Below are 72,089 nucleotides of genomic sequence, written 5' to 3'. Positions count from 1 at the left end.
TGCATCTGGTATGTGTGACAACTACCCATCTTTCCCGTTAGTTGCCTTTCCTTCTATGTATCCTGATGTCTCTGCATCTAGTATGTGGGTACTGACCACTCCATGAACCCCCCATTCTCACTTTTCTTTATGACTTCCCTGTTATCTGTACCTATGCTATCCCACAGCTGGGCCTAGCTTTGATTTAAGTATGATGAGTACCAGCCCCTCTCTTCTGTGATCCACCTGAGTGCTTTCTAACACTATATATGTGGTTCACATTTTCGGCTTAGACATTGTCGGCGTGTGGATCCTTAAGTGTGCAGACAATGAATTAGACTGAATTGGTCTGGAAGGGACCGGAGGGTAACTGGATACATAGTCACTTTAAACAATGTTTGTGTGTGTTTTAACTTTCACCCCTATAATACTTCACTTTCCGATTTCCCCTCTGATCCCTAAACTCAGTAATGAACTATTCATCTCTCACTCCATCCTCCCCACCCATCTCACCCTCTCCTCTGATCTTTTCCTCCACTTTACACCCTGTGTCTCCAGACATACACGGCCACCTCATGGCCTCTCCTGCTCCCACCTACTAACACTCTCTCTGCTTCTCCTCACTGCTGGGGATATCTCTCCAAATCCTGGCCCTCCTCACCACATCACCATTGTCACATCTAACTGCTATCCCCAATCTAACACAAATTTCCACAATACTTCTAGCCTCATACCCATTCACCCAGCCCCCGCTCCCCTAGTCCCACAAACAGGAGCTCTGTGGAACGCTCGCTCTGTCTGCAATAAACTTTCCTACATTCATAATCTTTTCATCACTAGTAAACTCTCCTTACTCGCCATCACAGAATCCTGGCTCACCCCCTCTGACACTGCCTCTCCTGCTGAAATCTCTTATGGCGGTCTCCAAATCTCTCAAACGCCCCGCCCCGGTAACAAGCATGGTGTAGGAGTTGGTTTTCTCCTATCCAACTAATGCTCCTTTACACCAATTCCACTACCACCCTCTGTTACTCTTCCCTCTTTTGAGGTGCACTCCGTACGCATCTACGCCCCTTCCAACCTCCAAATGGCTGTCATTTATCGCCCTCCAGGGTCAGCCACTGCCTTTTTTGACCATTTCACCATCTGGCTACTACATTTCCTTTCCACCGACATCCCCACCATCATCATGGGTGACTAACATCCCCATTGACACTTCTCACTCATCTGTTTCTAAACTTCTAACACTCGCTTCCTCCATCGGCCTCACCCAATGGTCCTCTGCAGCTACCCACAAAGATGGCCACACGCTGGACCTCATCTTCACTCACCTCTGTTCCCTATCTAAGCTCTCTAACGCACCTCTCCCCCTGTATGACCACAACCTACTCACATTCTCTTCCCTCTCTTCTCCAAGTACACAACTCCCCTCCACAAACTTTCACACCCTCTCAGAAATCTCAATCACCTTGATTTACACGCACTTTCTCAGTCTCTTTTCCCTTTTACAGACATTGCTTGTTCACACGATGCAGATGCCGCCGCCACTTTATACACCACCATCTCGGCAGCCTCCGAATCAGCTGCCCCCCTCACACACACCAAAACCCGCACAATCAACAGGCAACCCTGGCACACAAGTCAGACTAAAAAATTGAGACGGGCTTCCAGAATTGCTGAGCACAGTTGGAAGAGGTCTCATTCTGCCGAGCACTTCATTGCATACAAATAGGCCCTCACCACTTTCAAGTCTGCACTCACTGCTGCAAAACAAACCTACTTCTCATCTCTCATATCATCTCTATCTCACAACCCTAAACAGCTATTCAATACTTTCAACTCTCTCCTCCGTCCCCCAGCAGCACCTCCCTCTCCTCTCATCTCAGCTGAAGACTTTTCCTCTTTCTTCAAGCAGAAGATTGACAAAATCAGAGCAAGCTTTGGCCCACAATCACCCCAGTCACTCCTCACAACTACTCAGCCTTCTTCCTCCAAATCCAGCTTCTCCACCATGACAGAAGATTATCTCTCCACTCTACTCTCAAGATCACATCTCACAACCTGCCTGCTTGATCCACTCCCATCCCACCTCATCCCCAATCTCAGAACAGTCTTCACCCCAGCCCTAACCCACCTCTTCAACCTATCACTAACAACTGGTGTATTCCCTTCATGCTTTAAACATGCCTCCATCACACCCATCCTCAGAAAGCCCTCCCTTGACCCTTCATCTGTGTCAAACTATTGCCCCATATCACTTCTACCCTATGCCTCAAAACTACTGGAACAGCATGTTCATCTTGAACTGTTCTCCCACCTCTCTTTCTGCTCCCTCTTTGACCGGTTACAATATGGCTCCCGACCCCATCATTCCACTGAAACTGCCCTAACCAAAGTCACTAACGACCTACTAACTGCAAAAGCCAAGCAACACTACTCTATCCTCCTCCTCCTGGACCTGTCCTCTTCCTTTGATACAGTAGACCATTCCCTTCTACTACAGTTTCTCTTGCTTCTGAGCATCACAGACTTGGCGCTATCTTGGATCTTCTCATACTTAACCAACCGAAATTTCAGCGTCTCCCACTCTCACACCACTTTCTCATCTCGCTCCCAATGTGTCGGTGTCCCCCAAGGTTCAGTTCTTGGACCCCTGCTGTTCTCCATCTACACATTTGGCCTGGGACAGCTCATAGAGTCCCATGGCTTTCAGTCAGTATCATCTCTACGCTGATGATATGCAGATCTACCTCTCTGGACCTGATATCACCTCCTTACTAACCAGAATCCCACAATGTCTGTCTGCTATTTAATCCTTTTTCTCTGCTCGATTCCTAAACCTGAACATGGACAAAACAGAATTCATTATCTTTCCTCCTCCTCCTCACTCCACCCCCCCACCTGACATATTCATCAATGTCAATGGCTGCTTACTTTCCCCAGTCCCATGTGCTTGCTGCCTGGGAGTAACTCTAGACTCTGATCTCTCTTTCAAGCCACACATCCAAGCCCTCTTCACTTCCTGCCACCTCCAACTCAAAAATATTTCCAGGATTCGTACATTCCTTTCCCAAAAAGCTACAAAAACCCTAGTACATGCCCTTATTATCTCGCACCTAGATTATTGCAACCTCCTGCTCTGTGGCCTCACTTCTAACAGTCTCACACCCCTACAATCTATTCTAAACTATGCTGCCTGGCTAATTCACCTGTTCCTCCGCTACTCCTCGACCTCTCCTCTCTGCCAATCCCTTCACTGACTTTCCATTGCCCAACGACTCTTGTTCAAAACACTAACCATGACATACAAAGCCATCCACAACCTGTCTCTTCCCTACATCTGTGACCTAGTCTCCCGGTACTTACCTGCACGTAACCTTCGATCCTCATAAGATCTCCTCCTCTGCTCGCCTCTCATCTCCTCTTCCCACCATCGCATCAAAGATTTCTCCCATGCCTCCACCATACTCTGGAATGGTCTGCCACAACATATCAGACTCTCGCCTACCTTGACAAGCTTCAAAAGGAACCTTAAGACCCACCTCTTCCGAGAAGCCTACAACCTGCCGTAACCCTCAGTCTGATTTAACGCCGAACAACCAGCTCTACCCTAACCTACTGTATCCTCACCTATTCCTTGTAGACTGTGAGCCCTCATGGGCAGGGACCTCTATCCTCCTGTACCAGTCTGTGCCTTGTATTGTTTATGATTATTGTACTTGTCCCTATTATGTATACCCCTTTCACATGTAAAGCACCATGGAATAAATGGCACTATAATAATAAATAATAATAATAATAATTATTATGAGTAGCAGATGTCAGGACAGCTTTAAAGCGCTCCCTGCCTGTGAAAAAGCTCTCCCTATATCACACACTGCAGTAACAGAATGTATGCAGCACTAATAAGAGGATTTTATTATTTTTTTTGGCAGTTTAAAACAGGAACGGATCTCACCGAGAAAAGCAATGTACTATCACTGACCCTATAGCTATTTCTGCGATTTCTTCACCTGCTAGCAGCTAATGCACACTATCTTCAGCCCTTAAAAGGACTATTTTGGATATTGCAGCAGGAACACTATATCAATCAACGCACTGCACTGTCCCTATACCTGGTTCTACGATTTACACAGCCACTAGTAGCTAATGCAAAATATCTTCAGCCCTTAGAAAGACTATTATTAGATGGCTAGAAAAACGCTCTCCCGCACATAGTACCGTGTATCTACACCGCCAGCTCAGGAATGAATGCATGCACAAAATGGCGACAGCCTTATATAGCCCCTATGACGCTGTGCGGCCAAGCCAATCTCAGTAAGACCACAACAAAGATGGCTGGGCTGGGGCGTTACTGTGAGGGCAAGCAAAATCAGATGTGTTCATTGGCTGGAAAAAGGTCCAAGGAAGTCAGAAATGAAAGTGAAAGTATTGAAGCGAATACCATATTAGTCGTCGGATAGCGAATACCTCAAATACCCCATTAGCCGTCGGATACCGAATAGTGGCGAATATATTTGCTCATCCCTAGTAATTATACTTCCCTAAAGCTAAAATTATGCAATACGGATTTGGTCATCATCTGATGTGGTGTCTTCTTGTCTTCATCTGATGTCTATTGATTATTTCTAGCATAAACACAGTCTTTAGATAATAAATCCTTTAAAGAAAGATGACTGTCTGTACATTGATTTGATACCGTCCACTATTGCATTCATTATTGTTCTGTCCACAAACTTTATTCCTTAAATTTAATCAAGGCCCATAATCAAATGTTGAGAAGAACACAAAATCCATAATTGAAAGATATTATTATAAGCTTTTGGTATCTGTGTAGTGTGAATTGGACTTACATTGATGGATATTTTTAAAATCCTGTGCTGCCTGCTGTCTTGTTTGGAACAGATGTTATGACATCTTTGGTCAGCATGGCAGGGGTTAATTTTGACACTTCCCTGCTCTCGGTAGCAGCCTTAGAACAGTCCTAATGCCTAGAACATGTCAGTTTTCTGCAGCAGTGCTGTATTGTGAAGTTTTGGAGACGATAAAAAAAAATCACTGGGACTTTATAATGACATTGTCCATCTTGCCATCATAGGATCATCATCCACTGCAATCCTGAGGTGGTGAGTGTGTATTAACACAGTCTTATGTAGAACATTACCTTTGGACTTTTGGATGTCAGTTTTTCTTCTGACAACTTTTTGTAGAAACACTATGGCGGGCTTTGCACGTTGCAACATCGGTAACAATGTGTTACCGATGCTGCAGCGATAGTCCCGCCCCCGTCGCACGTTCGATATATAGTGAAAGCTGCCGTAGCGATTATTATCGCTACGGCAGCTTTACACGCACATACCTGCCGTGCGACGTCCCTCTGGTCGGCGACCCGCCTCCTTCCTTAGGGGGCGGGTCGTGCAGCGTCACAGTGACGTCACACGGCAGGCGGCCAATTGAAGTGGAGGGGCTGAGATGAGCAGGATGTAAACATCCCGCCCACCTCCGTCCTTCTCATTGCAGCCGGGAGGCAGGTAAGGTGAAGTTCCTCGCTCCTGCGGCTTCACACACAGCGATGTGTGCTGCCGCAGGAGCGAGGAACTACATCGTACCTGTCGCTCCCCCGGCATTATGGAAATGTCGGAGGCTGCAGCGATGATACGATGATGACGATTTTGCGCTCGTTCATCGTATCATCTAGGATTTACACACTACGACATCGCAAGTGACGCCGGATGTGCGTCACTTTCGATTTGACCCCACCGACATCGCACCTGCGATGTCGTAGTGTGCAAAGCCCGCCTTAGATTTAGGAATAGTCTTTATTAAACTTTAAAGTCTTTTATTATTCTGGAATCTTGATTGTAGACTTCATTACTAGAGATGAGTGATGTTCGAGGCTCGAGGTTCGCCAATTTCATGTTCGAGTGATTTTGGGGAGTGTTCGAGACGTTCGACGAACTCAAGCCTTTTGCTAAAAGCTTGACAGTTCAAGTAGCGTTCGAGAACGGTTCGATCAACAAAAAGCCTAGCTAGTTACTAGCTGGCTTTTCATTGTAATAGTGTGAGCCACTGTGAATCATGCTATTATCAAAATTCAGCGTATAGTGTGTGGGGGGGTGGGGGCAGGGTTTAGATCAGTGCTGCTGCTGAGTGCTGTGAGAATGCCGATCGTCATTTTTTTTTTTCCCTAACCGCGCGTACAGTGGGGCGGGCCAGGCTGTCAGCAAATCATAGAGACACACACTGCAAAGTGGATTTTTGCCAGACAAGCAAGGTCATGTGTTATAGGCTGTGCATGTCACATCTCCTTGCCTTATAAGACACTGCCATTTTCCCCGTCGCCGCCATTATATCTCTGCTGCGTGTGGGTGACAGTCACCTTTCCCGCTGCTGCTGTGTGCGCTATAGAGATACAGTGCAATCTACACAGCGCTTTAGGGATTAGGGACTACTGGTTATTTCAGCCTTTTTTAGGGCTGATTTACAGGCGTTCATAGCCATAGCTGCTAGGCAGGTCCATGCAAACGCTGTGTAGGGCTTTAGATAACAGCGTCTGGCTACCTCAGCTCAGGCAAATCCTTGCTGCATTTTTTCATTAGCAGGGATAGAAAGTGAGGCTTCCTTTGCTTTCCTGCTACCTACAGCAGCCGTGCATTCTACCCACCTGCCCATTTTTGCCACGCTATTTTATTTCCCCAAAGAGCTGACACTTTTTGGGGCATTCTAAAAATGTCTGGAATACTAAGTTAGTGTTCCTTTGCTGTACACTGACCCATAGTACCCGTGCATTCTACCCACCTGCCCAATTTTGCCACGCTATTTTATTTCCCCAAAGAGCTGACACTTTTTGGGGCATCCTAAAAGTGTCTGGAATACTAAGTTAGTGTTCCTTTGCTGTCCACTGACCCACAGCACCCGTGCATTCTACCCACCTGCCCATTTTTGCCACGCTATTTTATTTCCCCAAAGAGCTGACACTTTTTGGGGCATCCTAAAAGTGTCTGGAATACTAAGTTAGTGTTCCTTTACTGTCCACTGACCCACAGCACCTGTGCATTCTACCCACCTGCCCATTTTTGCCACGCTATTTTATTTCCCCAAAGAGCTGACACTTTTTGGGACATCATAAAAGTGTCTGGAATACTAAGTTAGTGTTCCTTTGCTGTACACTGACCCACAGCACCCGTGCATTCTACCCACCTGCCCATTTTTGCCACGCTATTTTATTTCCCCAAAGAGCTGACACTTTTTGGGGCATCCTAAAAGTGTCTGGAATACTAAGTTAGTGTTCCTTTGCTGTCCACTGACCCACAGCACCCGTGCATTCTACTCACCTGCCCATTTTTGCCATGCTATTTTATTTCCCCAAAGAGCTGACACTTTTTGGGGCATCCTAAAAGTGTCTGGAATACTAAGTTAGTGTTCCTTTACTGTCCACTGACCCACAGCACCTGTGCATTCTACCCACCTGCCCATTTTTGCCACGTTATTTTATTTCCCCAAAGAGCTGACACTTTTTGGGACATCCTAAAAGTGTCTGGAATACTAAGTTAGTGTTCCTTTGCTGTCCACTGACCCACAGCACCCGTGCATTCTACCCACCTGCCCATTTTTGCTACGCAATTCTAATTGCAAACTGTGCTGCCACTGTTAGGCGGGCTTTGCACACTACGACATCGCAGGTGCGATGTCGGTGGGGTCAAATAGAAAGTGATGCACATCCAGCGTCGCAGTCGATATCGTAGTGTGCAAATCCTTTTTGATACGATTAACGAGCGCAAAAGCGTCGTTATCGTATCATCGGTGTAGGGTCCGACATTTCCATAATGCCGGTGCAGCAACAGGTATGATGTAGTTCTTCGTTCCTGCGGCAGCACACATAGCTGTGTGTGAAGCCGCAGGAGCGAGGAACATCTCCTACCTGCGTCCCGGCTGCAATGCGGAAGGAAGAAGGTGGGCGGGATGTTTACATCCTGCTCCTCATCTCCGCCCCTCCGCTGCTATTGGCCACCTGCCGTGTGACGTCGCTGTGACGCCGCACGACCCGCCCCCTTAGGAAGGAGGCGGGTCGCCGGCCAGAGCGACGTCGCAGGGCAGGTGAGTGCATGTGAGGCTGCCGTAGCGATAATGTTCGCTACGCCAGCAATCACAAGATATCGCTGCTGCGACGGGGGCGGGGACTTTCGCGCTCGACATCGCAGCATCGGCTTGCGATGTCGCAGCGTGCAATGTACCCTTAAGGGGCATACTAAAATAGACTGTGATAGTCAGTGTTGGTTCTTCAGCTGTCAATAAAGCTAGACCACCTCTGCATTGTACACACTTGTCCATTTTTAGCTATGTAATTCTAATTGAAAATTGTGCTGCCACTGTTAATGGCATACTAAAATTGACTGGGATACTACCTTAGCGTTTCTTTGCTGCCAATCACCGTGCAGCACCTGTGCATGCTACACACCTGTCCATTTTTGCTACGCAATTCTAACTGCAAACTGTGCTGCCACTGTTAGGGGCATACTAAAATTGTCTGGGATACTACCTTAGTGTTCCTTTGCTGCCAATCACCGTGCAGCACCTGTGCACGCCACACACCTGTTTATTTTTGCTACGCAATTCTAATTGCAAACCGTGCTGCCACTGTTAGGGTGATACTAAAATGGGATAGTCAGAGTTGGTTCTTCAGCTGTCAATAAAGCTAAACCACCTCTGCATTTTCACCACCTCTCCATTTTTGCTACCACATTTTAAGTGTCCAATCTTGTTGCTAACAAAATGAGTGGCAAAAGGACAGATGCTGGTAGAAAGGGGAACAGGCGTGTTGGAAAAGGAAAAAAAGTTTGTGTCCGTGGGGTAGGTGGGAAAGCTACATTAACATCTGCTGAAGAAAGGCTATCTTCCAGCAAAAGTAAGATGTCTACTACTTTCCGTGGACAATCGGATGTGCTACCTTTTTACAGAACTGAACAACTGTAACAAAGGTAGATGATGCACTAAAAAAAGAACATGATTGAATGGATCTCAAGTGCTCCAAGAAGTGGCCTCTCCTCCACCTCAACTTCAACATCCAAAAAACAACAGTCCTCTGAGTTGTCACCCCAATCACTCTTGCTTTCTCCCAGCTCTCAAGTCTCCACCCGTCCTGCAGAGTATGGTGTAACAGAGATGGCTGAGTTTGCAGAGCTGTTCAGTCACACTATAGCCTGGGAATCAGAGGTCTGCTCCCAGGCTACAGTGAGTACAGACTAAGAAATGGTCTGCAGTGATGCCCAGAAGCTTTGTGAGTCAGATTCAGGCCCTGATGACCAAGTTTCTGAGCATAATGTAGACCCTCATTCCCAAACTGTAACACCTGTTGGTGGAGACAATAAGGAACATACTGATGACAATGAGACGCAGATACCTGATGGGGATGACAACTTAACTATTCAGTCAGGGCAGGAAGAGGTTAGGTCTGAGGGCGAGGGGAGTGCAAACACAATGCTTGATGATGAAGTTCTAGATCCCACTTACTGTCAACTCACAGTCAGGCACTCAAGGAGGTCACCAGAGGCGGTGGAGAAGGATGCGACTGACGACGAAGTTACCTTGCGCCTTCCTGGACAGAGTCGGAGTATTGGAAGCACGTCAACAACTGCATCTTCAGCCACAACTCTGCCTCTGAGCACAAGTCGGGGTGGCTCTGCAGGTTGCATGTCCTCTAAGCCTTGCCTAGCCTGGTCCTTTTTTGACATCGCAAAGGATCTCCCAAATCATGTGATCTGTAAGATTTGTCGCCAATCTATAAGTAGAGGCCAAAACCTCACTAGTTTGATAACTTCTTCCATGAATCGTCACATAAATAACAAGCATAAGTCCCATTGGGAAGCTCACCATGCTACAATGCGGCCTAGAGGAGTAGCGGGCCAATCACCGTCTGCCCCTTCAAGTGCATCCGCGCTCTCGTCATCCTCTATGACTGTGGGGACAGCTGTCACACATGTTTTTCCATGCAGACCGTCCACCTCTTTAACCGCAACAGGCAGTTTGCTTGGCAGGTCGTCAGTTGTTTTGGAAGGGGAAACAAGTGCTGGTGTAGAGCTCTCTCAGACATCAAGAGCACCAACTTTGGAAGAGGGCAACATCATGTCTCCGCCTGCACTTTCCTCACAGACCTCCAGTGTTCCAGGGACACCCTACTCAACACCGTCTCGACACAGCAGCCAGATCTCGGTCCCTCAGATGTGGACAAATAAAAGGCCATTTCCTCCTAGCCATGACAAAGCTAAGAGGTTGACTTTATCCCTCTGTAAGCTCTTCGCTACCAAAATGCTGCCTTTCTGCCTGGTGGACACAGAGGATTTTCGAGACCTTATGTCAGTCGCAGTGCTCCAGTACCAGATGCCCAGTCGCCACTACTTCTCGAAGAAAGGTGTGCCTGCGCTAAACCAGCATGTCACACAGAACATCCCTGCTTCCTTGAGAAACTCTGCGTGTGACAGGGTGCATTTCACCACCGATACTTGGACCAGTAAGCATGGACAGGGGTGTTACATGTCACTGACTGGGCACTGGGTAACTATGGTGAGAGATGGAGAAGGGTCTGCTGAACAAGTCTTGCCGTCCCCACGACTTGTGCGTCAATTCTCTGTATGTGAAAGTTCCTCCACTGCTTCTGCCTCCTCAACCTCGTCTGGGTCCTCCACCTTCGCCCCAAGCCTGCCTGGTCAGGCCACCGACGTTGTAACTGCGCACAAGGAATCCCGCACACCTCCTTACTATGCTGGCAGCAGAGCTCAATGGCATCAGGCGGTCTTTACCTTGAAATGTCTTGGAAATAAGAGTCAAACAGCTGAGGAGTTGTGGTCAGCTCTTGTGAGCGAATTTAGTAAATGGTTGTCTCCACTCAACCTGCAGCCAGGGAAGGCCATGTGCGACATTGCTGCAGGCCTAGATGTAAAGAGATCTTTGGAAAGGTCTCTGTACTGTCCCCTCATATGTTTATACATTGTGATTAGATCCCCCCTAAGCCTTTGTTTTTCCAAACTAAATAACCCCAAGTTTAATAACCTGTCTTGGTGTTGCAGCCCACCCATTCCTCTAATAATCTTGGTCACTCTTCTATCTACCTGTAAGATTATGCTATTTATAACCTTCTATACTTTTGCTATCAAGAAAAGCATCCATTCCTCTCTTAAATTCATTCAGTGAGTTGGCCATCACCACTTCCTCAGGAAGAGAGTTCCAGAGCCTCACTGCTCTTACAGTGAAGAACCCTCTTGTATGCTGATGTAGGAATTTTCTTTCCTCCAATCAAAGAGAATGCCCCCTTGTTCTTGTCATAGTCCTTGGTACAAACAGATCATGAGAGAGATCTCTATATTGCCATCTGATATATTTGTACATATTTATTAGGTCTCCCCTAAGTCTTCTCTTTTCTAGAGTAAATAGACCTAATTTTGATAACATTCCCGTGTATTGTAATGCAGCCACTCCATTTATTATTTTAGTAGCTCGCCTCTGAACCCTTTCAAGTTCAGTAATGTCTTTCTTGAGCACCGGCGCCCAAAATTGCACACAATACTCCAAGTGTGGTCTGACGAGTGATTTGTACAGCGGGAGAATGATGTTTTCATCTCGTGCCCCCAGACCTCTTCTAATGCATCCCATCACCCTATTTGCTTTGGTGGCTGCTGCTTGACACTGGGCACTCCAATTTAGATTCTTATTGACTAAGATGCCTAAGTCTTTTTCCATGTCTGATTTCCCCAGCAGTTTCCCATTTAGTAAGTAATCGTAGCATCTTTTTCTCCTTCCCATTTGCATAACCTTACACTTATCTGTGTTAAACCTCATTTGCCATTTTTCAGCCCAATTCTCCAATTTACTCAAATCCATCTGTAGTTGTAAACTGTCCTCCTTTGTGTTAACTACCTTACATAGTTTTGTATCATCTGCAAATACTGATATTTTACTCTGGAAACCATCCACCAGATCATTAATAAATATATTAAATAGTAGGGGGGCCAATACAGACCCCTGTGGCACCCCACTAGTAACCCTGGCCCAATCTGAGTATGCGCCATTAATAACCACTCTTTGTTTTCTACCACTAAGCCAGCTACCTACCCATCTACACACATTTTCCCCGAGCCCAAGCTTTCTCATTTTACTTATCAGTCTTTTATGTGGGACAGTGTCAAATGCTTTACCGAAGTCGAGATAAATGACATCCAATGATTCTCCTCGGTCCATGTGAGAGCTTACATCCTCATAGAAGCTTATCAGGTTAGTTTGACAGGAGCGATCCTTCATAAATATATGTTGATATGGAGTTAAACAATTATTAACATTGAGACATTCCATAATAGTATCCCTTAAAAACCCTTCAAACATTTTACCCACAACAGATGTTAAGCTTACCGGCCTATAGTTTCCAGGTTCCCTTTTACACCCTTTTTTGAATATTGGTACAACATTTGCTAGCCGCCAATCCAGTGGAACAGACCCAGTTTCTATAGAGTCTTTAAATATAAGGAATAGAGGCCTGTCTATCACATTACTTAACTCCCTTAATACCCGAGGGTGAATGCCATCAGGGCCTGGTGATTTGTCAATTTTAATGTTACTAAGTCGGTTCTGCACTTCTTCCTGGGTTAGGCAGGTCATACTTAATGAAGCGTTTACATGATCACTCTGCATTTCCCGTGGCATATGCTTTTCCTGTGTGAACACAGTTGAGAAAAAAGTATTTAAAACATTTGCTTTTCCCACATCGCTTTCTATGATTTTACCCAGATTATTCTTTAAAGGGCCAACACCATCAATTTTAATCTTTTTTCTGTTTATATAATTAAAGAATAGTTTGGGATTTGTTTTGCTTTCCTTAGCAATGAGTCTCTCAGTTTCTACTTTTGCTAAATCTATTTGTTTTTTACACATTTTATTTTTTTCTCTATATATTTTTAATGCTTTTTTGCTGCCTTCTTGTTTTAGCTTTTTAAATGCCTTTTTCTTATTATTCATTGCCCCTTTTACATCCTTATTTAGCCACATTGGTTTTCTCCTGTTCCTAGCCCTTTTATTTTCGTATGGTATGGCTCGTTCGCAGTGGGTGTTTAATACCGATTTAAAAATTTCCCACTTATTTTCTGTGCCCCCATTTTTGAGGACATTGTCCCTATCAATTTGGCGAAGGTCTTCTCTGAGCTGATCAAACTTTGCTTTCCTGAAATTCAGCATTTTTGTAACCCCCCTCCAAGGCACCTTACTGAAGGACAAGTGGAATTGTATTATATTGTGGTCACTATTCCCTAGGTGCCCATCCACTCATACGTCTGTTATTCTATCTGGCCTGTTGCTTAAAATTAAGTCCAGAAGGGCTGCCCCTCTACTTTGGCCCGGCACAAGTTGGGACAGATAATTATCCATAGTTACTGACAGAAGCCGGTTTCCTTTCTGAGATACGCAGGTTTCAGTTTCCCAGTCTATATCGGGGTAGTTGAACGTTCAACCGTTCAACCGCCGCAGCTGACCGACTTGCATTGCTCCAGAAGTCTTTTGGCCTGCCGGTTCATCGCCTGAAATGCGGTGTGCCGACACGCTGGAATTCGACTCGCCACATGTTGCAGCAACTGTGTAAGCACCGCAGAGCCCTGGTGCAATACGTTATGACGTATAGCCTGGGCCAACGAGATGCAGAGGTGGGGTAGATCACACTGCTGGAGTGGTCTCAGATCAAGGACCTATGCACCCTTCACAGTTTCGACATGGCGACGAATAGGTTTAGCGCTGAAAATGCCATTATCAGCATGACAATTCCAGTCATTTACATGCTGGAGCACACGCCAAACACTATTTGGAGTCAGGTGGTGGGACAAGAGGAAGGGGAGGAAGTACAGGAGGATTCATATGCACAAGGGATACCAACATCTACAAGGTCCAGACGTTCAGCATCACCAAGGCGGCAGGCATGGGACGGTGGGGGAGAGGGATTAACAAGGGCGCATGGTAGCAGCCGAAATGTTGAGGAAGGGGCAGGAGCCCAGGAAGAAATGGAGGACAAACTCTCGATGGGCATGGAAGACTCAGCAGATAAGGGAGACCTTGGTCAAATTTCGGTTGAACGAGGTTGGGGGGAGATGTCAGAGGAAGAAAGCACGGTTATCACCTCGCCGCCACAAACACAGCGAGGACTTGGTCCGCATGGATGCGCAAGACACATGAGCGCCTTCTTACTGCACTACCTACAACATGATCCTCGGATTGTCCGAATTAGAAGTGATTATGACTACTGGGTTGCCACACTATTAGATCCCCGGTACAAGTCCCAATTTGGAGAAATAATTCCAGCCATAGAAAGGGACGCACGTATGCAGGAGTATCAGCAGAAGCTGTTACTCAATCTTAGCTCGGCTTTTCCACCAAACACCAGTGGTGCACGGAGTGAATCTCCCAGTTGTAACTTGCTAAACATGGGACTGTCTCGTCATTATCAGTCAAACCTTACCAGCAACACCGTATCTGGTGCTGGTAACAGCAATTTTATGGAATCGTTTCATAATTTTTTTAGACCATCCAATGCAAGGCCACAAGAGACAAGAAGTCTGACACATAGTCAAAGGCTGGAGAGGATGATACAGGAGTATCTCCAAATGAACATTGATGCCATGACTGTGCAACTGGAGCCTTGCTCATTTTGGGTTTCCAATCTTGAAAAATGGCCTGAGCTCGCCACTTACGCCTTGGAGATATTGTCATGTTCCGCAGCCAGCATTGTCTCTGAACGTGTCTTCAGTGCTGCTGGGTGTGTGCTGACAGATAAGCGCACGCGTCTGTCCAGTGACAATGTGGACAGACTAACGTTCATCAAGATGAACAAGTCATGGATCCGCAAGGACTTTACTACCCCTGTGTCATCCTGGGGAGAGTAAAGGCTGCCATATTTTTGAATGTGCTTGATGCAAATCTACCTGTCAAGTTTGCAACTGGGGCACTAGTGATCTCACTGAAGTGGTGACTGTGGGGCCCAATTTTTGGAAAAAAGGGAGACTCTGCTTGGAGTCCCCTTGCTGTGTTTTTAAAAATGAGCCAAGATGAACAAGTCATGGTTCAGCAAAGACTTTGCTACCTACCCCGTGTCATCCTGGGGACCGTTAATGCTGGCGTATTTTTGAATGTGCTTGATGCGCTTATCTCTATTCATTACCTAACTATATACCAAATTTGGCAATGTTCCTAACGTTTAATGTCACAGCATAATATCATGTCATTATTGTTATCAAAGTAGTAATATAATTGATATTTAAATATAATAAGTAAATACTGAATAATAAATACATATGGTAATAATATTTTTCATCTAATAAAATTGTTATGTCATTTGTGTAATTACCTTTCCACCCCATAGGAGTCAATGTGTTTAAATGTAACTAAATATAAAAGTAGAAATAGTCCCAGCACAAATCCGTAAAAAAAATTTCAATTTTATTCAATGCAAAAAGGCATACAAACAAGAAGGTAGGTGTTTTAAAATAAAAAAACGGATACGAGACAGGTACAGGTAACGCATTTCTGGCCCAGAGTGACCCTTAGTCTCCAAAAACACATTGCCTGTACCTGTCTTGTATCAGTTTTTTAAGTTTAGTCCACCTACCTTCTTGTTTTTATGCCTTTTTGCATTGAATAACATTGAAAAAATGTTTTTTTTACGGATTGGTTCTGGCACTATTTCTAATTTCGGATTGCCCATGGAGCTGCTCTGCACCGTGCACTTTATCAGGTGAGCTGAAATGCTATTTTCTAAATGTAACTAAATGTTATGTTAAATATGAAGGGTTCTTTACAGTTAAAACAATTGTGAAATGCAAACGCAAAAAATAATAATAATAGCTGACACTATAACAACTTTTATAGGTGGCTGAATGATTTCCTCAGAGCACACAATAGTTTCATCTTTACTACTCTAATTTATTTATTTGATAGATATATTATTTATGTAGTAACCTACTAATATAAGGAAAATGTATAAACTATAAACAGTAAGAATAAATATGAAAAAATTGAAACCTTTCCTTTTAATGGTTTAATTTATCATTAATCATATTTAATGAAGTAATATTTTTATTCTAGACATTATTTAAGTGTTTTCTCAATTTAGATATTAAAAATTAAAAGGAAAAATAAAAATGTAGAACAAAAATTTTGATTAAAAATTCAAAGTTTGAATAAAAGAATCAAAATAAAAATAAGAGTAAAAATAAGAATAAAATAAAAATCAGAATAAGAATAAGGCCTTTTTGTGTATATTACAGATTTATATTCTTAATAAATACATAATTTTAATATTACCAATACTCCATATGATTTCCATATCAGTCATATCATCAAATTGTTAATAATTAAATGATGTAACTTTGTATATAATAATAATAATAATAATAATAATAATAATAATAATAATAATAATAATAACGTTTATGTATATAGCGCCAACATATTCCACAGCACTTTACAATCCAGTGGGGGGTTGTATAGACAGAAACAAAACAAAATAGTACAAAATTTAACAGCTACAGTAGGAATGAGGGCCCTGCTCAAAAGCTTACAATCTATGGGGAAAAAAGAGTATAATACTCTTGTTTAATATAAAACATGAGTTGTGGCTACCATACTCCATTTTGTACCTGATTAATTGATTATCAAAATTTTGTGAAAAATATGTATATTAATCAAGCATAAATATATAATAGGGATCAAAAACATTTCCCTTTTAATACAATGAAATATGATTTTATAAAAGACTTCACATATCAAAATTAAAAAATTAAAATGAAAAAATATTTTGTAAATCTTCTGGATAAATCTCCATATCATCCTTGTATATCATGATAATAAAATAATATAAAACTGTATAAAAGTAAAAACATTAGAAATAATTATTCTAGGTATTCATTACCTTTCATATGCTTTTTTCCACATAATTTACCAAGTCATGACGGCTATAATTACTAAAGAAATATGGATATGAATAAGATATATTTTGTACAACTTATATTTCATTCTAATGTTAATATTTATACGCATTAAACTTATTTGTAATAACATACTGGATATGTGTGTCAGTATTTCACTGAAAACTCAATTTTGGCATATCAATCACAAATAGCACATTATATATATATTTATATATATATATATATATATATATATATATATATATATATATATATATATATATATATATATATGTATATACATATACAGTGCCTACAAGTAGTATTCAACCCCCTGCAGATTTAGCAGGTTTACACATTCGGAATTAACTTGGCATTGTGACATTTGGACTGTAGATCAGCCTGGAAGTGTGAAATGCACTGCAGCAAAAAAGAATGTTATTTCTTTTTTTATTTTTTTTTTTTTAAATTGTGAAAAGTTTATTCAGAGGGTCATTTATTATTCAACCCCTCAAACCACAAGAATTCTGTTTGGTTCCCCTAAAGTATTAAGAAGTATTTCAGGCACAAAGAACAATGAGCTTCACATGTTTGGATTAATTATCTCTTTTTCCAGCCTTTTCTGACTAATTAAGACCCTCCCCAAACTTGTGAACAGCACTCATACTTGGTCAACATGGGAAAGACAAAGGAGCATTCCAAGGCCATCAGAGACAAGATCGTGGAGGGTCACAAGGCTGGCAAGGGGTACAAAACCCTTTCCAAGGAGTTGGGCCTACCTGTCCCCACTGTTGGGAGCATCATCCGGAAGTGGAAGGCTTATGGAACTACTGTTAGCCTTCCACAGCCTGGACAGCCTTTGAAAGTTTCCACCCGTGCCGAGGCCAGGCTTGTCCGAAGAGTCAAGGCTAACCCAAGGACAACAAGGAAGGAGCTCCGGGAAGATCTCATGGCAGTGGAGACATTGGTTTCAGTCAATACCATAAGTAACGTACTCCACCGCAATGGTCTCCGTTCCAGACAAGCCCGTAAGGTACCTTTACTTTCAAAGCGTCATGTCAAGGCTCGTCTACAGTTTGCTCATGATCACTTGGAGGACTCTGAGACAGACTGGTTCAAGGGTCTCTGGTCTGATGAGACCAAGATCGAGATCTTTGGTGCCAACCACACACGTGACGTTTGGAGACTGGATGGCACTGCATACGACCCCAAGAATACCATCCCTACAGTCAAGCATGGTGGTGGCAGCATCATGCTGTGGGGCTGTTTCTCAGCCAAGGGGCCTGGCTATCTGGTCCGCATCCATGGAAAGATGGATAGCACGGCCTACCTGGAGATTTTGGCCAAGAACCTCCGCTCCTCCATCAAGGATCTTAAGATGGGTCGTCATTTCATCTTCCAACAAGACAACGACCCAAAGCACACAGCCAAGAAAACCAAGGTCTGGTTCAAGAGGGAAAAAATCAAGGTGTTGCAGTGGCCTAGTCAGTCTCCTGACCTTAACCCAATTGAAAACTTGTGGAAGGAGCTCAAGATTAAAGTCCACATGAGACACCCAAAGAACCTAGATAACTTGGAGAAGATCTGCATGGAGGAGTGGGCCAAGATAACTCCAGAGACCTGTGGCGGCCTGATCAGGTCTTATAAAAGACGATTATTAGCTGTAATTGCAAACAAGGGTTATTCCACAAAATATTAAACCTAGGGGTTGAATAATAATTGACCCACACTTTTATGTTGAAAATTTATTAAAATTTAATTTATGCATCTGTTAATAAATCCTGCTCTTGTTTGATGTTTGCAGGCTCTAACTTATTTGCATCTTATCAAACCTGCTAAATCTGCAGGGGGTTGAAGACTACTTGTAGGCACTGTCTATACCGTATATATATATATATATATATATATATATATATATATATATATATATATATATATATATATGTACAGTACAGACCTTCTCATTCAAAGAGTTTTCTTTATTTTCAGGACTCTGCAGATGTAGATTCACACTGAAGGCATCAAAACTATGAATGAAAACATGTGGAATAAAATACTTAAAAAAGTGTGAAATAACTGAAAATATGTCTTATATTCTAGGCTCTTCAAAGTAGCCACCTTTTGCTTTCATTACTACTTTGCACACTCTTGGCATTCTCTTGATGAGCTCCAAGAGGAAGTCACCGGAAATGGATTTCCAACAGTCTTGAAGGAGTTCCCAGAAATGCTTACCACTTGTTGGCCCTTTTGCCTTCACTCTGCGGTCCAGCTCACCCCCAAACCATCTCGATTGGGTTCAGGTCTGGTGACTGTGGAGGCCAGGTCATCTGGCATAGCATCCCATCACTCTCCTTCTTAGTCAAATAGCCCTTACACAGTTTGGAGGTGTGTTTGGGGTCATTGTCTTGTTGAAAAATAAATGATGGTCAAACTAAACGCAAACCGAATGGAATAGCACGCTGCTGCAAGATGCTGTGGTAGCCATGCTGGTTTAGTATGTCTTCAATTTTGAAATAAATCCCCAACAGTGTCACCAGCAAAGCACCCCCACACCATCACACCTCCTCCTCCATGCTTCAGGGAGGGAACCAGGCATGTAAAGTCCATCCGTTCACCTTTTCTACAAAGACATGGTGGTTGGATCCAGAGATCTCAAATTTGGACTCATCAAACCAAAGCACAGATTTCCACTGGTCTAATGTCCATTCCTTGGGTTTTTTAGCCCAAACAAGTCTCTTCTGCTTGTTGTCTGTCCTTAGCAGTGGTTTCCTGGCAACTATTTTACCATGAAGGCCTGCTGCACAAAGTCTCCTGCTAATAGTTGTTCTAGAGATGAAAAGGTGTGGCCAAACTTTTATATATATATATATATATATATATATATATATATATATATATATATATATATATACAGTTAGGTCCAGAAATATTTGGACAGTGACACAATTTTCGCGAGTTGGGCTCTGCATGCCACCACATTGGATTTGAAATGAAACCTCTACAACAGAATTCAAGTGCAGATTGTAACGTTTAATTTGAAGGTTTGAACAAAAATATCTGATAGAAATTGTAGGAATTGTACACATTTCTTTACAAACACTCCACATTTTAGGAGGTCAAAAGTAATTGGACAAATAAACCAAACCCAAACAAAATATTTTTATTTTCAATATTTTGTTGCGAATCCTTTGGAGGCAATCACTGCCTTAAGTCTGGAACCCATGGACATCACCAAACGCTCAAACGCTGGGTTTCCTCCTTCTTAATGCTTTGCCAGGCCTTTACAGCCGCAGCCTTCAGGTCTTGTTTGTTTGTGGGTCTTTCCGTCTTAAGTCTGGATTTGAGCAAGTGAAATGCATGCTCAATTGGGTTAAGATCTGGTGGTTGACTTGGCCATTGCAGAATGATCCACTTTTTTGCACTCATGAACTCCTGGGTAGCTTTGGCTGTATGCTTGTGGTCATTGTCCATCTGTACTATGAAGCGCCGTCCGATCAACTTTGCGGCATTTGGCTGAATCTGGGCTGAAAGTATATCCCGGTACACTTCAGAATTCATCCGGCTACTCTTGTCTGCTGTTATGTCATCAATAAACACAAGTGACCCAGTGCCATTGAAAGCCATGCATGCCCATGCCATCACGTTGCCTCCACCATGTTTTACAGAGGATGTGGTGTGCCTTGGATCATGTGCCGTTCCCTTTCTTCTCCAAACTTTTTTCTTCCCATCATTCTGGTACAGGTTGATCTTTGTCTCATCTGTCCATAGAATACTTTTCCAGAACTGAGCTGGCTTCATGAGGTGTTTTTCAGCAAATTTAACTCTGGCCTGTCTATTTTTGGAATTGATGAATGGTTTGCATCTAGATGTGAACCCTTTGTATTTACTTTCATGGAGACTTCTCTTTACTGTTGACTTACAGACAGATACACCTACTTCACTGAGAGTGTTCTGGACTTCAGTTGATGTTGTGAACGGGTTCTTCTTCACCAAAGAAAGTATGCGGCGATCATCCACCACTGTTGTCATCCGTGGACGCCCAGGCCTTTTTGAGTTCCCAAGCTCACCAGTCAATTCCTTTTTTCTCAGAATGTACCCGACTGTTGATTTTGCTACTCCAAGCATGTCTGCTATCTCTCTGATGGATTTTTTTTTTTTTTCAGCCTCAGGATGTTCTGCTTCACCTCAATTGAGAGTTCCTTAGACCGCATGTTGTCTGGTCACAGCAACAGCTTCCAAATGCAAAACCACACACCTGTAATCAACCCCAGACCTTTTAACTACTTAATTGATTACAGGTTAACGAGGGAGACGCCTTCAGAGTTAATTGCAGCCCTTAGAGTCCCTTGTCCAATTACTTTTGGTCCCTTTAAAAAGAGGAGGCTATGCATTACAGAGCTATGATTCCTAAACCCTTTCTCCGATTTGGATGTGAAAACTCTCATATTGCAGCTGGGAGTGTGCACTTTCAGCCCATATTATATATATAATTGTATTTCTGAACATGTTTTTGTAAACAGCTAAAATAACAAAACTTGTGTCACTGTCCAAATATTTCTGGACCTAACTGTATATATGTATTCATGCAGCTCTTACAATTTCTGTGTGAAAAAATAATAAAATTATAAAAGTAATGTTAATATTTCATCAATTCGACTGAAATTCTAAGGAAATAGGAAGAATAAAATTATCTTCATATTTATGGAAAAAATTAAACATTTAAAATGTATGGGTATTCACTTTATAGAAGGGGAATGTAGTGCAGATAGTGACCAGGGCACAAGTAATGAAATTGGGGGTGGTACGGGGGGAAGGGTTAGGACAGTTAATACAGTAAGCAGGAATACAGGTACAGAGTCATACGTAACGTGCATGTACACTAATGCCCGAAGCCTCACAAATAAGGTGGAGGAATTAGAATTAATATTGTTGGAAGAAAATTATGATATAGTGGGGATATCAGAGACATGGCTGGATGAGAGCTATGACTGGGCTGTTAATTTACAGGGTTATAGCCTATTCAGGAATGACCGTACAAATAAGCGAGGGGGAGGTGTGTGTCTATATATAAAATCATCCTTAAAACCCATCCTGCGTGACAACATATGTGAGGGTACTGAGAATGTAGAGTCCCTATGGGTGGAGATAAGGGGGGGGAGAATGAATAATAAAATACTGATAAGGGTGTGTTATAAGACGCCGAATATTATTGAAGAGGTAGAGAATCTCCTCATAAAGCAAATTGATAAAGCAGCGAGTCTCGGAGAGGTAATTATTATGGGGGACTTTAACTATCCTGATATAAATTGGGGAACAGAAACTTGCAGTTCCAGCAAAGGAAATAGATTTTTGATAACAATGAAAGATAATTACCTTTCACAAATGGTACAGGACCCCACAAGAGGGGGAGCACTACTAGACCTTGTACTAACCAATAGGCCAGACCGCATATCAAATATACAAGTTGGGGGTTACTTGGGGAATAGTGATCACAAAACAATAAGTTTTCATGTATTCTTTAGTAAGATGTCTAGTAGAGGGGCTACAAGGCCACTAAACTTCAGGAAAGCAAATTTTAAATGGTTGAGAGATGATCTTAGTGCAATAAATTGGGATGATGTACTAAGTAATAAAAGTACACAAAGCAAATGGGAGACTTTTATGAGCATCCTGAATAGGGCTTGTGCAGAAAATATACCCTATGGGAACAAACATGCTAGAAATAGGAGGAAACCCCTATGGCTAAATAGAGCTGTAAGGGAAGCAATAAAAGAAAAACAGAAAGCCTTAAAATAATTAAAGAGGGTAGGTAGTGATGAGGCATTATATAATTATAGAAAATTAAATAAAATATGTAAAAAGCAAATTAAGTTAGCTAAGTTTGAGACAGAGAGACTCATTGCAAGAGAAAGTAAAAATAATCCTAAAATATTCTTTAACTACATAAACAGTAAAAACCTGAAAAGCGATAGTGTTGGCCCCCTTAAAAATAGTCTTGGTGAAATGGTGGAAGGAGATGAGGGTAAAGCTAACCTGCTGAATGACTTTTTTTCTACGGTTTTTATACAAGAAAATGCCATGGCAGATGACATGACCAGTGATACCATAAATTCACCCTTGAATATTACCTGCTTAACCCAGCAGGAAGTGCGCCGCCGCCTCGAAATCACTAAGGTTGACAAATCTCCGGGCCCGGATGGCATACACCCCAGAGTACTACAGGAATTGAGTTCTGTGATAGATAGACCATTATTTTTAATCTTCTCAGATTCCTTAATAACAGGGTCGGTACCGCAGGACTGGCGCATAGCAAATGTGGTGTCAATATTCAAAAAGGGGACAAAAACTGAGCCGGGAAATTATAGGACGGTAAGTTTAACCTCTACGGTTGGTAAAATCCTTGAGGGTTTCTTGAGAGATGCTATACTGGAGTATCTCAAGAAAAATAACCTTATGACAGAGTATCAACATGGGTTTATGAGGGATCGATCCTGTCAAGCTAATTTGATCAGCTTCTATGAAGAGGTAAGTTCAAGCCTGGACCAGGGAAATGCAGTGGATGTTGTGTATATGGACTTTTCAAAAGCTTTTGATACGGTGCCACACAAAAGGTTGGTACATAAAATGAGAATAATGGGGATAGGGGAAAATATGTGTAACTGGGTTAAAAACTGTCTCAGTGATAGGAAACAAAGGGTGGTTAGTAATGGTACGTACTCGGACTGGGTCTCAGTTCATAGTGGGGTACCACAGGGGTCAGTATTGGGCCCGCTTCTTTTCAACATATTTATAAATGACCTTGTTGGGGGCATGCGGAGTAGAATTTAAATATTTGCAGATGATACTAAACTCTGCAGAGTAATCAATACAGAGGAAGATAATTTTATATTACAGGGAGATTTATGTAAATTGGAGGATTGGGCTGAGAAGTGGCAATTGAAGCTTAATGTAGATAAATGTAAGGTCATGCACTTGGGTAGAGGAAATAACATTTATGATTATGTACTTAATTGTAGAACACTGGGTAAAACAGACACAGAAAAAGACTTGGGTGTATGGGTGGATGTTAAACTTCACTTTAGTGGACAGTGTCAGGCAGCTGCTGCCAGGGCTAATAAAATAATGGGATGTATTAAAAGAGGTATAAGTGTTCATGAAAAAAATATAGTTCTACCTCTGTACAAGTCACTAGTGCGACCGCAGTTAGAATTTTGTGTACAATTCTGGTCACCGATATATAAGAAGGACAGAGCTGAACTGGAGAGGGTGCAGAGAAGAGCGACCAAGATTATTAGAGGAATGGGTGGGCTGCAATTCCAAGACAGGTTATTAAACTTGGGGTTATTTAGTTTGGAAAAACGAAGGCTTAGGGGGGATCTAATCACAATGTATAAATATATGAGGGGACAGTACAGAGACCTTTCCAAAGATCTTTTTACACCTAGGCCTGTGACTGGAACACGGGGGCATCCGCTACGTCTTGAGGAAAGAAGGTTTAATCATAATCACAGACGAGGATTCTTTACTGTACGAGCAGTGAGACTATGGAACTCTCTGCCGCATGATGTTGTAATGAGTGATTCACTACTAACATTTAAGCAGACCCTGGATGCCTTTCTTGAAAAATTTAATATTACCAGTTATGTATATTAGATTTTATGACAGGGTATTGATCCAGGGAACTAGTCTGATTGCCGGATGTGGAGTCAGGAAGGAAATTTTTTCCCCATTGGAACTTGTTTGCCACATTGGGTTTTTTTTTGCCTTCCTCTGGATCAACATGTTAGGCTACGGGTTGAACTAGATGGACTTAGAGTCTCCCTTCAACCTTAAAAACTATGATACTATGATACTATGAAATAGGTTATACTTATTACTTTTTATTAAATTTAAATTATTATTACTTTCATGTACAGAGATCTAATTTATAAAATTAATTTAAACTATAATTTATTTACCTTGATGGAAATATAAATTCAACTATATTGCATCTAATTCTAAGTATATAATATACATATATAAGTAAACCTATCAAAACTATGTAACTTCATAAATATACTGTACATGAATAATTATGAACATTCTTATATTCCCATATTAATTTATAAAAATCCATTCTCATTTTTTCCCTCAAAAATCATGTCTATTATGCCCATTTTAAAATCATTGTAATCTCTGAAAAGAATATGTAACTTGAGCCACCATCTTTCTCTGGGTGTCAAAACCCTTGAAACTCATTTTTCTTGCTGAGGACAAAGGAAGACAACTTTTTTCATGTGGAATGGGATTTTGAAATGATAATTTTATCAGATTGTAGGATTTGTAGCTAACATGTAATTTCTATGAATTTCATAAATTTTGTTACAGGCATAATTCAATTTTGGGAGAATTTGATGCTGGTTATTCCTAAAATGTCACCTTATTTGGTTTTATAGGATTAATTAATTTCCATTCTGTCTGTTTTTGATGAGACCTTACAAAATCAGAAATTTTGTGCATTCAAATAAGGATTTTTCTTTTGCAATGCAATAGTGCATGTTGTAGCATCCTAAAATCTTAATTTATTTACGAACTTGTGAATCATTGATTCTGGTCTCACATTCACAACGACTGTTTTATACAATCATTCAAATATGGACATAAACATGAACGTACATTTGTTTTGTCCTATTTGTAATTCCTTTAGCATTTTAAAATTTGGAAAATCATCATTTCTTTTACAAAAAAAATCAGATCTTTTAGTCTGTCAATATCGCTTGAGCACTCATGTGACCCACTATCAAAAGACTTTTTTAATGATAACTGTCTAGAGAACTATATTGGCAACCACATGTTAAAAATCCAATTTTTCTCATCATTGGTTAAATTGAACTTTACAGCAAACCTTTCAAATATTTCTGAATTTCTGCAAACATGTAGTTTGGGATTATATGCAGGAATTATTTTGCATAGATCCAATACATTTTTCCTGACCTATAGTTCTAGCTGGGCCTGTTCTACTTTTAGAAACTGAGTTTTGCTATTTTCTCTCTCTCTTGGGTTATCTCTCGGCACATCATTTCCTCCTCCCTCTTCTCTCTCCTCTATGTCATTTCCTCTGTTTCCTCCATCTTTTTCTTCATTTCCGGTGTCCTTGAAAATAAGGTCAAGGTCACCTTTAACAGATGCTACATATCTGCAGCCATGTTGCAGTCAATCCTAATTAGAAGCATTATAGACTAAATAAGCACTTGTACCTTGCCCCTCCCCCCACCTCATTGTAGATTGTAAGCTCTCATGAGCAGGGTTGCCATTTTTCCCTTTAAATATTGTATCTTCTATAATTGTTACTTGTTTGTATATGTTTATGTATATGATATGTATATGAGCCTCCTGAATTGTAAAGCGCTGCGGAATATGTTGGCGCTACAGAAATAAAGATTATTATTATTATTATTAGACTAATTCACTGACATTACAAACAATATTACTAGTATCTCCTGACATTACTGATTCTACAGTTTCTGGTTTTACACACTCTTTGAATTTCTCTGACACAGACGTATGAAAAACATGAACCAAGTGTAAAATATTTTTTCATTTTTGTTTCTCTCTATTAGGCCTAAGCCACATGGCGAGAAAATCGTAAAACATCGCATTCCACTTGGACCAATATTAGCCTGTGTGTCAGCACACATGAGCGATTATTTTCTCAGCCCTAATCGGACCGAGAAAACAATCGCAGCATGCTGCAAGTGTAATGCGAGACTCTTTCTCTCGCACCCATTCAAGTGAATGGGGCGAGAGAAAAATTGCACTGCACTCGCAGTACACCGGTGTACCAAGAGTGCAGGGCGAGAATTGCAATAGCCGGCTACGGAGGAGAGAGGGAGAGAAATCCCTCACGCCCCTCAGTGCCGGCCCGCCCCCCGCAGCTGAGGTCTGCTCGCATGAACGGACCTCAGTAGCAAAGCAACATGCATGACACTCGGCTCTGCTGTGCTGCCAGCGTGAGCCGAGTGTTATGCAAGGGGATCGCAGTAATCCCCGTGTGTCCCCAGCCTTAACCTTAGAATGCGCAACCATAGAAATCTACCATAGAAAACAAGTGACCTAGCAGGCCTGCGAGGCCCCAAGTATGCGTTCTAGGGTTAAAAGACCCCAATTTCATTGAATATAGATGTAAATTTTCACATTCACATTCTGCATAAAGACCTAACCATAGCTTGTCTATGCTAGACCTATCTGAATGTGTAAAACATAGTTTGCTTTGCTTGAATAAAGAAGAAATTATATTAATTGTCTTACCTGGCGATAACATGGCCTGGAGCTCCTTTGTGACTTGGCTGGCTTTATTCAGCACATCCGATACTTGTAGTACTTCTCAATACATCTGTGGATTGACTTATCTTTTTCCTGCAATGACCCATCAATAGATGGTCCTCTAAGGCTTTGTGGACTCTTCAAACATCCATTTAAACAGAGATTTTGCACCTCATCTGTCTTTTAGGTTCTGACTGATTTTTAACGTGATTGTTCAATTCCTGATACTTTGCAAGAGGTAGTAGCATCATTTCTGTATCTTTTGTTCCCCCTTGCGCAAAGTGAAGCAAGCGATACAAAAAAATAAAAAATCAGACAATCAGACATGGCTCACCAATGTTAAAAAATTAATGTCTTAATTATTTTTTTTAAGTAAGTCTGCAATGAGGTGCAGGAAAGATAAACCTAAAATAAAAAAGATAAAAGAAAAAATACCTATATGTATTGTGAATTATTTAATAAATGTGAACTTTCTACAAGCAGCATTCCACTCAACACAGTGAGCTTCAGCCAGTGTAAAGCCTGTTTTAGGCCTGCAAAACACATCTGTGCCTCCGGTACGTGTTTGGTACGTTTTTGCATGAACTGGAGACACTGAGACACGGAGACCCATGTTACTCTATGGTAGATGGCACACACACGTAAAATCACACGGAACGTGTGTCCGTGTCGTAAGTACATGTGTGCGGTTTTCTTCACGGATGACAAGTACGTTTTTGGCACGCAGGCACAGACTCGCTATAGTCTATGGGTTCGTGCCTGCACGGACCGCACACGGAGTATGTCCCTGTTCAGCACATTTCGTCCGTGTGCGTTTTTAAACGAGCAATCTATTTTTTTTTCTTTTTTAATAAAATCAGTATACTTACCTTTTTTTCTGCTGTTCTCAGTCATACTTACATTGGCACTCGGTCTTTTTCTTCCCCCGGCTCATACTTACCAATCCCCGATCACCAGCGCGGCGAGGAACAGCTGTGCTGAAAATCCGCGGCTTCAATTCATTTGAAAATGCCGGCTGCTCATTAATCAATCTACTATTCCCTGCTTCCCCCGCCCACAGGCGCCTATGATTGGTTGCAGTGAGACACGCCCACACGCTGAGTGACAGCTGTTTCACTGCACCCAATCACAGCAGCCGGTGGGCGGGTCTATACTGCGCAGTGAAATAAATAAATAATTAATTAAAAAAAACGGCGTGCGGTCCCCCACAATTTTTATTCCAGCCAAGATAAAGCCATATGGCTGAAGGCTGGTGTTCTCAGGATGGGGAGCCCCACGTTATGGGGAGCCCCCCAGCCTAACAATATCAGCCAGCAGTCGCCTAGAATTGATTCATACAATAGATGCGACAGTTCTGGGACTCTACCTGGCTCTTCCCGATTTGCCATGGTGCATTGGCAATCGAGGTAATAAGGAGTTAATGGCAGCCCATAGCTGCCAATAAGTCCAAGATTAATCATTGCATGCGTCTATGAGACACCCCCAATGATTAACCGGCAAGTTAAAGTTAATAAACACACATAGTGAAAAATCCTTTCTTTGAAATAATAAACAATAACAAATACCCTCGTTCACCAATTTATTATGCCCCAAATACCCATCCATGTCCGGCGTAATCCACGGAGGTCCTGCGTCGCTTCCAGCTCAGCTACATGAAGGTGACAGGAGCTGCAGAAGAACACTGCCGCTCCTGTCACCTCCACGCAGCAACTGAGGTGAGTAGCACGATCAGCTGAGCTGTCACTCATGTTACTCGCGGCCACCGCTGGATCCACCAACTGTGATAGCAAGTCGCCCGAGTGACAGCGATGAAGTCACAGGTGGGTTGCGGTCTCGGGGGGAGGATCCAGCTAGCCGTGGGTAACCTGAGTGACAGCAGCACTAATCGCGCTGCTCAATTCAGTCACTCAGGGGATTAGCGGTCACCGGTGAGTCCTTCACGGGTGACCGCTAATCAGTACGCGACACAGACAGAGCCACGGTATGACAATGAAATCGGGTGAAGTTCACCCGAGTTCATTCTCATCGTGCAACTCTATCTGCTGTCAGCCGACATGTATCAACGACATTTTACATCACACACACAGACATTTCACACGGACATTCCACGTACACATACACGTACATTTTACACGCACACACGGACATTTTACGCGCACACACAGATAGCATACGCCATTACACGGATGCCATACGTACCAGAGAAACTCCCAAAGAAAACGGAAAACGGACCCGAAAAACGGACCGTGTCACACGTACTTTTTTTATGTGGAAGTGTGTTTACGGCCCTACATGGTACGATCTATTGTGCAATTTCACGATCACGCCCCCATCGTTTGTGCGTCACGGGCAAATCGCTGCCCGTGGCGCACAAAGTCGTTAACTCCCGTCACACGCACTTACCTGCTGTGCGACGTCGCTGTGGGTGGCGAACATCCTCTTCCTGAAGGGGGAGGGACGTTCGGCATCACAGCGACGTCACACAGCGGCCGGCCAATAGAAGCGGAGGGGCGGAGATGAGCGGGACGTAAACATCCCGCCCACCTCCTTCCTTCCACATAGCCGGCGGGTGCCGCGGGACGGAGGTAAGCTGCTATTCATCGTTCCCGGGGTGTCACACGGAGTGGCGTGTGCTACCCCGGGAATGATGAGCAACCGGCGCCATTATAATTAAAACGAGATTATGAAACCGAGCGACGAATACACGCCTCACAATTTGTGAGCGATACTGCATCGTTCGGAGGTGTCACACAGCCCGACGTCGCAAGCGAACAAAAACCGTGACCCCGATGATCTATCGCACGATAGATTGTCTCGTGTAAAGCACCCTTAAGGCTACGTGTGCATAATCCGGAGACAATGCATCCTGGGCTCAGTGTCAGCCGTCCTGTGGGTCCAAGAGTGCTCTCCGCAGGAGAACGCAGCTGCCTGTGCCCATGATCAGGGTTTGGGCTGTCTCTCTCTCTGTTCTCCCTGAAGAGAACACTTGCGGCTCCGCAGCAATAACCTGACACGCTGCGGCTTGAGAAGCCACACAGCACATCAGATTACACTGTGGACAAAACAAGCACAGTGTACATGGGATTTCTAGAAATACCATCCACCTTGCTTGTACTGTACTTTGCAGCATTTTGGACGCACCGATAACACACTATGTCCAAAACGCTGGGAACCCTGTTTGTGAGTGTACCGCCCCGCAGCCTCGGCTGAGGCCGCCGAGCCGCTCGGATCCATGCTCGTGTACTGCGGGTGGTGGCTCGACCCGGGGGTCATGTCAGTCTGCAAGGGGGGGTTGGCGCTACACGCGGGAGAGCGGGTATTTGGTTTTGGAATGATAGTTTGTGATGCCACCCACGGGTTGTGGTGATCGAGGGCATCACCGCTGCGGTGAAGGTGCGGGGACTCCCGGGAGCGGTGTAGTGGCGCAGCTAGGTGTTGACCCCTCCGTGGGTAGGGGATGTTGGTCCCGGGGCCCGGTTGGTCGGGGTGCAGGGCGCGGTGTTGTGGTGCAGCGCGGTGCGGTGCCTGATGACACTGGTGTACTCACTCTGATACAAGACACTGGAGTCGCTGGTAAACCAAACGGAGTGATGAACGGGGCCCGCAGCCGGCTGCAGCATTTCCTGTTAGGTTGGTAGTGTCCGCCTTCCTCCTGCACCTGTGTGTGAATCTCGACTCCTGGGCCTTGGCACCGGTAGTCCGCTCCCCAGCGTATAAGTGTCGTAGGAGCCTGTTTGCCCGCAGACTCTGGCCATTTGGATCTCTTGCCTTTGGCGGTGGCACTTATCCGGAATGGTTGGGCTGTTGCCTTCAATCGGGACTTAGGTGGGATCGAACCCCTGAGGTCCAGACCGCAGTCAGTTGATTTGACTATGGTGGTGGCTTATAGCCTAGTTCGCGGTCTGAGTACCCTGCCTGGTGCTCCGGTATCTAGTTGGCTCCCCGGTTCGGTTCCGGCGGGCCACTACCCTGCCCCGGTCCCTTATGGTTCCACCGGTCGTATTCCTGGTCTCCTGCAGGTGGCAACTACCGTCTGACTCCTTGCCAATGGTGACTGGGCTCCAACCCAGCCACTGGAGTAGTCTTTGGCAAGCCTGCGCACAGGTCTGCTCCGGACACCAACTCTCTCAACTTCCTCGAACTTGACTCTTCCAGAGCCAGACTACAACCCTTTGTTTTCCCGCCTCCAGGCCTGGCTCCACCTCCCCCTGGTGTGGATATCAAACCTGGAGGGTGGTGACAAGGTTTTCTATGTTTGACTGCTGTCACCTAACTGGAAGGGGTGTGATGTTGTGTGTGTGACTACCTGGGACGACCTGGATAGTCCAGGGCGTCACATTCCCTCTTGGTTTAATGCAGACCATCCGCGGGCTGCCCGTCCATCACCGGTTTTATTTTTCTGTAAAAGTAAACAAATAATCAACATTTTGTAAACAGTATGCATTACTTTGTCAAATCTTCCCTTACGGGAGGCACGTTCTTAACAGGGGAACGGGTCCATGTCCTTGTGCTTTCCCACCCAAGCAAACTAGCCCTGATGCTGCCCCTAAGAAATGAGCAGCACCCCTTTTCCCTAGTCCAGAAACAGGAACCTGGCCAGGCTACTTAAGTGGGAACGGGTACGGTGCTTCGCACCCGGCAGTCATTCAGAGGCCCCACGTCCAAGGGGACCCCTGACCCGGAGGATGGTCACCGGTTCTGATGGTGACCGGACCCCAGCCTGCTCTGCTGCGGGTCTCTCCTCCAACCAGCCTCTCTGGAGACTGGAAGTTGCTGGAAGGGCAATTGGGGACAGTATTTACAAACCCAAAAGTTCTTGGGTGGTGTTATGATCCAGAACCATGGAAGACCACCACAAATCATTGGCAAAAGGTGACAAGAGCATTGGCAACTAATCTGGCCGCCATCCCCTTACTAACCATCACAACTAGAAGTAGCCGAGGGGTGAACTAACATCCTGTGCACCGCGAACCCAGCCGGAGAACTAACTATCCTAAACGTAGGAAAGATGAATAACTCTCTGCCTCAGAAAATAGACAAGAATAGCTAGCCCCCCACATTCAAAGACTGCGGTGATATATGAAAAACACAATACACAGGTAGATGACAGGATTAGCAAAAGGTGAGGCCCCCGCTGACTAAAATAGGAAAGGACAGGAAAGGGACTGATGGCCAGAGAAAAACCCTGCAAAATACCAACTTCCTGATAGTACAAAAAGGCCCTCAGATCGCACGATCTGAACTCCGTCCTATACCAGGTGCCCTTGTCATACCAATGAACAGAAAACAAGAATCATAACAAAGTCAACAAGCCACAAACACATGGACCCAAAGGAGCTATACTCCACACAGAACTGCAGGGAGTTCCTCAATAATCCACTAAGGGGGAAAATCCCTGCAAGCAAATAAACTGAAACCAACCACAGCAAATGACAAACCCAGATAAACAAAAGAACCAGACAATAAATAAAGAGCAAGCACTTATCTGGGGAAGATGTGGTGTAGAGCAGGATTAAGCAGGCTGGAGATACAAAGAACAACTGACATCCGGCAACAGCCTGCAATCAGACCAGGATTTAAATAAGCAGAGAGTTAGCAAAGGAAACACCCACTGCACAACACACCTGGTCCAAGTCCAAACCATTCCTGGCCACCAGAAGGAGCCTCCCAGCAGCCAAAACATAACTAACATTCACAACAGGGTGGCCTGCAAGTTCTCGGCCTTGTTCATGATTACTCATGCAGGGGTTAGGGGGGTGTGAAACGGGGACAACATCAGTCCCAAAAGGGACGGGCACTTCAGTAACCAACGGGCTACCACAAAACACTGTTGGTCCCAACGGGGACTGTCCTTTTGCAACGGGAATCTGCTGCCTTACTTCAGGTCTCCTTCCTCATACTCCTCCTCCAGCTCCACATCAGGGCTGTACGGTGTGGGAGGGGTCCGGGAGTGCCTCGGGCCCTCATGCCGTGCCCTTCTCTGCATGCTCAGGGCGAACCAGCCCCTCTCCCCACAGTGGCGGGTGTAGGTGACCAGCTCTCCCGGGATCAGGTCGCGGTCGGGGTGGCCCATAGGCAGGTGGGGGTACTTGTCCCGGTGGGACACAAACACTTCCTTCTCCAAGCCGGGTTTAAACAGGAATCCCCACCCTCTGTCGGGGTCAAAGCGCCCTGCACAAGGAAGGTGGCACACCGCAGATTTTCCTTTTCCTTGATCGTGCGGGCCAGGACTTCAGCCTTCCTCCTCTCCCAGGCGTTGATTTCTCGGCCCAGCTGGCTCTGCTGCCGCTCCCAATACAGGGCATTTACGGGCCCCTCGGGTGCGCGGGTCGGGCCCAGCTGGAGCTCCCCCATGCCAACCACGATTGGCACCTTCTTTTGGGAACCCCGCTATGTCATGGCCTGAGGTGCTGCCCTGCAGTGACAACCCTGCACCGCCTCAGCCGAGGCTTGGGTGTGGGGAGCGGCCAGCTTTGCCTGTCGGGCAGGCCGCTGGGTATCTGGCACCTCTGTCTTGGCCGGGCGGACTGCCGGGACCGGGACCTCTTTGGGTGCGGCTGCCCCCTGGAATAATGGGGCCTCCTCGGGAATGGGCTTTCTCCGGGAACCCTCCTTCCATGGAAGCGGGACGGGTGCGGGCCGTGCATACGGTCATCCACAGGCTGCTTCCACGGGCGGGTCCTTCTGGGCATCTAGGACGGGCTCCACCGCCGGTGTAGGGGGCGGCTGACGAAGCGGGGGAGCAGCAGCGACCGATACGGGCAGGAGGATCAGGGGCAGACCGAGTCCCTCAGTCGCAGCGGCCGGTCCCTCAAGGACATAGGGGCATGGGTCGCTTGCCCTTTCCTCCAAAATCACCCCCATCTCGTGTGCCCGCACGGCCGCGGCAATCTCCCCCATCTCAGCTGTGCACTGCTCCATCAGGTACCTCACCTGGACCTGCAGCTGGCAGCACATGAGGGTCGTCCGGGCTTCCACCCACGCCGATGTTCCAGGCGTGGGCTCTGGTAATTTGGGCCTCTCGGACGGTGCAGACATGCTGTATGCTCGGGTTCCAGGAACAAGACAGGTGCAGAGTCCTGGCGTCCCTGCTCCTTATCACCGTGGTCACATGGGGCCCGAGCTTCGTCCGCCCCCTTGGTCTTTCTACAGCACTTCTCTCTTTGGGGGCGGGGCTTAACTTTTGCTCCTTCACTGCTCGGGGAAGACGAGTCGAGCGGGAAACTTTCGCGCCCAAGATGACGGATCTTCAGATTTTTCAGCGGGACGTCGCTGACGGGGACTACAAGGCGCACTTCTACTCGTAAGTAGACTGGTTCTATCCTGTTCATGATGCCAGAAGGGTCGATGTGTGCCGCCCCGCGGCCGCGGCTGCGGCTGCTGAGCCGCTTGGATTCGTGCTCGTGTACTGCGGGTGGTAGCTCGAGCATCTCACGGACCTGGGGGTCACGTCGCTCTGCAAGGGGGGTTGACGCTACGCCCGGGGGATGCGGGTATTTGGTTTTGGAATGATAGTTCGTGACGCCACCCACGGGTTGTGGTGATCGTGGGTACCACCGCTGTGATGAAGGTGCGGGGACTCCCAGGGAGCGGTGTAGTGGCGCAGCTAGGTGTTGACCCCTCCATGGGTAGGGGATGTTGGTCTCGGGGCTCGGTTGCGGGGGCCGGGGTGCAGGGCGCAGTGTTGTGGTGCAGCGCGGTGAGGTGACTGATGACACTGGTGTACTCACTCTGATACAAGACACTGGAGTCGCTGGTAAACCAAACGGAGTGATGAACGGGGCCCGCAGCTGGCTGCAGCATTTCCTGTTAGGTTGGTAGTGTCCGCCTTTCTCCTGCACCTGTGTGTGAATCTCGACTCCTGTACCTGGGCACCGGTAGTCCGCTCCCCGGCGTATGAGTGTCGTAGGAGCCTGTTTGCCCGCAGACGCTGGCCCTTTGGATCTCTTGCCTTTGGCGGTGGCACTTATCCGGAATGGTTGGGCTGTTGCCCTCAATCGGGACTTAGGTGGGAATGAACCCCTGAGGTCCAGACCGCAATCAGTTGATTTGACTAGGTTGGTGGCTTATAGCCTAGTTCAGGGTCTGAGTACTCTGCCTGGTGCTCCGGTATCCATTTGGCTCCCCGGTTCAGTTCCAGCGGGCCACTACCCTGCCCCGGTCCCTTATGGTTCCACCGGTCGAATTCCTGGTCTCCTGCAGGCGGCCACTACCGTCTGCCTCCTTGCCAATGGTAACTGGGCTCCAACCCAGCCACCGGAGTAGTCTTTGGCAGGCCTGCGCACAGGTCTGCTTCCGGACACCAACTCTCTCAACTTCCTCGAACTTGACTCTTCCAGAGCCTGACTACAACCCTTTGTTTTCCCGCCTCCAGGCCTGTGAACTCCTCGGTGGGTGGAGCCAACCGCCTGGCTCCACCTCACCCTGGTGTGGACATCAAACCTGGAGGGTGGTGACAAGGTTTTCTATGTTTGACTGCTGTCACCTAACTGGAAGGGGTGTGATGTTGTGTGTGTGACTACCTGGGATGACCTGGATAGTCCAGGGCGTCACATGAGCACACAGCCTAAGGGTGCTATGAGTCACGGGCTGATGCAGCATATAGAGACAGTATTATTTTCTTCCTCATTCGCTGATGCTTATCTTTGGTGGACAGCATGAGAAGTGTGGTGCATCTGCCTGCAGTAGTAAACCAGCTCTGAGTCTGGCTGTGGCACGATATGCACAGGTTGCACATAGCTTACGCCAGCCATGCACTGAATTCATTTTTTCGTTTTTCCTGTTTTTGAAGTCTATTTTATAAGGTTTCATTGTTTTTTTTACTGTACTTATGTTTATATGGTTTAGGGGTTCCAGATATTTTTAACTGACTCATCATTTGTGACTATACAAAAAGTTAAAACATTTGTGCAAATTTACTTCAGTCCTCAGTGAATCTAAGTACGCCATAATTTTTTTTGCCTAATTTTTGTGAAACACAGGACGTTTTGCACTATGAAGTTCCAAAAACGTTTTAAGACAGAAAAAAAACAACATTTTTTTTCCATACTCAAAATCCATGAACCATATACGCCATTTTAATGAGTTTAGCAAAAAAAAAAAAAGTCAGCGAATAGCACAAGACAAAAGTAGAAAAGTAATTTAAAAAAACGTCAAATGATCAAATCAGGCTTATAATACTCACCTAGTACTTCACCCAGTGATCCAGACCTGTAAATCTAGTGATGATGCTGGTCTAGTGATGATGCGTTACTACTGTAGCTAATCAGTGCACACTGATATTAACTGTGTGCTGACGTGACTTGAGTTGGTAATTTTGATCCATGACATAGATAAAAAAATAGACATGTCTTCATGCTTTTTATGTGGACACCAGGAACGTTGCAAGAGTTGTAAAATATCAAGGGCTTGAGCCCCAAAATACGTCTTCCTACACAACCTCCCCACTACTTAAAACAGTGGTGGGGAACCTTGTTTCTGCCGGGGAACATTTGGAAATTTCTACTATCATCTTTATCAAGTTTAAAATTACCCTACTATACTGGTCAAACAAATAACTCACTGTGGCAGCTCGAGCTTCTTGTGTTAGGTGCGGCTGTGATGATAGGTTATGTTGATCTTGTTGCTTCTCATAACTGCTTTTCCAGATTTGTGTCAGCTGGAACTGCTGTATATACATCACAAAGGAGACACTGAATGCATATATATCACTGGGGAGGGCTGCGAGGGATATACATCACGGGGAGGCTGTAAGGAATATACATCACAGGGGAGGGCTGCAAGGAATATACATCAAAGGGGAGGGCTGTAAGGAATATACATCACAGGGGAGGGCTACACTAATATACATCACAGGGGAGAACTGAAGGGAAAGTACATCACAGGGGAGGGCTGTGATGAATATACATTACAGGGGAGGGCTACGAGGAATATACATCACTGGGGAGGGCTGGGAGGGATATACATAACTGGGGAGGGCTGCAAGGGATATACATCACTGGGGAGGGCTGCGAGGGATAAACATCACTGGAGAGGACTGGGAGGAATATACATCACTGGGGAGGGCTGGTAGGACTATACATCACTGGGGAGGTCTGGGAGGACTATACATCACTGGGGAGGGCTGAGTGGACTATGCAACACTGGGGAGGGTTGGGAGGACTATACAGCACTGGGGAGGGCTTTGAGGACTATACATCACTGGGGAGGGCTTGGAGGACTATATATCACTGGGGAGGGCTGGGAGGATTATACATCACTGGGGAGTGCTGGGTGGACTATACATCTCTGGGGAGGGCTTAGAAGACTGTACATCACTGGGGAGGGCTGGGAGAACTATACATCACTGGGGAGCGCTTCAAGGACTATACATCACTGGGGAGCACTTGGAGCACTATATATCACTGGGGAGGGCTTGGAGGATTATACATCACTCTGGAGGGGAGTGCTGGGTGACTATACATCACTGGGGAGGGCTTGGAAGACTGTACATCACTTGGTAGGGCTGGGTAGACTATACATCACTGGGGAGGGTTGGGAGGACTATACATCACTGGAGAGTGCTGGGAGGACTATGCATCACTGGGTAGGGCTGGGAGGACTATACATCCCTGGGGAGGGCTGGGTAGACTATACATCACTGGGGATGGAGAGCTGGGAGGAATATACAGACATTGCTGAGGGTACAGACATCACTGGCACAGGCAGCCCTGGGAAGTCTGCAGGGGCACAGGCAGCCGTGGAGACACTGCAGGGTCTTAAACAGGCATGGAAGCACAAGCAAACTTGAGAGGGACGCTCTGGCAGCCACTCCTCTTCTGTGGGATGAGAGCGCATTGCGCACTTACTCTATCCACAAAGTACGTCCTCACGCTGATATTGACAAGCGTGAGGACGTAATCCTCACAAGGTTTAAAGGGCCAGCAGCCGAGCATTGCGGTCCCTGGAATCTGCCCTGGGGAGGCAAAAAAGGTCATCAAAAAGAATCTGCCCGAGGGCCGAAGGTTAACCACCATTGACTTAAAAAAAGATTTAAATGCATCTAATTACAATATACCACTGTTGCTACTAACACTAAAACAAAGTACACAAAGACCAGTATTGGCAAACTTACTACTATACAAGGCCAAAATAATACCAGTGCACAATGTCCACTGCCACTATACACTGTGTGCAGAATTATTAGGCAAATGAGTATTTTGATCACATGATACTTTTTATACATGTTGTCCTACTCAAAGCTGTATAGGCTTGAGAGCCAACTACCAATTAAATAAATCAGGTGATGTGCATCTTTGTAATGAGGAGGGGTGTGGTATAATGACATCAACACCCCATATAAGGTATGCTTCATTATTAAGCAATTTCCTTTCCTTTGGCAAAATGGGTCAGAAGAGAGATTTGACGGGCTCTGAAAAGTCGAAAATTGTGAGATGTCTTGCAGAGGGATGCAGCAGTCTTGAAGTTGCCAATTTTTTGAATCGTGTTCATCGAACAAACAAGCGCTTCATTGCAAATAGCCAATAGGGTCGCAAGAAGCGTGTTGGACAAAAAAGGTGCAAAATAACTGCCCATGAATTGAGGAAAATCAAGCGTGAAGCTGCCAAGATGCCATTTGCCACCAATTTGGCCATATTTCAGAGCTGCAACGTTACTGGAGTATCAAAAAGCACAAGGTGTGCCATACTGTCAGGTTTCCGGGATTTCCAGTTCTCTTTTGAAAGAGCTTGCCCTCGGTTAAGATGGAGTTTACTGTTCTGTTGCCCTACTTCCTGTCCAGCTGCTTAAAAGGCCGCCTCTAAGCCTAGTCCAGTGCCTGAGTATACTGCTTGCTGTGTGCTCCTGCTTTGCTGCTCCTAATTCTTGATTGCCTTTGGATCCTCCTGAAAGACTACCGACACCGTCTCTGGACCGTACCCCGTTTTCTTCAAGCTGTGCCCGGACTCCGTCTGCCATCTTCGGTCAGCACTTCTGCCCGGTACCTTCCGGTTCGTAACCACTCTGGACTATCATCCCGTACGGACACTTCTGGACTTTACCACTTGCCCCTTGTGTCCCGGCTGCTGCGCATTTAGGCCTTCCGGGGTGATTGCCAGACAGTCACTGTATAGGGGTTCGCTCTTGGTGGTCTCCCTGGGGGAGTCCGGTGCGTGGTCCCGGGAATTCCCTTCGCTCCGTTTCGGGAAGGTATTTCGTGTATTATTGTTCTACTGTGTTTGTTCCGTTGTGTACCTATCGTGGTTACCTGTTATAAACATATTTGTACCAAGAACTCGTCTCTGGTTGTCATTGCCCTAACGCTATCGAAATCCTCAGAACATACAATAGTATTACACATACTCAGGGACATGGCCAAGGTAATGAAGGCTGAAAAACGACCACCTTTGAACAAGAAACATAAGATAAAACGTCAAGACTGGGCCAAGAAATAGACTGATTTTTCAAAGGTTTTATGGACTGAGGAAATGAGAGTGACTCTTGATGGGCCAGATGGATAGGCCAGAGGCTAGATCAGTAAAGGGCAGAGAGCTCCAATCCAACTCAGACGCCAGCAAGGTGAAGGTGGGGTACTGATATGGGCTGGTATCATAAAAGATGAACTTGTGGGACCTTTTCGGGTTGAGGATGGAATCAAGCTCAACTCCCAGACCTACTGCCAGTTTCTGGAAGACAACTTCTTCAAGCAGTGGTACAGGAACAAGTCAGTATCGTTAAAAAAACCCATGATTTTCATGCAGGACAATGCTCCTTCACATGCATTCAACTACTCCACAGCGTGGTTGGCCAGTAAAGGTCCAAAAGATGAAAAAATAATGATATGGCCCCCTTGTTCACCTGATCTGGACCCCATAGAGAACCTGTGGTCCCTCATAAAATGTGAGATCTACAGGAAGCGAAAACAGTACATCTCTCGGAACAGTGTCTGGGAGGCTGTGGTGGCTGCTGCACGCAATGTTGATCGTAAGCAGGTCAAGCAACCGACAGAATCTATGATTGATAGGCTGTTGAGTGTCATCATAAAGAAAGGTGGCTATATTGGTCACTAATTTTTTGTGGTTTGTTTTTGCATGTCAGAAATGTTTAATTCTAAATTTTGTGCAGTTATATTGGTTTACCTTTTGAAAATAAACAAGTGAGATGGAAATATATTTGTTTTTTATGAAGTTGCCTAATAATTCTGCAGAGTAATAGTTACCTGCACAAACAGATATCCTCCTAAGGCCGGCTTCTCACTTGCGAGTTTCTCGCAGTAGTGCAATGCGAGAAAATCTCGCATTGCACTCGGACACATGTTATTCAATGAATCAGCTCTCATCTGCGATTTTTTTCTCACTCCAAATCGGACTCAGAAAAAAATCACAGCAAGCTGCTATTTGAAGAGTTTCTCGTGCGAGTCTCTCCAATGCAACTCCATGGGAGCGTGAAAAAAAAGGATGTCACACGGACCGGCACTCACACCATCCTAGTGACATCCGTTTTTCTAAATACATTTATCGCATGTGTCACAAAGCACTGGAAATGAGTGAGGTCTCATAATGTCAGTCAATCTCTATCTCTGTCAGTCGGTCTCTCCCTCTCGGTCTCTATTCTCTCTCTGTCGGTTGGTCTGTCAGGTGGTCTCTCTCTCTGTTGGTCTCTCTCTCTGTCCATGTCGGTCTATTCCTTTTCCCCGCTCTCTCATACTCACCGATCCTCGATCATCAGCGCGGCGCTGCACGGCGTTCACGCTGCTCCGGCGGCTTCTCCTCTTTTGAAAAAGCTGGCCGCTCATTATTCAATCTCGTATTCCCTGCTTTATCTGCCCACCGGCGCCTATGATTGTTTGCAGTCAGACACGTCCCCAAGATGAGTGACAGCTGTCTCACTGCAACTAATTACAGCTGCCAGTGGGTGGGTCTCTATCATGCAGTAAAATAAATAAATAATTAAAAAAAAAACGGCGTGCGGTCCCCCCCGATTTTAATACCAGCCAGGGTAAAGCCACACGGCTGAAGGCTGGTATTCTCAGGATGGGGAGCCCCACGTTATGGGGAGCCCCACAGCCTAACAATAACAGCCAGCAGCCATTAGATGCGACAGTTCTGGGACTGTACCCGGCTCTTCCCGTTTTGCCCTGGTGCGTTGGCAAACGGGGTAATAAGGAGTTAATGGAAGCAGCCCATAGCTGCCACTAAGTCCTAGATTAATCATTGCAGGCGTCTATGAGAGACCCCCAATGATTAACCGGTAATGTAAAGTTAATAAACACACAGTGAAAAAATCCTCTATTTGCAATAATAAACACGAACAAATACCCTCGTTCACCACTTTATTAAGCCCAAAAAACCCCTCCAGCTCTGGCGTAATCCACGGAGGTCCCGAGTCGCTTCCAGCTCTACTACATGAAGGTGACAGGAGCTGCAGAAGAACACCGCCGCTCCTGACAGCTCCACGCAGCAACTGAGGTGAATAGCGCGATCAGCAGTGCTGTCACTCAGGTTACTTGCGGCCACTGCTGGATCCTCCAACAGTGACAGCAAGTCGCCAGAGTGACAGCGATGAAGTCACAGGTGAGTTGCGGTCTCGGGTGGGTGACTTCAGCTAGCCGCCGGTAGCCTGAGTGACGGCAGCGCTAATCAATCACTCAGGGGATTAGCGGTTACCGGTGAGTCCTTTACGGGTGACCGCTAATCAGGACGCGACACACAGACAGAGCCGCAGGATGACAATGAAGACTTCATTCTGATCGTGCGGCTCTGTGTCTGCTGTCAGCGACTATTCAGCTCTGCTAAATGACAGATGACATAGAAAAAAGGGATACCATATGCATCAAACACGCATTACACGCGCTCTGCTAGTCATTAAATAATTAAAAAAAGCATTGCACTTGCATTGCACACTGACCTAACGTCAGGGCCGGCGTCAGCACCCGGCAAACCCGGGCAAATGCCGGGGCCCTGCAGAGCTGGGGGGGCCCACTCGGCCTCGTCAGTCCTGCTATCCCTTGGCCGGGGCCCACTCGCCTTTACAGTTCTGCTGCCCCGGGCCGAGTTCCAGGGACCGCAGTCCTCGGCAGCAATCTGCAGCGCCGTCCCTTAAAGGCGCGCAGACATCTTGGTTTGAACTTCATCTGTGGGCGGAGCTACCGCCTGCTCAGTCTCACAGATGAAGGAGGCGAGCTTCTGTCCGGCGCTATGTGGGCCCCCTCTCCACCATGACCTAAGCGGGTAAGTGCCCTCCCCGCCTCCCGATTATGGGCCCCGGTGAGCAGCTTCTACCCCCTGGATGTATCCCCTGCCAATCCCCCCCACCCCTCCCTGGTGCCGAGTGAGCTGGCCCCGCAGGGCCGCGAGTGCGGGTCCGCAGGCTGCGTGTGCTGGCTCCACAGGGCTGAGAGTGCGGGCCCCGCAGAGCCATGGGTGTGTGGGTGCGGGCCCCGCAGAGCAGCAGAGTTGTGTGTGTTTGTTTGTCTGTATGTAGTAGAGTTGTGTGTGTTTGGCTGTCTGTATGTAGCAGAGTTGTGTGTGTTTGTATATAGCAGAGTTGTGTGTGTTTGTCTGTATGTAGCAGAGTTGTGTGTGTTTGTCTGTATGCAGCAGAATTGTGTGTGTTTGTCTGTATGCAGCAGAGTTGTGTGTGTTAGTCTGTATGCAGCAGAGTTGTGTGTGTTAGTCTGTATGCAGCAGAGTTGTGTTTGTATGTAGCAGAGTGGTGTGTGTTTGTATGCAGTAGGGTTGTGTGTGTTTGTCTGTATGCAGCAGAGTTGTGTGTGTTTGTCTGTATGCAGCAGAGTTGTGTGTGTTTGTCTGTATGCAGCAGAGTTGTGTGTGTCTGTCTGTCTGTAAGTGTATATGACTGTATAGATTTGTCTGTTTATATGTATTTTTGTGAGTTTGTCTTTAAATATGTATATGTACGTGTTCATATCGGTGTCTGTGTGTGGATGGGACCCACTGGGACTCTTCCGCCCGGGGCCCACAAAAACCTGGAGCCGGCCCTGCCTAACGTAAACTAAAATCGGCCGAGTTTTTTCAGGCAAGTCGGACCGATTTTACACGCATAAATGTGTTTCCAGCCTAAGATAGCCAAATCTAAAATACAACACTCCAACTTCCAAAAATATTAAGCTTTGATATTTAGGAGTCTTTTGGGTTGATTGAGAACATAGGTAGTTGTTGATCAATAATAAAAAAAATCCTCTAAAATACAACTTTCCTAATAATTCTGCACACGGTGTATAGTGAGTACATAATATTATGCTATGACCATATGTACAAAGCACACATTATACAATACCATCTAATACCTAACATATATTTTAGGTTAGTACCAGCGTGGGAAACCAGCAAGAGAACCCCTGTTTCATTCTGTTTTTTTCTGTTGTAAAATGCATATAACAGGGAGTGGTGCTCTGTTTGCTGGATTTGCACCCCAGCTCCTGGCTGCTTCATTAGCCTCCTTTTTGTTCACCAGCTGATCTTGTAGGTTTTTAAAACCCAGAGAAGATGCAGTATAGTGTAGGACCCAGCAAAGGAGGGTGCCGTGAAGGGGCGCTGGGCTGGTATTACATTGGCCATTATAATATTCTAAATACCTCCATTTATGTTAAAAGGTAGAATTTATTTTGTTTTTTCACAGTGTGCGGCTGGAATTTTTTCTCATATATATATTATATATATATATATATATATATATTTTTTTTTTTTGCACATAACAATTTATGCAGGGTGCAGCCAGGCCCCTTAAAGTTAGGCCTTGTATATTGGAGTCCCCGTCCCTGTATATTGGAGTCCCCGTCCCTGTATGGAGCACTTAGATAGTACTGGGCAGCCCACCTAGTCGAATAGTATGGGCGTAACTAATAGGCCGCTAGCCAGATACTGTGCACCTACATGTGTGAACGGCGCTCTATACAAGCCATCTGTGCTCAATTTTATCATCCAACAATCGCCCCCTCCATGGATTGGATGTGTGTGAGTGATTTGCTTCTCTTGCACCTGTGAGGCCTCCACTTTATTGGGGGTTTTGCTGCATCCTTCCTGACAAAGGAAAGCTACGATACGTCAGGTGTGAGGGCAGCGTGCTCCGTTACCAGGCATTGTTGATATTAATATCTATCTCTCGACAGTCTGCACTTGTATCCATAGCCTCTCTATTTTATACAGCTCTACACTGGGCTATACAATAAGGTTAGGAGCAAAGGCTAGTTGTATTTGTCAGCCATTTCTGCCTGTCCACCAGTGATACCCCAGACCATGATGAGATATAGTTGTTAATAGGTGGACTCTGTGCACCTGGAATGTTATTAACACATACTAGTTGATGTGTATATTTTTACTCCGGGTTCCAATAATTGAACAGCGGTGTATGTTATACATATTTGGTCTGACTAAATGGTATTGTCTGTTACTTGAGCGCCACAGATATAGTGTAAGTGCAGTTGTTGCTGTAGTAGGACAAGCCCTCTAGTATATAATCCTATTTTGGGTGTGACATTGAATTTGTATGAATTTAATAGTCATCTTTATGTATTAGCTATTGATATACAAGATAGTATTTAACTCTATTAGCACATATTCACCTTACATATACACTATATTTATTGATTGTTCTGTTGTATTGAACTAGCATTTGCACTTTATTTTAATATCAATTGAACAACTAAAATTTATTGGCACTATCTAAGGATTGCTAAATTATTAGGTGTAAATGTGGGGTCATTGTTGACTTGTTTTTGATTTTTTTTTTGCACTCTTGCATTCATTGTATATATAATTTGTATATATATTTTAAATTATCTGGATATTTTTGACTATTTAATATATTTGCTTGAGAGAACTTTTTTATAGCTTTTGCCATCATAAGGAGATCTTTTTTGTTATTCGGACAATTACATAGATATTACTGGTTGCTATGATGTATAAATTGTACTGCGCACATCGCCACTTGTTTTTAATATATGTTTTTTGTAAGCCTATTTTTTCTTTAAAATCTTGCTTTTACTCAATACATTAATACTATATATATACTACTATAACTATGACCTTGTGTTGTTTTTTTCCTGTGTATATTTTAGCTCTATATGTATGATGGCCCCACATGCCTCCATATACTTCATTATGGCCCACCCTTCTCCCTATATACTAGGATGGCACCCACCAATAATAATAGTAGTATACAAAAAAAAGAAAAAAGATTATACTCACCTAATCCTAATTCCCAGCACCACAGCCTCAGTCTCCTTTATATCACAGGCATGCCGAGGTGGTGCAATGCAATGACGTCATCACACTGCCTGAGTGGGCACGCTGATATCTTGCAAGTCGCAGGCCTAAAGCGGTCTGCAGTTTAGGAAACGGACAGTGATAGCCTGAACTGTGTCAACTAGTGATGAGCGTATGTAATCATTACTATTCGCTATTCACACGAATAGTACGGTATTCGGGTTACTCATTATATTGTGAGTCTTTGTGTACTCGCCTCGCTATAACCGTATGTCCCGTCCAGCAAGTTTGGTGGCTGTTTGCAGCCACTAAACATGCTGGGCTTCTTAACCAATCACAGTAATGTCGCAGCCATCTTGGTTGTTGCATTACTGTGATTGGCTGGCTGCGTAGCGTCATAAGGTCTATAAAAGACAACGGCTGCCATTTTGCGCATATTGCATCTGGAGCCAGTGTTGTATCAGTAGAGGGACAGAGCAAGTAGTTGCTATGGAGAGTGTTAGGCCCCTTAATAACACAAAAATCCAGGGCTGCCTGCAGTGTATAGATTAGTGTAGTGTACACAGGGAGAGATTTTCAAGCAGGGACAGAGTTTAAAGGAGTGTTTCACTACCTCCATGGTACCATCCAGAATACAAAAGCTCTTTTAAGAGCTGAAACCATTGAACAAGGTCACACCAGGGAGTGAGAGATTGGGGATTAGGTAGGGATCGGGACCTGTTTCCACAATATTTAGGGGTTCACAGCCTGGATTGTGGCGTCAACATCACCCACATTAATACATTGTTAGTGGCCTTTGCAACTACAAAGCAGTATTCTACCATTTTGTGCTGCCTGATACACTCAACGCACCGGTCCTGTTTCCACAATGTTTAGGGGTTCACATCCTGACTTGTGCCATCTGTCAACATCAGCCACATTAATACTTTGCTAGTGGGCTTTGCAAATACAAAGCAGTACTCTAATAGTAGTTAGGCTGGAGTAGGAGTACTGTCCTGGTTTGTCCACCATGACACAATGTGCATAGTGTTTACAAAAAATTAGCCCTGTGGGCTGAGTCATGGTTGACACAGGAAGAAAATGGCTTTGTATGGGAAAGGATGGATATTAATAACAGTAGTCAAAATCAAATTTTTGGGGGAATTTAGTATGGCTCTCTCTCATCTGGAGGGATTAGAAACTGTGGAGAAATCCAGTCCTTGTTAAATTTAATCAGAGTAAGTTTGTCTGCATTTTCTGTGGAGAGGCATGTGTGCCTATCAGTGATGATTGCCGTGATAGAAACCTTATTATCAATTTGTCAGAATATATTGAAGCACTGGTAATTAAAATATAACCTTTATTGTTATCAATTAAAATATTAAAAAAAAACAAACAAGTGATACCACAAAGTATTTTAGCACAAAATTCAAATTAGATGTACACGAGATAGACTCCAGGGGAGTTATTTAAACTTTCTTCTTAATACTCCCAATATACTCATGTGCATCCAAATAGGTTTAAAGTGATATTGTGCAAAACCGCTTTTCTCCCAAAATTGCACTTTTGCCCAGAGAATATCACTCTTATAAAGTGGCCATGTGCAAATAAATATAGACGATTGACCATGTGAAAAGATCACTATGGACACTGATATACTGTCAGAGAGAGATAAAAAACGGTTTAAGTGACGATTGTGCTCAAAGTGCAAAATAGTGCAATCAATGGTAGCAGTGGGATTTCTGCTCACCATCTATCCCACCGCATACCAATGAAAATTATGTTACCTTACCATTTTTTAGGGGGGGGGGGCGACTTTCAAACATCACACAATACCTCAGGTAACACCAATATTACTTAACGTCCTCCTTCCCGACGCGTTTCCTCAGTAGCGATTCATCAGGGGAGTTGGAGGCTATACTGTCAGAGGCATGTTGAGCTGAAGATTACAGATCTGTGATGATTGCCCCAGCAGAACTGAAAACACGCTCGGACATCACACTAGCAGCCGGGCAGGCCAGCAACTCAAAGACATATATGGAGAGGTTGGGTCACGTGTTCAGCTTGGACACCCAATAAGTAAAGGGAACTAAGGCGTCAGAAAGGATGCAAGTATGGTAACTTAAGTACCCTTTGACTCCCTCCTTGGCATTGTTACAGGCACAGATAGCCCTTGTTGATGTGCTAGTTTATTGAAAATGGCCCAGTTTGCGCACATTTTCCCCCCACCTGTGTTGGACCTGGTGTTTGTGTCTCTCCCCATTAATCCTTAGTGTTGAAAAGAGTTGGTAACTCTGCTGGTAGCGTTGTCTGAGCGTGATGTTTACAGCAACTGATCAACACTGACCCTCTTGACAGCTTCCATTGTGCAACCAACCCTTTGGTGACTCCAAAAGGAGTCTCTGGACAGACAAGAATCTGGGGTTTAAAGTTCCCTGTGTAGCATTGGGAGTTTCCTCGGTAGCACAGAAAACAAGTCTTCTCCCTCCTCATCCTCCCCATCATCACCCAGTGTTGCCACGGAATATTGGCTGGGTAGTATTATTCATTGGAAAGTCTGGCTCCATAACCACATGCTGGGAACTCAAAGCTTCCTCTTTGAAATTATACAGTGATTGTTTCAACATATACAGCAGCGGGATGGTTAAGCTGATAATAGCCTGATCACCGCTCACAAGCTTGGTGCAGTACTCAAAGTTCTCAAGAACCTCACAATTGTCAGCGATCCACACCCTCTCAACAGTTGTTATGTGTGGTGGCTGACTCTCAGTCTGACGGGCATGTTGAAGCTGGTATTCAGCTACTACCCTCTGGCACTGTGCGAGTTTAGGTTTTGTGCCTGTGGGTGCGTGGCTGGGTATTTATGCTTCCTTTCTATTCTCTCAGGCAGGGACAACTGGATACTTCGCTGGGAGAGGAAAGTAGATGTGGTTGATGTTTGATGTGTCTGTGAAATCGCAGCTTGTGGGCAGGATGTATGAGTGCCTGCTTCCTGGACAACAGATTGTGAAGTACGTAGCACAGGCGACATGGCATTAGTTTGACCTACACACATAAATTTGGTACCCGGGTGTGCTGCCCACCTACTTTCTGTCTGCAGTTTCTAACATTATGTCTGCTCGCAATTTGAAACTGAACCTTTTCAAAACTGAACTACTTCTATTTCCTCCATCTTCTAACCTCCCTAAACCTGACATCTCCAACTCTGTGTGTAGTACCGCGATAACTCCTAGGTAGCAGGCTCGCTGTCTTGGAGTTATACTCAACACCGATCACTGCTTCACCTTCAATATACAATTTCTTCCCCCTCCTGTCACTTGTACCTCAAAAACATCTCTAGAATCTGCCCCTTTCTTACCTTGGAAACTACAAAAACTCTCACTTTGGCCCTGATCCACTCCCTCCTTGACTACTGCAATTCTCTATTCATTTTTCTCCCCCTAACTAAACTCTGTCCTCTACAGGTCATCTTTAATGCTGCAGCTAGGGTCACCTATCTGGCTAACCGTTACTCGGATGCTTTTGCTCTGTGCCAGTCATTGCACTGGCTGCCCATATATCACAGGATCCAATTCAAATTGCACCCCCCTACATCTCAACCCTCATCTCTGTCTATCATCCTACCTGTTCTCTACGCTCTGAAAAGACTTTTGACTAACATGCACACTAATCCCAACCTCCCACTCCCAGATCCAAGACTTTTCTCCCGAGCTGCACCAATCCTCTGGAATGTTCTGTCCCAAGAAACTAGGACAAACCACAACTTACACAGCTTGAGACGCTCCCTAAAAACACATCTTTTTAGGGTGGTCTATCACACTCCATAATTTAATTAAATTCACATAGTCTCTACACGACTTCTCACCATAACTCTCCATCAAAGTCCACCACACCCAAAAGCATCTCAAAGATTGGCTGACTGGTTTAGGCACCCTTTATCTATCCCCCTTTCTTTGAGATGGCTGGATTATCAATGGAAATAAGAACCTGTACCTTTTCTCCCCACCTCATTGTAGATGTAAGCTCTCATGAGCAGGGTTGTCTTTTTTGCTATAATTATTGTATTTTCTATAGCTGTTACTTGCTTGTATATAAACCTCTTATAAAGTACTGCGGAATATGTTGGCACTATAGAATATTATTATTATTATTATTATTATTATTATTATTATTATTACTACTGGGGTGTTTAGGATTCACAGCCTAACTTGTGCTATCCATCCACATCAACCACATTAATATGTTGCTAATGGCCTTTGCAAATACAAAGCAGGACTCTACTATTTTGTGCAGCCTGGTACAAAGTACTCACTTGTACTTTATCCACAATGTTTTGGGTCAAAATTTGCTTGGCTTGGGCCACCAACATCTGTAAATATGTCAGCAAAACCCAAAATGACAAAAAATCCAGTTGCTAAGGACAGAGACGTGGAGGTGGACGTGGTGTTGTCACTGGTGGGCAACAAGACACTGAGTCTGTGTCAAGTTCCACTATGTTCCTTGCCAAATTTACCAGTCTGGAACATAAATGTGTGTGGAAGCCAGAAGAACTAGAGTAGATTCTGTCTTGGATCGCAGACAAGGCCTCTTCAAATTTATCAAGCAGCAACAAATCATCCACAACCACATAGTCTACTGTGGATACACAGAAGACTGGCCCATCGAATCCTAAACCTTGTCTTCTTTCCTTCCCCCATCATCAGTCACAGGACACATATGACCCCAAGCTTGGCCACTCTGAGGATCTGTTTTGTATGTATCCTGTGGTTGGCTCTGGCCAATCACCATGCAGCATTAAAGAGGGATGAGAGAAGGTGGTGTGCGTTGGTCACAAGTATTTAAAGACCTATGGACAGAAGAAAGCCACTTTGAGGAACCTGATTTACTGTCTCAAAAGGTGTAGGCTGATGATGATGAGACACAGTTGCCATCAGGTCAGCCTACAATCTCAACTGGAAAGGAGGATAAGATGGAAGACGAGGTGCTGGATGATGAGTTCACTGCTCTGACCTGGACCAATAACATGCATAGCCAGCAAAGCAACACAGAGGAAGATGGATATGTAGCACCAACACAGGCACCAAGGGCTAGTGGTTTGCCCAGAGTGAGAACTGGGTCAACTGTTCTGGAGAGCACCTCCACTGTAGCCCAAGTCAGGGCAAGGGATTGCTTAGCCACTATCTGGAAGTTTTTTCTGAAAGTGCTTCAGAGAAAAACATTGCAATCTGTAGCATCTGCCATAACAAATTGAGCAGAGGCTAGAGCAAAGGCAACCTGAGCACCACCAGTAGGCGGAACCACATGGCAGCAAAACATCTAAGTAGGTGGGCAGAACACCAGATTTGTGTACCAAATTTGTGTCTGCGGATCAAACCACTGCCATATAGCCTGTGCTACGTCTTTCACAATCTACTGTTCAGATAACAGAGAGAGGTAGAAACCGGGTTCTTCAAAGCCGCGCCAATGATCACCAGCCAAAGGATCAGATCAATGAAGCTTTATTGTTGCATCGGTCTAAGCGTTTCAGGAGCCCTGCTCCCTTCCTCAGGACCATCAGATACAAGCATACATCAAATTTGATGATTTGATTTGATGTATGCTTGTATCTGATGGTCCTGAGGAAGGGAACAGGGCTCCTGAAACGCTTAGACCGATGCAACAATAAAGCTTCATTGATCTGATCCTTTGGCTGGTGATCATTGGCGCGGCTTTGAAGAACCCGGTTTCTACCTCTCTCTGTTATCTGCCGCTTTGGGTTGCTGCTGCCGTGGTCAAATTTTACGTGCGATTACAGTGGTTGTGACTCTCACAACCACATTTGGTGAGTAGTATTGCTCCCCCATCCTATACCCCTACATACAAGGGTAAGACCCTATTGCGCTTTATTTTTCCACAGCTTCTTCTATTACAATCTACTGTTCAGGAAGCAGGTGCTCATACATCCTGCCCACAAGCTGCGATTGCACAGACACAGCAAACATCAAACAAATCCACTTCCTTGTCCCAGCAAAGTGTCCAGTTGCCCATGTCTGAGATCTTGGAAAGGAAGCATAATTACCCAACCACGCTCCCACAGGCACAAAACCTAAATTCGCACATTGCCAAATTGCTAAGCATGGATATATTTCCATTTAGGTTTGTGTGAACACAGTGTTTCCGTGAGCTCTTAGCTGTGGCTTCCCCACTATACAGTGTTCCCAGCCGCCACTATTTTGCCCATTGTGCCATCCTTGTGTTACACAAGCATGTGTTCAACAATCTCAAATGTGCTCTGACCAACGCCGTAACCGGGAAGGTCCATCTAACAACACACGTGGACAAGTTGTTGTGGACATGGATGATACATATCTGTCATGGCCCACTGGTTGAACTTGGTGGATGCTGGGACAAAGTCACATACTGGAACATCACACATCCTACCCATACCAAGAATAGCGGGCCCAACTTCTACCAGCGTTTCCACCTCATAATATGCCACTTCAGGTCTCCCCTCTTCCTGCTCCTCATCCTCTGCTGAATTACCCTCCCCATCACTGCCAAGCTGTGAGCTGTACAGCAGCACTTTGACAAAGCGGCAAAACACTCTGCTGAAGCTGATCTATTTAGGTCACAAATCACACACTGCAGCAGAGCTGTGGCAAGGTATAAAAGAGCAAAATCTGGTACTGTATCCAACTCTTCCAACAGCCCTGGAGGCGGGTGGCTTGCTGGGTAATTATGAGTTAATACTAGCTAGTAAAACAAAGCTTGTATTAAGTCAGAGATTCTTAATGTAAGGCAAGTTAAGAATCTCCAATAAAGGGTTAAAAAAAAAAGACACCACACAGAGAAAAAATACTTTAATAGAAATAAATACACAGACACACTTAGAGACTCCATGTTTATTACTCCCTCGCATCCCTCCACGATCCTGCTCTTCTGTCTTCTTTCTCCTTCAACCCATCCAGCTCTGCTACATCAGACAGCGCTGCATGGGGGAAGGCGCTGCTGCTTCCCGTGCAGTAATCACTTAGTGTGTGGCCAGAGGCTGCCGGCGGTGCTGCTACATCTTCAGGGAGCAGAGCTGACAATGTCGTGTGGATTACGTCGGACCTGGAATGGTATTTGGTGATTAATAAAGGGGTGAAACAGGGTGTTTTTTTGTCTTTTATTCCAAATAAAGGATTTTTCGCTGTGTATGTTTCTTTACTTTCAGTTTAATCATGGAGGTATCTCGGGGAGACGCCTGGCATGATTAAACTCATTATTACACCGATTACCACCACACCAGGGCAATTCAGGATGAGCTGGTGGAGTTCCGGGACTGTCGCATCTAATGGATGCGGCTATTCCGGCCGGCTGCTAGGTGATATTGTTAGGCTGGAGGGCTCCCCATACCGTGGCGCTCAACCATCCTGACAATACCAGCCTCCAGCCGTGTGGCTTTATCCTGGCTGGTATCAAATATGGGAGAACCGCATTTTTTTTATTATTTATTTATTTATTTTACTGCACGATATAGACCCACCCGCCGGTGGCTGTGATTGGTTGCAGTGAGACAGCTGTCACTTAGCTTGGGGACTTGTCTGACTGCAACCAATCATAGGCGCCAGTGGGCGGGGATAGCACGGAATAACTAATTGACTAATGAAGCGGCAGCCATTTTCTAAAGAGGAAAAGACGCCGCAGATTTGTGACAGACGTGGAGCGAGACGCCCGTGATCGGTGAGTAGGAAAGGGAGAGGGATTGTGCTGGGAACGCAGGACGCATGCAGATAGCAACATATGCACATAGCCTTACTGTGAAAAGCCATGTTTATGGTGATCGAACCGTTCTCGAACGTAACTCGACCTGTCGAGCTTTTAGCAGAAAGCTCGAGTTCGATCTCGAACACCCCCCAAAATCATTCGAACATGAAATTGGCGAACCTCGAACATCGCTCATCTCTAAGTAACAATATCAAGTAGGGAGAAGTTGCACAACATGGTCAAGGGATACTTAAAAGACTATACCTGCGTCCTTTCTGACACTTCAGTTCCCTTTAATTGTTGGGTGTCCAAGCTGAACACTTGGCCCCACCTCTGTTTATATGCCTTGGAGGTATTGGCCTCAGAGCGTGTTTTCAGTTCTGCTGGGGCAATCATCACTGATAGGCACAGACACCTCTCCACAGAAAATGTGGACAGACTTAAGGCCCAGTCACACTAAACAACTTACCAGCGATCCCAACAACGATCCAACCTGATAGGGATCGCTGGTAAGTTGCTAGGAGGTTGCTGGTGAGATGTCACACTGCGACGCTCCAGCGATCCCACCAGCAACCTGACCTGGCAGGGATTGCTGGAGCGTGGCTACACGAGTTGCTGGTGAGCTCACCAGCAACCAGTGACCAGCCCCCAGCCAGCAGTGCCACGTGGAAGCGATGCTGCGCTTGGTAACTAAGGTAAATATCGGGTAACCAACCCAATATTTACCTTGGTTACCAGCGTAGACCGCTTAGCGCTGGATCCCTGCTCTCCTAGCTACAGTACACATGGGGTTAATTACCAGATGTGTACTGCAGCTACATGTGCACAGAGCAGGAGCCGGCACTGACAGTGTGAGAGCGGCGGATGCTGGTAACGAAGGTAAATACCGGGTAACCAAGGTAAGGGCTTCTTGGTTACCCAATGTTTACTGTGGTTACCAGAGTCCGCAGAAGCCGGCTCCTGCTGCCTGCACATTTAGTTGTTGCTCTGTCGCTGTCACACACAGCGATGTGTGCTTCACAGCGGGAGAGCAACAACTAAAAAATGGCCCAGGACATTCAGCAACAACCAACGACCTCACAGCAGGGGCCAGGTTGTTGCTGGATGTCACACTAAGCAACATCACTAGCAACATCGCTGCTACGTCACAAAAGTTGTTCGTTAGCAGCGATGTTGCTAGCGATGTTGTTTAGTGTGACTGGGCCTTTACTCTGATTAAATTCAACAAGGGCTGGATGTCTCCACAGTTTATAATCCCTACAGATGAGAGCAAATCAAAGTAGATTCCCCCAAAATGTTGATTTTGACTACTGCTGTCAACGTCCACCCCTTCCCATATAAAGCCATTTCCTTCCTGCGTCAACCATGACTCAGGCCATAGGGCTAATTTTTGATAACACTAGGCACATTGTGAAGTGGTGGACAAACCAGGACAGTACTCATACTCCAGTCTAACTACTATTTGTCACTGGAGGGCCTTGTGATGTTGACTCTCTGCTTTAACCATGACTCAGGCAATTGGGCTAATTTTTGTAAACACTAGGCACATTGTGCACTGGACCAACCAGGACAGTAGTCCTACCAAACTAATGTTTGCCATTGGAGACCCTTTTCATGGTTTGTCCCACATTGTGACTGACATAGGAGATACACATTCAATAGAAATCTACTGTCAGTCACCATAGCTGGCAAAAGAACATCTCTGGGTTGTCCCATATTGTGACTGAGATAGGGGATACACATTCGATAGCAATTTACAATGATTGTTGATGAACAACTAATGGCACTCTGAAAACGTGAATTGAGGGCCACAGAATGACATAGTGGAGGAGGAGGGTAAAGGCCACCCCCACAATGGGTACATTGTAAACTGCTATGGAATATGTATTCCACTATCTGAGTCTCAATGAGGGAGGGACCACCCAAATTTAACAGCAGTCCCTCCAAAACATACAGTAACATATAAAAAACCAGCTCACCTGTAGCTGGGCCCCCACCTCCTTGGAAAATGTAAAACATTCTGTACAGCGTAAGCATCGATTAAAGGACAAGAGCTGTCTAAAACGCGTTGCTGGTTTCTATGACCATTTGCCCACCTTGAGGTTTTTTATATTACCTTTGTAAGTCTGACTTTTTGGATTTTATTGATGTTTGTAATAAAGCCTTGGAAATTTTACTGAGCACATGGAGCTGGATCCTTTCTGCTTTTCCTCCAAAGCATATGTTAGAGGACCAGTTGAGGCCCCTCAGGTCAAAGATCAACATACCAATGGGCACGTTCTAGTTGGATTTGTAAATCCTAGCTAACTAGAATTTATGTATGACAGAGGGACCTACAAAATGTATGTCAGGGTCCTCCCACTTGTAAAAGTAAAAAAAAAGGCCAAAACACAACGTGTCAACAAACGCTAAAAATGATATTTTTTCCCCCTCTGGTTTATTTAGCCTTATATACAAGAGATTATGCAGGAAAAACTGTTTGTTAACCTTTTTCGCCTGTAAAATGCAATTTAGGTTAGGTTTGATAGGTGTTCTTGTGCATCTATAAAAGTGGTATAATACTGTATTCCCAGAAACCATATGTGAGTCAGAAATGCATGCAGGCATATTCTCTAAGCTCTCCCATTCAGTTTCATCACTTGCCCATCCATTTCAGCCTTTTCCTCAGGACCTCTTTGTTGGATACAGCAGAAAATATTTGCATTTTCTATTGACTTGCATTGTACTCGCTATTCGGAACGAATACACGAGAATTACAAAGTACTTGCTACGAGTATAGCAATTTAGAATATTACGGTACTCACTCATCTCTAAGTACAATATATTCGCTCATCTTTCCAATGGACATATCTTAAAAGAAAAAGTATATCTCCTTACTATATATTTACTTATTTTAGAAAACATCATACTCCACAGACTGATAGCATCAGAACTGTTGCCATTGGGGAGTACTTTCCAAAGGCAGATTTTGTCATTTATGGGATTTGAACCCAAGATGGATTAGATCCTTTCATGGCGGATTTTAGGAATTTTCCTGTGTTTACATATTTATTTGTGTGTATCTGTCGACCTGCTGAATAACAGAGAACAGTAGAGATAGGTGATAATGCCGCGCCACAGATCACTTCAGGAACAGTAAGATTAACGTATCTTTATTGGCATAGGTCTACGCGTTTCAGGAGCCACGCTCCCTTCCTCAGGACCGTAAGGAACCAAGAGACATCAAATCTAAAATGGTGTCCACTGACATACATTAAATAACTCCATTGACGTCACAGGGACCATCCCCCATGAAAAAAACGAGCGGGAAGAACACGTTGCATCAGAGAACATGACATCATATACATATTTGCATATGCTAATCAAAACATCCCATGAGAAAAAACATTTAAAAATTAATTAAAAACATGTAACATATCTATAGAACAACCAATGTGAAACAGAAAAATAATAAAAGCTAAGCCTTTGTCGACCCAGAATATATGAACAAGACTGAATAAAAACCAATAAAAGAATGATGTGCGAATAAAATGTGTGTTAAATAAGTGTAATGATTGTATGTATTACTCATAAAGCTAGGGATTAGAACTCCCACGATCTAAGCCAAAAATTGAAAAGAACATGAATGAACCCTCACGATCCATTTTGGCCATCGCGGCATAAGTGAATGTATCATAACCTCTAAGGTGCTATCAAACAGTGAAAAGTGTGAAATAGGGACTAGAAAACATTTGACAGGCTGTGAAAGTCTATTCTGGAAGCGGCCAAACAAGTGACAGATGAAACCCACAGATGGCAGCTTCCCACCGACTGCAGTTCACGAAAGTTCAATATCGTGGGAAAAAGATCCAGTGCGCCTGCGTACGAGAGCTAGCAGGTCAAATCAGTTCAAGACCGTGGGAATTAAAACAGAGCGCATGCGTCTCTTATAAATCAGTAGTCCAGTGTTAATACTATAGTGAAGAGTGCTCATACGGCTAAACCATTCAAGTTTAGTGAAAGACAAAGTGTAGAAAGGAAACCAACATTAAAGAGACTTGACAAACAATCATTACCCACATAATGCCTATATCAGTGGGCATGAACCTTCCGGTAAAAAGTGTATATATATATATATGTGCATGCTGCTCCTATGTTGGACCCGACCACAGGCAATGCCACTAGTCCAGGGGGCCAGAGCTTAGAGCAAACATACAAATACCAATATAAATAGTGCGCACAGACCCAGATTATAAATAAAATAAAATGACAAGTATGAACCACAATAAAAAACCTATGCAATAACAATAATAAATAGGGAATAATTAAAAAAATATAAACATAGATAAAATACATATATAAATATAAAATAATTTTATATGTAATATTAAATAATTAAAAATAAGTAAAACCAAACGTATCTCAATCAATGAAATAAATCTGTAATCTCATTGAGACCCCGTGGTTTGAGCGTGTTGAGTCTATAGATCCAGAACGTCTCCTTTCTGTTCAGTACCCTCATTCTGTCCGGAATATGTGGCGGTATTTGTTCAATCGGAGTCACTTTAAGTTTTATTTTCTTCCCATGTATTAAGGTGGTGTGTCGTGACAAGCCATGAAGCATAAAGCCCACCTTAATGTTGTGTCTATGGGAGTTTATGCGATTATGCAATGGTTGTATAGTCCTACCTATATAACTTTTTCCACAGTCACATTCGATTAAATAGATAACAAAATCAGACTGGCAGGTGAGGCGTCCCTTAATAATACAGTCTGTATCATCCGGGGTAGGGCCAAAAAACACTCTTCCATGCTGAATATTATTGCAACACATACAATTCTTAGCCCCACATCTAGAAACTCCCATGTTATTATTATTATTAATAGCTGGATATAAATGGTTTCTAAGTCTGCTGGGGGCAAGTTGGTTCCTCAAGTTGGAAGCCCTGCGGAATGTGATCCCTGGGTGTAACGGCAAAGCTTCCTTAAGATAGGGATCATTGAGTAAAATGGGCCAATGTTTCTTTAAAATTTTCTTAACCAATTCCCCATCACAACTAAATGTAGTGAGAAAATTTGCCCGAAATCTGTCATTGTATAGATCATCTCTTTCTTTCAATAGACCTATCCTACTAATAAGATCAGCCTGACTGAGATCCCTATTAGCCTGATAAGCCCTTTTGATTATGGCTGGGGGATACCTCTTTTCTAGAAATCTACCTCTCAAAATAGAAGCTTGGTTAGTAAAATCTTTATCCAGAGTACAATTTCTTCTAATCCTTTGGTATTGATTATAGGGAATATTACGTAGCCATTTCTCGTAATGATTGCTAGCAAAATTAATATAGCCATTGCTATCAACCTTTTTAAAAAAGGTCTTAGTGATAATGGCATTATTATTATGCATAATGGATAGGTCAAGGAAATCGATGGTGGTCCGATCTATCGTAGGTGAAAAATTCAAACCCCAGGAGTTGTTAGCTATATCCTCCAAAAAAAGTGAACAATCATTATCCACATCATCCCAAATGATGAATAAATCATCTATATATCTCTTATAGACAATCACACGCTTATAGAATTTTGAGGAGTATATATGGTGTAGCTCAAAGAGCCCCATCACCAGATTGGCAAAGGTGGGTGCAGCTTTAGAGCCCATCGCTACTCCGCAGCACTGGCGGTATATGAGATCTTGGAAAGTGAAGAAGTTGTTTTTTAGAATAAATGACATACTATCCAGTAGAAAATCTTTTTGTGTCGGTGGCAGACGTTCATCGATCTCCAAAAACTGCTTAAAGCATTCCAATCCTAAGCGATGTGAAATGTTGGTATATAATGATGCAATGTCCAGAGTAATAAAAACGAAAGATTCTTTCCACACCACATCTTTCAAAATCTCTATAAGGTGGGGGGAGTCTCTAAGGTAACTCCTTAGATTGGTAACGTGTAGCCTCATCGTGTAGTCAACATATGCTGATAAATTTTCTGTAAGGGATCCTATTCCCGAGATAATAGGTCGACCTGGGGGGTTGACTAAACACTTGTGGATCTTCGGGAGATGATAATAGAATGCCATTGTGGGATTACTTCTTTCCAGAAATTTGAATTCATTTTTATTGAGAATGCCATTATTTGCTGCCTTTTTAATGAGTGTATGATACTCTGCAATCGAGTTATGGTAATCAACAATATCAACAACACTATAGTGTTCACTATTAGAAAGCATTCTCATCGCTTCCTTGATGTAATCATCTCTATCCTGTATTACGATCCCCCCACCTTTATCAGCATTGCGGATAATGAGGTTACAGTTATTCTTTAGGGAGAGGAGTGCCTCTTTCTCTTCCCTAGTGAGATTATTCTTATGAGGATTTGTGTTTTTATTATTAATAAGCCGCTTAAAATCTTCCAGGACTAAGTCACTGAAGGTACGTATATGATGTCCAGCGCTCTGTGTGGGGTAGAAGTGGGATTTCACCTTGTACTCTGTATGAAAGAAATCGTCCGATGCTACATTAATATTAGCAGGGATAGTTTTGTTCACTTGAAAGTGTCTGGTAAGGGTCAGTTTTCTAACGAATTTCTGAAAGTCAAGAAATAACTCAAAATTATTGGAGGATTTCGCTGGACAAAAAGAAAGTCCCTTATTTAATAATCTGATCTCATTTTTCGAGAGGGTGTAGCTAGATAAATTAAAAATCCCACTGGTGTCCTCAGTAACTACATATTTCTTTTCCCTTTTTTGTTTGAGCCGTAGTCCAGCTCTAGTGCCCCTGTATCGCTTTTTCTTTCCCCCCCCCTGGGTGTAAGGAAATCTGTTATAGGCACCTGTACATTCCTTGCCAGGGGCAAAAAAGGAACACAGGAATTATTCACACGGGTATTATCAATGGTAATCGTACCTAGGTCTGCATCAACCGTAGGCGTAACTGAGAAAACATTGGGTTCCTCGGAATCTGAGGACCCAGGAAGAGGTATGTATTCCTCATGTACTGAAATCCCCATAAGATCAATAAAGTCTTCATCAGGAAGATCATCATTGGTTGTTGGATTATCATATCTTTCCAATGTCGACTGAGAGTCCCGATTTCTACGTATCCTTTCAATCTGAGCCTTCAGAGCCTCTAGCTGTTTCCTGGTTTCCTCAAAATCCAATGATGGTTTATTGGGGATCAAAGGTAGAGGGATCTGTTCAATGGACAAAATATCCCTCGGACAGGCAGTGGAAGCAGCAGGGACTTCACTAAACACCTCATCTGTAGTATTCACCACAGATGGGAGTGGGGGTGAAGATATCACCTGCGGCTGTAATATAGGAGTATCCTTGGGAGGATCTCTCGTCTCATCACCTCCCGCTGAAGGGCCAGTGTGTTTTTTGTGAAACTTGGTGTTAACAAAACTCCTGAAACTACCTCGAGATCTAGGTCGCTGATTACGAGGGTTTCTGGGCGGGTTCGTAACAACCGGCTCTATAGTCTTATTAGGGATCATGTCTGATCTATCCCTTTGTAGTTTCTTTGATTTGCGAAAAATCGTATCCTGCTCCAATTGTATCAACCTAGTATTGACATCAGAGTTCAGGATTCTAAACTCTGGATGTAGATCAAACCTATTCAGTTCCTTATGCACTTCAGTAATATTATCAGAAGCAATCGTGGCAATAGTATTACGTTTTCTAAACAGACATTGCAACATCTCCTGCATGCATCTGGACAGTATGTTATTCCATTCACTAGAAAAAATGGGATCTGCCGGGAAGGGAGAATCATGCCTGATCCTAAGCCCTCTCGGGCACAGTTTCTCCTCCATATAGATCTGTAGGAACCTGGCATCCAGCCCAAATCGTAGCTCCTCTTTTAACAGATCTTCTAATTTTAAAAAGAGTTTTTTCATGGTATTAGTGTCCTCCTCCGAGTAAATATTCGGTAGATCATAGTCAAAGTCCTGAATATCAGGAGTACCTACAGTTTGTAGAATAAGTTTCTCCCTCGAAGAGAGCCGATTGTTGAAGTAGTCCATGTCCAGAAGAAAAAATACCCTCTGCAGCTAAATCCACCAATAAGGGAATCAGGTCCAACCAGATCCGGACAGTAACTGTATAAAGCTGTGGACAAAGAAGCGCAAATAGGGTATTACCCCAATAAAATGGGGTGAGGGAAGGGGAGTGAATACTCACCAGATGGAGTTGTGCAAGTCACAACCCCTTTAACAGCATGTAAATCGTTAATCCAGGCAGCAGCCACCCGACAGCAGATAACAGAGAACAGTAGAGATAGGTGATAATGCCGCGCCACAGATCACTTCAGGAACAGTAAGATTAACGTATCTTTATTGGCATAGGTCTACGCGTTTCAGGAGCCACGCTCCCTTCCTCAGGACCGTAAGGAACCAAGAGACATCAAATCTAAAATGGTGTCCACTGACATACATTAAATAACTCCATTGACGTCACAGGGACCATCCCCCATGAAAAAAACGAGCGGGAAGAACACGTTGCATCAGAGAACATGACATCATATACATATTTGCATATGCTAATCAAAACATCCCATGAGAAAAAACATTTAAAAATTAATTAAAAACATGTAACATATCTATAGAACAACCAATGTGAAACAGAAAAATAATAAAAGCTAAGCCTTTGTCGACCCAGAATATATGAACAAGACTGAATAAAAACCAATAAAAGAATGATGTGCGAATAAAATGTGTGTTAAATAAGTGTAATGATTGTATGTATTACTCATAAAGCTAGGGATTAGAACTCCCACGATCTAAGCCAAAAATTGAAAAGAACATGAATGAACCCTCACGATCCATTTTGGCCATCGCGGCATAAGTGAACGTATCATAACCTCTAAGGTGCTATCAAACAGTGAAAAGTGAAAATATTTGCATTTTCTATTGACTTGCATTGTACTCGCTATTCGGAACGAATACACGAGAATTACAAAGTACTTGCTACGAGTATAGCGATTTAGAATATTACGGTACTCACTCATCTCTAAGTACAATATATTCGCTCATCTTTCCAATGGACATATCTTAAAAGAAAAAGTATATCTCCTTACTATATATTTACTTATTTTAGAAAACATCATACTCCACAGACTGATAGCATCAGAACTGTTGCCATTGGGGAGTACTTTCCAAAGGCAGATTTTGTCATTTATGGGATTTGAACCCAAGATGGATTAGATCCTTTCATGGCGGATTTTAGGAATTTTCCTGTGTTTACATATTTATTTGTGTGTACCTGTCGACCTGCTGAATAACACATATGCTTTTTCCAACATGAACGTTAGATCATTGGGGATAATTTTCAGCAATTACTCAGAGTGTAGAAAATGTGTTTCTCATTATGCGTGTTTGTCCTCCACATGCTGCCCTCTGACTTACATTTGCCAGGTGCAGTGTCTAAGTACAGCATGACATTGTTTGCTTCCAGCGCTTAAAAAGCAACTTCCCCAAATGACTTGTTTATTCCCCCTTGTATTACTAAACAAGATCTAGAATGTGTCCAAGATGCTTAATGTCAGTTTAATCATCGTGTTACATTTTTACCATATGGACAGTTCCAGGCGCATATACAGTATGCATTTCTACTAAAATCTACTATAATTATAGCAATCTCTCAAAGGCTTGGGAAAATTATATCTCCTGTTGCAATCAGCCAATTGATCAGATCTTCTTCAAATGCTTCCAATTTATGAGAACTGCACAGGAAATAGAATCATAGTAACTGTCAGAAAACACCTCTTGGTATATCTAGTTTGATCTCATATTATTTTCTTTTTCTTTTCATAGTCACATAGGTTGAAAAAAGACCTAGATCTAACCAAGTTCAATCTTTCTCCACTAATCATACATTTTTGGTTACTTCATAATCTATAACCGACAATGTTGTGTGTACGGAGGAAATCATCAAGCCCTCTTTTAAAAGCTACTTAAACCAGGCCGCAGCCAATGAGAAGGGGAGGAAGTCAGGAAAACCAAAAATTAATCCCCATTAAAAATTAACTATTAATAATAAACATTAAAAGATCAAAACCACATTAATACAAACAACAGATTATGCAGGGAGTATAATAACGTAAGCTAGGAAGGGAGACGGGAAAAGACTATCCCTGGATATCCCTAAGGTAGCTCTCCCTACCTAGCAATGGAGGTTATGACACCCTAAGGGTTATGGCGCCCCCATTCATCGACGGGAGACCCTAAATGACCCTAAAAAGACCCTGCATAAGTCAAACACCAAGATATTAGAAAAGCCCCATTAACAGTAAGATAAGACAGAAAACTTATCTGGAAAGTCCACGACAAAGTCCCGATGCGTTTCCTTCCATAGATGCCAGGGAATCATCAGGGGACATGCCCAGGAGGTTCAATATAGATACGTGCTCCTCCTTGGGGCACCAGAGCAGTGGTGTGTGAGGGTGATACCTTATCGACTTATTCAGGGTCTTTTTAGGGTCATTTAGGGTCTCCCGTTGGTGAATGGGGGCGCCACAACCCTTAGGGCGTCGTATACTCCATTGCTAGGTAGGGAGAGCTACCTTAGGGATAGCCTTTTCCCGTCTCCCTTCCTAGCTTTTGTTATTATACTCCCTGCATAATCTGTTGTTTGTATTAATGTGGTTTTGATCTTTTAATGTTTATTATTAGAAGTTAATTTTTAATGGGGATTCATTTTTGGTTTTCCTCTTTTAAAAGCTGTAATAGTGTTTGCCATTACAACTAGTCATGGATGAGCATGCTAGGCACTGCACAGTACATGATCAAGCATCGGGGGGCTCGAGATGCTCGATACTCAGTTGCGTATTCTGGCATTACTGTGACTGGTCGGCCGCATAGCATTATCGGATCTATATAAGACCCAGAGATGCCATGTTTGCCACACTCATAAATAGTGTAGGGACTAAGGAGAGATTATGCTGGAGAAGGAACAGCATGCTAAAACATCACAGTACCTGCTGTTGTAACATTAAACCAATAGTCCTTATCAGGTAAAATTTAAATCTATTCTATTCTCTAATAATAACATTCGTATTCTGCAATTACTGCAATTGTTGAATGAGTTTCTGGAGTAGGGATAGTGTAATACAGCCTTGTAGGCAGGGATTCTAGCCTCACCAAAAAAAGCGACCAGCCAACACAGGTCAAAATGGCAGATGCATTCGCAGGATACAGCCGGCCCCTATGATAAAGTTGGGGGTAACACAGGTGCGGAATACCGATGAGACAACCACTCACAGCCTACCAAATCATGGAGGAGGTGGTTTCTGGTATTAAACATGCACACTAATGAGGTTTTACATAGGGCACCAGTCACACACGTTCATGCAATGCACAGTGTCTGGCTTACAGCCTATTGATGACGCCCATACTATTTGATCAGGCGGACTGCCCAGCACTATTTAAGTACATTTGCACACAGGACAAACACCCCAAAGGGCCCAGCTGCATCCTGTGGAAAATTGTGCAATAGAAAATTATATAAAATGATAATAAATGGGAGGTATTGGTCCATATTTTGGCCGAAATACGTAAGCTCGTAACCCAAACGTCAAGGGTCCCCACACTTACGAGTCCCTACATTATATTTAAAATAATTCACTGAAAAGGACATACATTCAGAAAAAAAAGATAGAAATAATAAATGTGGGATTCTAGCCTTATAGTAAATGCTGCTGATTAGAGATGAGCAAACTTGTTTGATGAGGGTTCGCCAATCTCAAATATTGTTTGAGCACTTTCCCCAAAAGTCAGCAATGTTCGGTTTTGTTCGATAACTAATTGTGTTTTACAAAATGTTTTTCTAATAAAATGATATGCTTTTGGATAGGACTGTGGTGCTGTATGATGAACAGGGGGATGTGTTTAATGAGTGGCTGGGGTGGGGACTCAGGAGAAGTCAGAGGAGCGACAAACTTATTTTTTTCCTTAACTTTGTGGATGTTCCTGCAGTCAATCACGGTTCAGAAACATCCTGAAGCTTAAAACACAAGAGCTTGTGTCATTGGCTGCCTAAGTCACATTTCCCTCTACATAAAAAATGTGGACATGCAGCGTCTGTGCAATTTTGTGTTTGTTAAAGATTAGGGAAAGAGCTGCCTCTGCTGCTGCATTAGTGCCTGCTTAAAATTAGCTAGTGAACCACATTTCTAGATACTGGTACTTATTAGTGCCTGCTCCAAATTTGTCAGTGAACTAGCTAAATAGGTATTGGGCTTTTTTGTGCCTGCTCAAAATTAGCCAGTGAACTACATTTCTAGGTATTGATACTTGTTTGTACCTACTCAAAATTAGCCCGTGAACTAGCTAAATAGTTATTGACACTTTTTAACTCTTGCTGAAAATTAGGCCTGGGAACCGCATTTCTAGGTATTGGTACTTAGTAGTACCTGCTCAGAATTTGTCAGTGAACTAGCTAAATAGGTATTGGTACTTTTCAATGCCTGCTCAAAATTAGCCAGTGAACCACATTTCTAAATATTAGTACTTTTTAGTGCCTGCTCAAAATTTGCCAGTGAACTAGTTAGATAATAACTTTTTTAGCAGCTGCTCAAAATTAGACAATGAACCACATTTCTAGGTAATGGAACTTAATAATGTCTGCTCAAAATTAGCCAGTGAACTAGCTAAATAGGTATTGGCACTTTTTAGTTCCTGCTCAATATTATCCAGTGAAATACATTTCTAAGTATTGGCACATATTAGTGCATGTTAAAAATTTGCTAGTGAACTAGATGAATAACTTATTGGCACTTTTTAGTGCCTGCTCACACGTACCTGGTGAACCGCATTTCTAGGTATTGGTATTTATTAGTGCCTGCTCAAAATTAGCCAGCCAGTGTGCTAGCTAAATACACTGTGTGCAGAATTATTAGGCATATTGGTATTTTGATCACATGATCCTTACACTATATAAGGTGTGCTTAATTATTAGGCAACTTCCTTTCCTTTGGCAAAATGGTCAGAAGAGAGATTTGACAGAGTCTGAAAAGTCCAAAATTGTGAGATGTCTTGTAGAGGGATGCAGCAGTCTTGAAATTGCCAAACTTTTGAAGCGTGATCACTGAACAATCAAGCGTTTCATAGCAAATAATCAACAGGGGCGCAAGAAGCGTGTTGGGCAAAAAGGTACAAAATAACTGCCCATGAATTGAGGACAATCAAGCGTGAAGCTGAAAGATGCCATTTGCCACCAGTTTGGCCATATTTCAGAGCTGCAACGTTACTGGAGTATCAAAAAGCACAAGGTGTGCCATACTCAGGGACATGGCCAATGTAAGGAAGGCTGAAAAACGACCACCTTTGAACAAGAAACATAAGATAAAACGTCAAGACTGGGCCAAGAAATATCTTAAGACTGATTTTTCAAAGGTTTTATGGACTGATGAAAGAGAATGACTCTTGATGGGCCAGAAGGATGGGCCAGAGGCTGAATCAGTAAAGGGCAGAGAGCTCCACTCTGACTCAAACGCCAGCAAGGTGGAGGTGGGGTACTGGTATGGGCTGGTATCATCAAAGATGAACTTGTGGGACCTTTTCGGGTTGAGGATGGAGTGAAGCTCAACTCCCAGACCTACTGCCAGTTTCTGGAAGACAACTTCTTCAAGCAGTGGTACGAGAAGAAGTTGGTATCGTTCAAGAAAAACATAATTTTCATGCAGGACAATGCTCCATCACATGCATCCAACTACTCCACAGCGTGGCTGGCCAGTAAAGGTCTAAAAGATGAAAAAAATAATGACGGCCCCCTTGTTCACCTGATCGGAACCCCATAGAGAACCTGTGGTCCCTGAGATCTACAGGGAGAGAAAACAGTACACCTCTCGGAACAGTGACTGGGAGGCTGTGGTGGCTGCAGCATGCAATGTTGATCGTAAACAGATCAAGCAACTGACAGAATCTATGGATGGTAGGCTGTTGAGTGTTATCATAAAGAAAGGTGGCTATATTGATCACTAATTTTTTGGGGTTTTGTTTTTGCATGTCAGAAATGTTTATATCTAAATTTTGTGCAGTTATATTGGTTTACCTGGTGAAAATTAACAAGTGAGATGGGAATATATTTGGTTTTTATTAAGTTGCCTAATAATTCTGCACAGTAATAGTTACCTGCAAAAACAGATATCCTCCTAAGACAGCCAAATCTAAAAAAAACCCACTCCAACTTCAAAAAATATTAGGCTTTGATATTTATGAGTCTTTTGGGTTAATTGAGCAGATAGTTGTTGATCAATAAAAAAAAAATCCTCTACAATGCAACTTGCCTAATAATTCTGCATGCGGTGTAGGTATTGCCACTTTTTAGTGCTTGCTCAAAGTTAGCCAGTGAACCACATTTCTATGTATTGGTATTTATTTGTGTCTGCTGAAAATTTGGCAGTGAACCACATTTCTAGGTATTGCTCTTTTTTAGTGCCTTTCCTATATTGCCATTTCAGGCAAGAAATAATTTTGTTGCTATGTTTATATTTAGTGTAGGGACCTACAAGCATGAGGTTGTAGGCTTACGTTTTTATGGCCATAAATACCAACAAAAACCTCATATTTATTTTTTTGGACAGGATACAGCCAGGCCCCTTTCTGATGGGCCTTGCACTGTTTAGTGTCTGTCCGTGCATGATACACAGTGGGGTACGGCTTGGCAGCCCGCCTGATCTAATAGTATGGGCGTCACCTAATAGGCTGCGGGTTTGTGACTGTGTTATCTGCATATGTGAACAGCGCTCTATGCAAGCCACTAGTGTGCAGTTTTATCATCTAGCAATCGCCCTCCTCCATTCCATGGAAGTGTGTGTGTGATTTGCTCCTCCTGCACCTGTGATGCTTCCACTTTAGTGGGGGTTTAGCTGTATCCTGCTAGAGTACTAGTTTTTGGCCAGGGCGATGTACACACTGCAGCCCATCTTGCTGTAAGTAATACTTAATTTTTGGAGGATATTTTCCTCTTTTTGTTGCTATGTTTACAAGAAATAAAGAATTTAACTTTTGTGTCAGGTGTCTGACAGTTGTGGGCGTTATGTTCAGAAACATCTGTTTCAAAGGGGAAGGGTACATCAACCATGAGTGGTAAATCATGAGGTCATGGTGGAAGGGGGACTAGGCGGAGTGTTCGAGATGTACATGTAGCGTGACGCCCTGGCAAGACCAGGTAGTCACAGAAGTAGTCCACCATCCTTGATACCACGAAAAACCCACACCCAGGTACAACACACAGCCATTAAAGCCTAGCCACCCCCTCATGATAATAAGGACACACCAGTGGGCAGGATCAGATGGATGAGAACACCCACCTAGGGGTCCGGAGGTGTCAGGGGTGGGAACAAGACAGACAAGTTTGTGGAGTTCAAGCTGAGAAGTTGGAGTTGAAGTTGGAGTTGTAGTGGAGTGGAAGTGAAGTGCTGACAGTGAAGCGGAGTCAGGGGTAGGGGCCCCTGGACTACCTGGCTAGGTGCAGACAGTGAACAGGGCCACAGGCGACAGAGATCCAGTCGCGGGAGACCTTAAGTGGACTGGGGCAGGGTTGTAGCCCGCCGGTGCCGACAACTGGAATCCGGTCCGGAGGCCGTGCACAGACGGGGTGCCTGGACCCTAGGACGAGGAAGGTTACATGCCCCTTGTTAATCAACCAGCAGAGGATGAGGTTTCAGGCCTTGTTCTCCAGAAGCCCAGAGAGCGAAATGGAAGCCCAATGCGGGGGATAGGGTGTCCGTCAGAACCCACAGAAATCCCAAGGGTCAGATTTCACGTGCCACAACTCCCAACACACACAGTAACGGGAATGGACTTCCCCGTTCCATGCAGAGTTGTCCCAGGGAAGACACAAACACAGAGTGCAGGAGGAAGGGACCCCTGTTTACTACACCCGGGTGTGGGACCCGAATACACCCACCAAAGACGACCTGTCACTGGCAACTTGGTTTACCACTGGACTCGTGTGTGATTACTGAACTGTGAGTACAACATTGATCCCCGATCCAACCCGGCACGCCACCTCCAGTAGCCATTACTCCCGTGTACCAACAAAGGGACCCGGGACTACACCTCCCCTACCCATGGAGGGGATCCCATCTTGCTACCCTGCTCCATCCGCCCCGGGCGCACCATCATCAGGCAGCGGCGGTGTCACCATCCCTCACCGCAACCCACGGGTGGTGCCACGACACATCAATCCCCTGTGAATATCCTCTTCCGAGGGTCGTGAGGATGGACGGCTGTGCGAGCCCGGGTCCGGTCACCACTCGAGCCGCAGCAGCGAACCCAGATGCGAGCGGCCCCAGAAGCGGCAGCGTCCCCTGCCCGCAACAGTAGGACATTATGTTAGTTAAATTACTACAGAGCAAATACCGCCTCATCCTATCCCAAGAGAAATGACAACAACTTCTGTTACTGGACAGCCTACTCCACTACATTTCTTTGGCAGCTGCACATTGCTTCAACTTCAAAATGAGGATGAGAAACACCATGTGCTAGAGTGGATGGTTAGCGCTCCATCAAGTGGCCTCTCCTCTTCCTGCATCTCAACATTACACACAGTTCATTCATCAGAGGTGTCACCCCAATTACATTTTTTTCCCCCTGCGTCACAAACCTCCATTCACTAAACTGACTGTGGAGAAACCCACATGGGCGAGTCTGCAGAGCTGTTCACACATTCAATCCCATAGGCATCAGAGGTCTGCTGCAAAGATTCACAAACTCAAGAGAAGGAAAGCATTTGCACCGATGCCCCTAATGTTTGTGGTTGGATCCTGGCCTGGACGAAGTAAGGTCCGAGCAGAATCCAGACCCTCATCAACTGATGTTAACCCTCGGTGGTGGAGGTGATGATGATGAGACTCAGATACCTGTGGCTCACGCGTCATGTTCTGGGATGTCAGGTAAGGAAGAGGAAGAGTGGCACAACATAGAGCATGACTGTGAAGTTGTAGATCCCACTTGGTGTAAAACCAGAGGCAACCATGAAAAGCATTGCATCCTCAGCCACAACTCTGGCTGTGACCCGTAGCGGTCAGGGGTCTGCAGTTCACAAGTAGGGTTGCCTAGCCTGGGCCTTTTTTGAGACTGCAAATTATGACCCAACTTTCATAATCTGCAAACTTTGTAAACAGCGACTCAGTAGAGGCAAAAATTCAAATAATATGACTACTAAATGCATAAACCGGCACATACGCAATCAACATTCATTATAGTGGAAATCTTAACGCTCTACAATGCAGACTACAAAGCCTACCCAACCACCAGCCACCAAATCAACCGCATCTGCTGCATCTTCCTCCTGCTGTGGGGTATTCGTTATGTAGCAAGTAATTTTGTATTCACCTTGCTATATTCGGATGTCCCGCCCAGCATGTTTGGCAGCTAATTTTCAGCCATTAAACATGTTGGGCTTCTTAACCAATCACAGTAATGCTGCAGCCATCTTGGTTGTTGCGTTACTGAGATTTGCTGGAGACGCAGCATTATAGGGTCTATAAAACACATTCTGCCACCTTTTTGTGCACATTGCATCCCCCAGTGAGTATAGGGATAGAGTGAGCAGTTGCTAGGGAGAGTGTAGGACTCTTAGGCTATGTGCATACGCTGCGTTTTTTTGACGCTGCGTTTTTGTGCGTTTTTGGCCGCTAAAAACGCACAAAAAGGAACCCACGGCAAAAAAGCGGCAGAAAACGCATGCGTTTTTACCGCGATTTGGTGCGTTTTTGATCTCTGCGTTTTTCTGCGTTTTTCCAATGCATTGTATGGGGGGAAAACGCAGAAAAACGCAGGAAAGAATTGACATGTCTATTTTTTTTTTAAGCTCAAAAACGCAGCTGAAAAAAAAGTTGTGTGCAGACAGCAAATATGAAAACTCATAAACTTTGCTGGGGAAGCAAAGTCATGCAGTTTTGAGGCCAAAAACGCACCAGAAAAACGTGCAAAAACGCCGCGAAAAACGCACTGTGCGCACTTAGCCTAAATAACACAGGGTGTCACTACCACCATAGTACCATCCAGAAACCAGAATACAACAGCTGATAGCACTGAACAAAGTAACAGCAGGGAGGCAGAGATTGTGGATTAGGTAGGGAATTGGGACCTATTTCCACAATACTTAGGGATTCACAGCCTGCCTTGTGGCAACCAGATCAGCTACATTAATACGTTGCTAGTGGCTTTTGCAAATAGTTACAAAGCAGTACTCTAGCATTCAGTGATGCCTGATACAGTAAATGCACTGGTCCAGTTTCCACAATATTTTTGGGTTCACAGCCTGACTTGTGGCATCCAGATCAAGCCACATTCATATGTTGCTAGTGGTCTTTGCAAATACAAAGCAGGACTCTACCATTTTGTGCTGCCTGGCACAAAGCACTCACTTGTACTTAATCCATAATATTTTGGGGGTCAAAATTTGCTTGGCTTGAGCTATCAGGAATCATCATCTGCAAATATGTCAGCAAAACCCAAAGTGACAAAAAATAGTTATTAACGGACAGGGATGTGGGCGTGGTGTTGTCAGTGGTAGACGACAAGGCACTGAGTCTGTGTCAGGTCAGAAGAAGCTTGATACATGCACTATGTTCCTTGCCAAATTTCCTGGTCTGGAACATAAACGTGTGTGGGAGCCAGAAGAGCGCGAGCAGATTCTGTCTTGGATGGCAGACAAAAGCTCTTCGCATTTCTCAAGCAGCAACCAATCTTCCACAACCACACAGTCGACTATGGATACTGTCATGGTTCGCATCACAGTCCACATGGCTAGGGGGCGGAGCCTTCTCCTGGGCCTCCCTTCTGGAGCCTGGATGCCTTAAAAGCTGACATTTGCAGTGAACCAGCGCCAGCTATAAGCTTACCGCTGCTTTGCCTGTGAGTGCTGGTCCCTGTAAGCGTGATCCTGATCCGTTCCCTCTCTGTGCCCTAAGCCTCTGTCTGTGTTCTGTCCCCTAGTCGTTCTGCCACTCCTCTGTTCCACCTCCTTCCTTCCCACAATAGC

This window comes from Anomaloglossus baeobatrachus, chromosome 1, assembly GCF_048569485.1.
Source record: "Anomaloglossus baeobatrachus isolate aAnoBae1 chromosome 1, aAnoBae1.hap1, whole genome shotgun sequence".
Classification (NCBI taxonomy): Eukaryota; Metazoa; Chordata; class Amphibia; order Anura; family Aromobatidae; genus Anomaloglossus; species Anomaloglossus baeobatrachus.
Note: the sequence above shows the minus strand (reverse complement) of the source record.